Source organism: Urtica dioica, chromosome 8 (assembly GCF_054948205.1).
Source record: "Urtica dioica subsp. dioica isolate 48M chromosome 8, U.dioica_male_clone48M_v1_H2, whole genome shotgun sequence".
In the NCBI taxonomy this organism is placed as follows: Eukaryota; Viridiplantae; Streptophyta; class Magnoliopsida; order Rosales; family Urticaceae; genus Urtica; species Urtica dioica.
Window position 1 is genome coordinate 35,659,798 of NC_142763.1, and position 72,089 is coordinate 35,731,886.

General features: G+C 39.3%; 4 protein-coding genes, 1 long non-coding RNA gene and 1 other non-coding gene across 6 annotated transcripts; 4 read left to right on the plus strand and 2 right to left on the minus strand.

Moving 5' to 3' along the window:
- The first annotated feature begins 8,132 nt into the window (after positions 1-8,132).
- LOC149389526 (uncharacterized) lies at positions 8,133-8,750 on the plus strand. Its single transcript, XM_089622650.1, has one exon. The coding sequence runs from the start codon at positions 8,133-8,135 to the stop codon at positions 8,748-8,750; it is 618 nt and encodes a 205-aa protein (XP_089478776.1).
- Positions 8,751-10,196: 1,446 nt separating this feature from the next.
- Positions 10,197-12,088, plus strand: LOC149389527 (uncharacterized). The gene is made up of 3 exons (XR_016300899.1): positions 10,197-10,485; positions 10,863-10,958; positions 12,037-12,088. It is a non-coding gene; the product is annotated as an uncharacterized LOC149389527 (long non-coding RNA).
- A 22,217-nt stretch (positions 12,089-34,305) lies between these two features.
- LOC149389528 (uncharacterized) lies at positions 34,306-35,312 on the minus strand. The gene is made up of 2 exons (XM_089622651.1): positions 35,011-35,312; positions 34,306-34,405 (listed from the first exon to the last, which is right to left on the minus strand). Exons 1-2 carry the CDS (start codon positions 35,310-35,312, stop codon positions 34,306-34,308), a joined length of 402 nt encoding a protein of 133 aa, XP_089478777.1.
- Positions 35,313-45,849: 10,537 nt separating this feature from the next.
- Positions 45,850-45,955, plus strand: LOC149389529 (small nucleolar RNA R71). Its single transcript, XR_016301108.1, has one exon. It is a non-coding gene; the product is annotated as a small nucleolar RNA R71 (small nucleolar RNA).
- A 9,501-nt stretch (positions 45,956-55,456) lies between these two features.
- Positions 55,457-56,317, minus strand: LOC149389530 (uncharacterized). The gene has a single exon (XM_089622652.1). It carries the CDS (start codon positions 56,315-56,317, stop codon positions 55,457-55,459), a length of 861 nt encoding a protein of 286 aa, XP_089478778.1.
- Positions 56,318-63,606: 7,289 nt separating this feature from the next.
- On the plus strand, positions 63,607-67,091 carry LOC149389531 (disease resistance protein RPM1-like). The gene is made up of 3 exons (XM_089624665.1): positions 63,607-66,475; positions 66,558-66,594; positions 66,885-67,091. The coding sequence occupies exon 1, from the start codon at positions 63,688-63,690 to the stop codon at positions 66,472-66,474; it is 2,787 nt and encodes a 928-aa protein (XP_089480791.1). The 5' UTR covers positions 63,607-63,687; the 3' UTR covers position 66,475; positions 66,558-66,594; positions 66,885-67,091.
- Positions 67,092-72,089: the final 4,998 nt, after the last annotated feature.

A 72,089-nucleotide genomic window follows, 5' to 3' on the forward strand; every position in this document is an offset into this window, starting at 1 on the left:
TTTATCCACAAAATTAGTATGTAATGAGATTAATAACTCATGATCGGTAATTCTCAATCACTTTCACACATATGATAAATATACTATTGATTTAGTAAATCCTTAGTTGGATTGCGTTTCATGTAATATCATAGAAACAACTTTGTGCTCAATTATTAATGCATATTATGATGGGAGGTATAATTATTTATTAAAGTATGTGGGGATATATTCTATCTAAAACAGATAGCATCCAGACTCCATAATTCATTCACATCATCACATATGACACATTATCCGAAAGAATAAAAATAACCTCTCTTTTTCATATTATTTTACAAGAGTACGAGCGCTAAACCATTGTATAGTGTGTGTGTGTGTGGTTTTTTTTTTTTTTTTTTTTTAATTATTGATATGATATCAGACAAAGGATATGCCAATATTGATAATATCCAGAAATTCCAAGTAGAAAAGATAAGAACCTCATGTCATGTATAGATGTCAGTGGTGGATATAAAAAAAGTTAAATGTCGTAATAATTAATTCTTGGCGTTTGTAATCATAATGTTGTGAAACAAAAATAACACAGCTAAAGAGAGCCAATAAAAATGTCGCCCCAGGAACTATGTACATCATCGTTACTAAAACGTCGATGATGCTAATATTCTCATGAAATGTGTACCATTCGATCAAAACCTATTTCGCTTCAGTTTATCCTGTTAAAAAAGAAGGGAAATATCTAGCATTATTGTGATTAACTTTTCAGAAAAGGAAATTCCACGTGCAGAAAATTATATATATATATATATATATATATATATCGAAACTAAAAATTGTCACCTTACCTTACCTTTGTTTCCTGTTAATAACTATAAATAATTGTATCCTGTTAATAACTATAAATAATTGCCGAGCCGAAGTAATTCAAGTTACGAAAATTCTTGTAGGTAATATTTTACTATAGCTATAACAAATTTTTACGATTCGGAAAACTCTTATTAACCAAAATTCAATAACGTTTATGCATGAAATAATTTCCATGCAAACCTAGTATAATTAAGTTTACGTGTTTCTTACGATCAGACATCAGTCATGGAAACACCCGTTCTCTATTCCTCAATAACAAAGGTACCTAATTCAAGTAGGCTGCTTGAGTGTGTGTGTGTATATATGTATGGAGAAACTTGGTTAATTAATTCTCAGTTGAAAGTATAATCGGTGATATCTTCGATTTAAAAGTAGACACAGCTGCAATAATACGCACTTCATCGTTTTTTGTTTGTTATACTTGTAGTTTTGTGATACATTGACCAGAAAACATTTATTTTACAATCAACTTGCCACATTTCTGCAACAGTCCTCTTTTTTTTTTTTTTTTTTTTTTTTTTTTTGCATTTAATCAGACCAGACACCAGGGACTACAGAAAAAAGCAGCGCAAAAACTCTATAGGAAGGACAGAAATGACGAGTGATATAGTGTTTTTATTTTTTTTATTTATTTTTTATTTTTAAATATAAATGAAATGATACTCGATCACTCACTATCACTATCATTACTTTTATGGGCCAGCCAGGGATGATCGCCACTTGCAAAGGCAATAAGATGAATTTACTTTCTTTCTTTACTATTATTTTTTTTTATTATTAACTATCTAACTTTTTATAATTTTAGTTGAAAAATAGTCAAATTTTGCAAAATAGAGGCAAAATAACCCAAAAATTAAAAAAAAAAAACCTCAAAACAACATTTGTAACACCATCACCATCGTTTTTCTCAACCCAAATTACAAACCAACTATCTCTTATCAGATTTTCCTCACCGGAGACAAACTATCTCCGATTGGAGTCTCGTCTCTCTCGCAGAGCACTCGCAACAGAGAATCGAGCGAGCGACAAAAAGGGATGCACCTAAATTTTGGAATCTTCGAGAAAACTCCAATCGCATCTCCAAATCATCCGACGACGGCATACGATCTGATGATCCGAGCCAGAAACAGTTCGGGAGTCTCGAACTTCTCGGCGGACTCGAGGCGGTCCAGCACGGTGAGGATTGCGTCGATGTCAGAGGTCTCGATCAGGGCATATGCGAAGAATTTGTAGGCCTTAGGGTTTTTGCGATGCGTCGTGAGGTTTTCGAGGGCTAGGGTTTGGTATTGACCGTTCGAAGGTCTGCGATTTTCGGCCATCGACGGTTTGATTGATAAGCTTTTGATCTTTCCGGTTAGATGAAGCTCCTGACATGCTTCTGGTCGTCGTCGTCAATTTCCATCATCATCTTCTTTTTTTTTTCTTCTTCTGGCTTATCAAATAGTGGATTAATTTTTTTTTAAAGCAGGATTAATTATTTTGACATTTTCTTCTTATTCTTCCTTTTTTTTTCTTCTGGTTTATCGAAGAGTGGATTAAATGTTTTGAAAGCATGATTTTTTTTTTGACATCTTCTTCTTCTTCTTCCTCTTTCTTTTTCTTCTTTTCTACTTTTGGTTTATCGAAGAGCTGATTAAATATTTTGAAGGAATGATTTTTTTTGTTTGTATCTTCTTTTACTTTTTTTTTTCTTCTAGTTTATCGAATAGTGGATTAATACAGAAAGTGTGTTGGATTAAAATTTTGGAAACTTAAATTAATTGTTTTGAAAATACTTAAAAGTATATTAGTATTTTTACATTATAAGTGGCTAAAATACACGAACTTATGAAACTAATTTGGTGATTTTGCTAAACACTAAGTTTGAAATGACTAGTTCATATTAGAAAAAAATCATTATTAATATTATTATTATTATTATTATTATTATTATTATTATTATTATTATTATTATTATTAGTTGAAATGGTCTCATCTTTATAAAGGATGTTAGATAAAATCTTGGAACAAATATAAAACTCGTCTAGAATCAAGATTCACTACAAGAACGTACTCTTTGCGCGACAAATGCTTTAAAGCTAATACAATTTTATGATATTAGCTTAAGTATAACGGAGACAGTTGACGGTCAAGAGACGCCACATGTCGCGGAATCGAATAACAAATGACTTAACACATTCGAAAATCTAGTAAGTGATGAGAAATTTTTGTTATAAAGAGAATTTTCGTTATAATACGCAAGCATATGTGTCGTCAAATAGTAAATATATATGCACAACACACACACACACACACACACACACACACACACACACACACACACACACACACATATATATATATATATATATCAATCCCACGAGAAACTTGCAAACTTGTTAAAGTAAACTAACTAAACATTTTATAAATTGTAAAAAATGATAAAATATAGATCTACTACTACAAATTGTGAATTTTACAGCACTTAAAAACTATTGTGAAATGATTTTACAACACTTCTGTACCGTTGTGTAATCCAGTGTTGTAGAAAGCTAGTTTCTACCAGCCGCTGTGTAATCTCGGAGATTTTACAACACTTAAATAACCGTTGTGTAGTGTTGGGAGAATTCATTTTAAAAAACTCGCCGCAGCGAGATATTCCACAACCGAGCATAAAAAATCTCACCGCAGCGAGATATTCCAAAACCGAGCATAAAAAATCTCATCACGGCCAGACAAAAGTCTTGTTGCGGCGAGATATTCCAGAACCGAGCAAGATTTTTGCTGCAAAATGTGTTTTCCCAATTCATAATAACTGAAAAATAAACTACAAATCCAAAAGCAATTGCTTCCAAAACATATCCAAAAACAAATATCTACATCCAAATCATTAACAAAGCATTCCAAGCATCTCAAAAATCTAACTAACCATCGCATTCAATAAATGTTTGTATTTAAGTTACTCATTCTTCTCTTATTTTCTATATAACCTCTAGTGTATATGATTTATTAGATATCAATTTTCCTACACCATTTTCAACAATAATATCACGCATATAAGCTAAAACAAAGTACCCGCATTCCGTGTTTTCGTATTGTTTAGGAGCATTGCAAGCTTTGATATAGGTTGATTGACCGTTACTTTGGGTGTCTTGGTGCTCATGCTTGGATCCACAAGAATCCTATAACACGCAAAACGTAAGAAAATAAACATTACAATGATAAAAAAAAATAGTTCAAAAAATAAAACTATACCTCTTTACCAATTGAGTTAAATCGGATGACATTTTTTTTTCTCAACGGGTCTAAAATTAGTGCTATCTTTCCAAAGGTTGAGGACAACGAGCGTCTGCGGATACCCTCGCCGCCTTAGCATCCACTTCGGATCCCAACCTCCCACTTCGGATCCCAACCTCAAAAGAATCATACCAGTGGAGATATAAAACAACCTTCCATAGCCATCACTGTTAACGCAATAATGACTATATGTCCCGTCCCAACTAGTCAATGACGTTGTAAACATGGTACGGCAATCTAAAATTGGTAAACTAGTTTTGATGTCGTAAAATATAAACGAGCAAAGAAATACAGCAGACGATCTCCGAGCTTTGCAACTTTTTCAAGTTGATAAGTTCGAGAACCTTGAGAGTAGAAGATCTTGAAAATGCGCAAGAGTCCATCATCGAGATCTTGTGTAAGCTTGAGATGATATTTCCACCAGCTTTTTTTTACCATCATGGTTCATGTGGCGATTCATCTACCAGAGGAAGCGTTGTATGGCGGCCTGGTGCATATGCTGTGGATGTACCCATTTGAGAGATACCTTGGGACGTTAAAACATTTTGTCAAAAATAGAGCTAGACCAGAAGGCTCTATTGCGAAAGCTTATATTGTAGAAGAAGCTCTAACATTCGTTGCAAGGTATCTTGAAGATAAAAAAAAGTGTCAATGAAGTTCAAGTGCGAGAGCTCTCTATTTTTCGATCCGAGATGTGTGTGCCTTATGGGATGATGAAGCCGATAGTATTAGACGATGAACAAAAAGAGAATGCGGAGTGGTACATCTATACCAACTGTCCTGAAGTGGATCCATATTTGACGTAAGTTATCGTTGAGAATGTGTTTCAATTCATTCTTGTATATATTGCTATTTGAGTAATGTTTTTAACAACAGTGAGCATTTGGATCTCTTGAGCGAATCTGGAGTTCGCGATATTGAAGCGGAGCATACAAAAAGGTTCAAAATTTGGTTTGAGAAGAAGGTAATAACACAATATCAATGCAATTTTTTGATAAACGCACAAGTGCTAATCAATGTTTTCTTTCGTAACCAGATTTTGATATGAAAGCTAGTGGCTCTGACGTGTCTGACGAGCTCTATTCGCTTTCTATCGGTTCCCTTCAAGTCGTCTATCAATATCCGAGCTGCTTTGTAAATGGCGTGAAGTTCACTCATCGTCGCGATAATCAACGAGTCACTCAAAATAGCGGTGTATGTGTTGTTCACATCTTACATGATGTCAGATGCAGGTGGAGCAGGTGGAGATGAGTCTCCGCTAGAGACACCGGGTTCCCAAGGTCCTAAGAAAACAAGGGGACCAACGATCGGCTCTACTTCGGCAAAAGCAGCGCATGGGGTCCCTGATGCGAAAGTTTTTAGGTGGGACCCAATCAACCAAACCTTCTACCAGGATGTAAGGAAAACAATAAAAAAAAAAGGTAGGAGTATTCAACAACCGTGTCGGCGCTTTGGTGAAAGTCCATATCCCGGTCACAGTTCGTGATTGGAACGAAGTGACGCCCCAGATGTTGGGCAATATTCTGAGCGCACTTCATTCCGAGTACACTTTCGTGTACAAGGATGATGAGACCGAGGAGCTGCTTCCGGCGGATCGCTTTCGTCATCAGATTGACCAGACTATCATTTACGATGCAAAGCGGATGAGGTGCAACCAAAAGTCTAGATTATTAGGGACTTTCTTAGGCAAATTTTGCGGGCAAATAAATGTCGCCAAGAAAGAAATCCCAAAAGGATATCAAAAAGACGATTGGGAGAAGGTGATAGAGGAGTTCGCAACTGACGATTGGAAGCTAATGTATAATTAAAAAAAATTATGTTATCTTGTACCAAATCGACTTATAACGCAATTTAATATTTGCAGAAAAAGTCTGATCGCAACATGGACAATTCAAAGAACAAGAAAACGATGTCCAGACAAGGGTCGATTTCTTTCTTGGGTCATCTACATTTGAACGTAAGTTTATTCTAATTTTGTAATATTTATTTTGCAATAAATACATTACTCATATTTTTATAAAAACTGCAGAGTAGGGAAGATGGGACTTTGGCCTCGGCGTTAGACACGTGGGAGAAAAAACATCAAGATGATCAAGGCAATTGGACGACAGATTGGGCGAAACAAGCATTTGTAAGTTACTTGTGTTAATTACTTAATAATCAATATTCGATAATCTTAATAATTTTTTTAACATATGTTTGAAGGCGCGAATTAGGACTCAAGTCGAGGACATTCAGCGACAAGCAGCGGAGTCAGGCCAAATGTATGACATAGACCAGGCAGAGCAGTACGCGATGGATATTGTTCTCGGGCAACGTCAAGATTGGTATGTCGGGATAGGTCCCTCGATCCCGAGATCCTCGTATCTCTTGGCTCAGGCTCAGGACGAGAGCTCGTCATCAGGTTCGTCATCGAGGCGCGTTCCAGATCCAGTGGTTAGCGAGCTACAAACAGCGTTGGCCGCACAACAGGTCGCAATGGAAGAGATGAGGCATGAGCAACGAGCTCAGACAGTTATTTGCCTACACACAGCAGCATCCGTCTCACATGTAAACATCCCCCGCGATGCTGCACCCTGGGACGACGCTGCCATCATCTTCAATGCCGAATGTTCAGACGCGACGCTGCCATCCGCTTCAATGCCGAATGCTCAGACGCCGCCACCAGCTTCAATGCCGAATGCTCAGACGCCAGATTCGGTAGAGTTTCAGCGGCATCGTGCGAGCGGCAACGCACTAGGACGCCAAGGTGCACGAGGAAGATCTGGCGGAAGAGGAGGTCGTGCATTGAAGAATTGGAACCCTTCGAGTGAAAAAAGGAAACAAAAGGAATATGTTGTAATTTTTTTAATTTATTGAACGTAAATTATCAAATTTTATGTTGTTAATATTAGAATTTCTATTAAATGATTTATATAATTATTATATGAATCAACATATATATAATTATTATTCTAATTAATATTATATAATTATTAGGGAAATTGATATAACTACCACCAAATCAATAATAATTTCCAATAATCCACCAAACAATAATTTTGGCCAAATATACCACTTGCCTCTATGTGTAAAACCCTAAATACCCTTAAATTTTTTTTTCTTTACATTTATCATCTAATTCCTTTTCTCTCTCTCTCTCTCCCTAACGTCTGATACTTCTCCAAACTCATCACTCAAGCTCACCCAAAATCAAAACCCTTTCTTCTTCTTTGAACCACGATCGAAATCCTTGCCCAAACATTTCAGTGAACGAAACCCTTTTTCTTCTCCACAATCTCTTCTCATTCTCCACGAATCTCTTCTCCTTGCCCGGATTCTACTTGGTTAGTTTCAGCGAATCTCTTTGCCAAAGTCTCTACTTGGTTAGTTTTAATGTTTTTTCTTATCATTTATTTCGTTTTGTGTATGCTTATTCTGGGTATGTTTAAATTTGGGGCAAAAATACGGTTTTCGTGATTCTGGGTAATTTTTGAAGTTGTTCTGCGAAGTTCGTAAGTTTCATCAGATGTCAACAGTTGACGTCAACAATTGACGTCAACAGTTGACATCAATTGTTGACATCTTATGTCAACAGTTAATGTCATCTGTTGACATATATTGTTGATGTATAATGTCAACAGTTGACGTCAACTGTTGACATTAATTGTTGACGTCAACTGTTGACATCTTATGTCAACAATTACTAATTTTGGATTTCTTCTTGATTTGTACGCAGTGATGGCGGAAATTTATTGAGGACGTCACTGTAATGGAGAGTTGGCTGAAGTTTGGATTTGTGAGACCCGACTTTTGTACACGTGAGCATCTGTAAAAATTTCCTCTCATTAATAAATAAAGGAAATTTTCTTCTCTCTTTATGTGAATGAATTATAAGAATTCACAATAAGAAAATGATGAGTTTCGATAATCCGAATATAAGGAAAAGGATTTTTGAAAGCACTTGAATGTTGGAATAAATTTAAGTGCTTGAGAACGAAGGAAATAATAGTTATCAAGCGACTATTGGAATGGCGCCATATGAAGCACTCTACGGAAGAAAGTGTCGATCCCCTGTCCACTGGGACGAAGTCGGAGAGAACAAGCTCGTAGGGCCAGAGATGCTAGAACAAACTACGGAAGCAATCAAGAAGATCCGAACGAGGATGAAGGCTTCTCAGAATCGTCAGAAGAGCTATGCAGATAAACGGAGACGACCTCTTGAGTTTCAGGTCGGAGACAAAGTGTTTCTGAAAGTTTCACCAATGCGCAGGGTAATGAGATTCGGCAAGAAGGGTAAGCTGAGCCCCAGGTATACAGGACCTTTTGAGATCCTGGAGCGCGTTGGAGTGGTAGCTTATCGTTTAGCTCTGCCACCATCAATGTCTCATCTGCATAATGTCTTCCATGTTTCCATGCTAAGGAAATATGTAGAGGACACTTCTCACATTCTTCCGGTCCATGAAGTCGAGGTTTCAGAAAATGTACAATATGAGGAGCCAGTAGTTGCAATTCTCGACAGGAAAGAGAAGGTTTTGAGGAACAAAGTAATCCCCTTGGTGAAAGTGCAATGGAAAAGGCACAATGTCGAAGAAGCGACATGGGAACTCGAAGAAGAAATGAAGAAAAAGTACCCATCGCTTTTCTAAGTTTCGAGGACGAAACTTCTTTAAGGGGTTAGGGGTTGTGAGACCCGACTTTTGTACACGTGAGCATCTGTAAAAATTTCCTCTCATTAATAAATAAAGGAAATTTTCTTCTCTCTTTATGTGAATGAATTATAAGAATTCACAATAAGGAAATGATGAGTTTCGATAATCCGAATATAAGGAAAAGGATTTTTGAAAGCACTTGAATGTTGGAATAAATTTAAGTGCTTGAGAATGAAGGAAATAATATTTGAGGGTGACGAAATTTTGGAATAGGGATATTCGAGTAAACCGGATATTATCTTCCGAATAGAAAATTACTCGGAATGTACCCGGAGATTTAAAAATCTCAAGAGTGAAAATAAATTCCGAAATCCCTTAAATATATTCAAGGTAACGAGAATTAATGAGGATTTTCTCGGTTATTTTTCGAAATTATTTTCAATTAATCAAGGACGAGATTGTGAAATTTTATTTTGAAAGGGCTTATGTGCAACAAAATGAAGGACGAGATTGAAAGAAAAGAGAAAAGAGGGGTTATTTTAAGAGAGACGTGTCACAAATCGGGTGGGCCACCTGTGCACGTGTGGCTTAGTGAGGAGTCGCCACGTGGTTTGTTTATTCCACTAATCCTCTTTCTTACACAGCCACCTCACGTTCTCTCTCTCTTCCCTTCTTTCTTTCTTTTCTTCTTCTTCCTCTGCTTCTCTTCTCCCGTGCGCTCACACACCTGCAAACGAAAAAAAAACAACAAAAACAATCAACGTGAAAAGCTTCAGCAAGTCATCATCACCCCCACACCATCTCTTTCTCTCTCTCACCTTCTCCTTCTTTTCCTGCGCGAGCGCCGAGCACCGGGCCGATTGCACGCGCGCCTCCGCCGATCGCGCGACCAGCCGCCGCCGCCATCTCTCTCTCTCTTCTCGAGCTTCGCCGGACCTGTGCGCATCTGAGCGAGTCTCGGCGAGCTCCGAGTCATCGCGCGACGCCGGACAGCCAAACCCACCTGTGCACGCTCCGACCGAGAAAAGAAGGCGCCGCAGTGAGTCGCTGTGACGCCGGACCGAGAGGAAAGACGTCGGGGAAGTGGGAGAGCTCACCAAGAACGCCTAATTTCACGATTTGAGGTAGAAATTTCCTCTCATTGGATTTGATTTCGTGATTAGGGTTCATGGTTTGGTAGATTTGGGGTTTTGGTTTTCGTGATGGATTTTTGAGAAAATCGATTGGATTTAAGTGTTCAATGAGCTCAATTGATGGTGTTTATGACTTTAATTGGAGGTTTGAGTTTGAAATGTGATTTTGGCCGTGTGTTGAAATTGGCCGTGAGCTTGGTTTGGTTGATTTTTGACTGTGTGGTTACAACCGTGTGACTTGTTTTGGCTGTGTGTTTGTTGTGGCCGTGGGCTTGGTTTTGGCTGTGTGTGTCGGTCTGACTATGTTGTCATGATTTCTGAGCCTCGGGTTGGTAATTGTGTGTGAACGTTTTCGTGGGTTAGCGTTTAGTTACTCGGATTCGGGTCACGTTTACTTGAATTGATTCGGGTTTGAGATGTCGGGTTTTGGATTTTGGTATTGATAAGAATTGGAATTAAGAATGTTGACTCGTTATCGGATTTCCCGACTTGATTACAGATTCAGACGGACGAGCGGGAACCGACAGAGTCGAAGGCAACGAAGCCGGAATTTGGAATTTTCAAGAAAAGAGTTATCGTAGTTAAAGCTCGATAAACTCGTGAGTTTTTTTTAAATCGCTTAGTGCGTTTAAATACTCTTGGATTTGATTATGTGATGTATTTCCTGTATTTAAATAAATAATTTATGATTATTTATTTAACAACGTTTAAGAATTTGATTTGATTCGCTTTGGAATTCTCGGTTACTTTTTATTCGGATCAATTTATTTGAGACTCATAAGCATGTTATTGGATTTTATTTCGTATTATTCTCGATACGAAAATACTCGAGTCTTGAATAAGTTTGACTTCCGAAAAACCGGAGAATAATGAATTAAATTCTCGAATTCCGAACCGACTCGAATTTAATCCCGACAACGACCATTATCTTTTCAAGTAGTTCGCTAACTAACGAAGTTTCAACTTCGGATTCTAGTTCTCTCGACGCTCCAGGACGTGCTAAAGGTCTCGGGAAGCGTGTAAAGCAAAGTGTCCTCCGGAATTCATCGAGTTCTCCGACGAACTATTCCGGGTAAGTGGGATTTAAGTTTGAGGCGCCAAAAGGGGAATGGTGCCTAGTAGAATAATTGTTTATGTTTATTCGTTTAATCCTAAAACAAAGAGAAACCCTCAGTTAGACAAGATGACCGAATAAGGCTTCGGCCACTAACTAATAAGATAATAAAATGATAGGGTTAAACGGTTAGCGGGTTAAGAACCTTGAAGCCTTTAAAGTTATGTTGAGCTTCTGTTATAGGTTTTACCCCTTCGTCCTGATGAGAGGACAACAGGAGGAGGAAAGACGGTGTCCTTCGGATTCAATCCCGAGAAGAACTATTCTAGGAGAAGGTCCAGCCTCACAGCTGTCGACAACTCCTTCTAAAATACTTAAAGAGCCATACAGTGAAATTAATAATGTTAATGACGGGCTTTATCCCGATAAGATCTCCTCCTGTAATAAGATAGACAGGTAGGCTGTAGACAGCTCCTGTAAAACATAACGAACTCTTGTCGGCAATGTAGCGAGTGGCATTCCCGAAGGCCCTTTAATGGGAAGTCGATGGGTGGCTTCAGGTAAGTCGATGGGTGGCTTACCTGTCCTGAAGGAAATATGAACCATGGATCGACCAGGGATTGGTGAGGGTTTGATTCCCTCTACCAAACGCGCGCTAAGGCCCTCCCACATGTGCTAGTGGATCCCAGACGTTAAAACTTCGGCCTTCTGAGGGCTAGGCTCAAGTTCTCAGAATGGTTTACTCATCTCTCATGAACGGCTGCGGACTGAAGTGTTGATTGGCCAGTCCACTGATGTAAGGCGTCGGTATGAGCGAGATGGATGAGTTTCTAGGAAGACGGTTGTTAGCCGGATTCCTATATGATTATGTGTTTGATTGTTTTAGAACAGGGTTCTAATACTGAATATGTCTATGTTGATTGAATGATATTTTTGTTATCCTGATTGTATGATGGAACTTCTTTATTCTTCTGAATCTATCACCTGCTGTCATCTGCATTTTATCATCTGCAACCATGCATCTCATGTAGTGCTAGGTTAGATATCCTGCTTACTGAGTCGGTGTGACTCACCCCTTAAATCCCTCTCCTTGTAGATAAAGGAAAAGCTCAGGCGAAGCAGGAGTGCTAGTCAAGGTAGATCTCATGACGACCCGTGGCATAGGAAATGTCTTTTTGGGAAATGGGTATCAGGTTTTTGAAAACCGAGCTTATATGCTCGTGAAAGTTTTATATAGCTTATGGATAGCAAGCTAGGGTAGTCCGCATTTTTGTAACCCTTTTAAAAGCGAAAAATTTTACCAGTTTTTAGCGGACTAGCTCTAGAAACCTTTGTTATTCCTTATATGTAAATTAAATTTATTTCCGCTGTTGTTCAATAAACGTTTTGTAAATGACGTTTGAAAATGTTTTATATTCATTTCGTTTGAAAATATAAATGGTTATGAAAATGTTACGAGAAAGGTCGCGATCCGAGGGCGACGGGTGTCCTGCGGGTCGTGACAGGATTGTTGAAGAAGAAAGATTAGGAAACAATGTAAACAATAGATAGCAATGTGTTTCACGTACTACTCTTATCTTAATCTTTTGATATGCTTTTGATAGCAATGTTGTTCACGTACTACTCGTATCTTAATCTTTTGGTATGCTTTTGATAGCATGTTTAATGAATATCAACAATATATCAATTATCAATCTGTAGTTTTTTTTTAATGGTTTTGACGTCAATTGTTGACGTCAATGTCAATAGTTGACATCAATGTCAATAGTTGACGTCAATTGTTGACATCTGTGATTTATGAGCTCTCTGTTTATTGACATTGATGTCAACAATTGATGTCAACTATTGACATTGATATCAACCGTTGACGTCAATTGTTGATATCAATGTCAATAGTTGACATCAATTGTTGACATCACTGTCAATAGTTGACATCAATTGTTGACATTGATGTTGTTGACATTGATGTCAATTGTTGACATTAATATCAACAGTTGACGTCAATTGTTGACATTGATGTCAACAGTTGACGTCAATTGTTGACATCAACGTCAACAGTTGAGGTCAACAAGTAGTCTGTACAAAAGAGATTCTATTTAACAAAAGTAGTTTAAACAAAAAACATAATGAATTAAACAAATAGATTCTTAAACAAAAGTAGTATGAACAAAGCATCAATGTCAACAACATCAATGTCAATAATTGACGTCAACTGTTGATATCAATGTCAATTGTTGACATCAATGTCAATAAACAGAGAGCTCATAAATCACAGATGTCAACAATTGACGTCAACTGTTGACATTGATGTCAACAATTGACGTCAACTGTTGACATTGACGTCAACAATTGACGTCAACAATTGACGTCAACTGTTGACATTGACGTCAACAATTGACGTCAAAACCATTAAAAAAAACTACATATTGATAATTGATATATTGTTGATATTCATTAAACATGCTATCAAAAGCATACCAAAAGATTAAGATACGGGTAGTACGTGAACAACATTGCTATCAAAAGCATACCAAAAGATTAAGATAAGAGTAGTACGTGAAACACATTGCTATCTATTGTTTACATTGTTTCCTAATCTTTCTTCTTCAACAATCCAAACTTCAGCCAACTCTCCATTACAGTGACGTCCTCAATAAATTTCCGCCATCACTGCGTACAAATCAAGAAGAAATCCAAAGTTAGTAATTGTTGACATAAGATGTCAACAGTTGACGTCAACAATTAATGTCAACAGTTGACGTCAACTGTTGACAATATACATCAACAATATATGTCAACAGATGACATCAACTGTTGACTTAAGATGTCAACAATTGATGTCAACTGTGGACGTCAATTGTTGACGTCAACTGTTGACATCTGATGAAACTTACGAACTTCGCAGAACAACTTCAAAAATTACCCAGAATCACGAAAACCGTATTTTTGCCCCAAATTTAAACATACCCAGAATAAACATACACAAAACGACATAAATGATAAGAAAAAACATTAAAACTAACAAAGTAGAGACTTTGGCAAAGAGATTCGCTGAAACTAACCAAGTAGAATCCGGGCAAGGAGAAGAGATTCGTGGAGAATGAGAAGAGATTCGTGGAGAAGAAAAAGGGTTTCGTTCGCTGAAATGTTTGGGCAAGGATTTCGATCGTGGTTCAAAGAAGAAGAAAGGGTTTTGATTTTGGGTGAGCTTGAGTGATGAGTTTGGAGAAGTGTCAGACGTTAGGGAGAGAGAGAGAAGGAATTAGATGCTAAATGTAAAGAATAATTTTTTTAAGGGTATTTAGGGTTTTACACATAGAGGTAAGTGGTATATTTGGCCAAAATTATTGTTTGGTGGATTATTGGAAATTATTATTGATTTGGTGGTAGTTATAGCAATTTCCCTAATTATTATGAATAAAATTATTTAATTAATTTAACAAAAAAATATTGATTCTAATAGAATATTTTTATATGTTGATTCTTAGAATCAGCATTTTTTTTAAAAAAAAGCTAAAGGCGGGATATATAGTATCAGATGCGACTAGTCGCATCTGAAACCTTCGCGCGAAAAGTATCAGATGCGAGTAGTCGCATCTGATTCATTCGCGCCAAAGGTTTCAGATGCGACTAGTCGCATCTGATTGTATTGTATCCCGCCAAAATATTAGGCGGGAATGAGTATCAGATGCGACTACTCGCATCTGATACTTTTCGCGCGAAGGTTTCAGATGCGACTAGTCGCATCTGATACTATATATCCCGCCTTAATATATTATTTTGGAGTAAATTTAGGTACGACTTTTGGTGCGAGAAGTCGCACCTAAAAGCATCAGGTGCGGACTTTCAGATGCGACAAAGTCGCATCTAAAGTCGCACCGGAAAGTGTCATCAGGTGCGACTTTTGCACTTTCGGGTGCGAAAAAAGTCGCACTTGATGTTATATTTTTTACTAGTGATTGGGAGGGAGGGATTTTGGTGGGATCCACGGAAAGTTAATCCCTCCCAATCCCTTCTACTATTTTCCACCCTCCCTACCAAACAAGCCAAAGAGATTTGTTTCCACTTTCCAAGCCCTCCTATTTAATCCATCCCTCCTCTTTTCCCTCCTACCAGGCAAGGCCATAGAGCTTCAGAGACTGCAGAGCATATATAGCTTCAATTATGAGCATTATGGAGAGCAACCTAGCAATGTCGAGATCTGTTCACTGACCGACAAACCTGAAGGGATTTGAATCCTTTAAAACTCAGAAATCACGAACCAAACACACAAACAATAGACCCGATTTGTTGACGAGGTTCAGCTCGAAATCCTAGTCCCCGCGAACTCCTCAATGAAGGTAGTTCGAATGTATAACCAAGATCAATGTTGTTCTTCCTTACTTCTCTCAGCCGCCCTTACAACAAACTTCAGTCCGGCGAAAATTACACAACGAATAAGAAAAAATCACTCCTGTTTCCCTGAGAAAGTTTTCCCTTCCTCACAGATGATTCTCTCTAGCACACAGTGTTTCCCAATCCTCACACTCTACTATCTGAAATCTAAACCGTATTGACAAGACTTCCTAACTAACTCAGACCCTCTCTAATTTATACACGGAAATATCAGAGTGAATCCAAGCCGTCAATTTCTATAAAACCCATAGAATATTGACACGTCAGCGAGCTAAGCAAATAACCAATAAGAAACGAAAAGAATAAAAGAAAAAACAAAAACTTTGACTTGAAGCTGACGCCTCAAAAATCCTAAAAATGCCACTCAAGTTATAGAATCTATATCCTGTTTCCTCTTGGTCCCGAGGGGTCGGAAAGAAAGTTTGAACAAACTTCTCTTAACGGCGTTTTCAAACGACGAACGGGGTGACCAAAAACATTGCAGGTTGGAACAGGAAAATGGCTGCAGCAGCAGAACAATGATCAACACTCATAAGCCTCCACATTACTTGTGCAGTAAGTTATGTTTTACATGGAGGACAAGTTACTCAGCTTTTTTCACCAATTCCTTATTTTTTCAACAAATTTCCTCTTCCTTCGATGAGGCAGGTCAAGTGCAGTGTTGGCCGACCAGAACTCCTCTTGTTCTCCTATTTTTACTTGTAGAAAAACATTTACGAAGCTGCAATTGAAGTGGAAATTAATAAGCATTACAAATTTCAATCAGTATGTAATTTAATTTAACAGTGCAACATGAGGAAAAAAAAAATTCATTTTTTGCAGTGGTTCGTCTTCTTAGTTGGGGCGGCCTGATTTGGCTGTAACGTCAACAGGAAGACAAATAAGGAGATTACTCTTTAAGCCTTAAACTACTTTCTTTATTCAACTGTAATTGTAATTCTTTATTCATGGATCTCATTCAGAAAGTTGTTTCCAATGTCACCCCGAAAGAGTCGTATAAAAATAAAAGACACGCTTAGCTCTCATGACTACCTTTCTTTGTCACCATAGTTAACATCAGAAACACTTGTCAGAAAACTAACATTGAAAGACACGAGTTCAAACCAATGACAAACTTTTCGAGCAAAACTGAATCTATAAATAATAAGCCAAGGAATGGGAAGCAAGAATCTTGATACATGATATTTATACTAATTAGTTATAAGCATATTAAGATTATCAGTGAAAATTGCAATACAAAGAACTTCAAAACAACAATATGATTGGCAACAAGACAAACAGACACGAATCACAAGTAAGAGTCCGAAGTATGTCTGAAAGAACCAACGAGCAAGAGATCTACAGCACTCCGAGACTCGGCCGATTGGCTCTCATCCTGAAGCCGCATATCTATCCACAATCTTCGAGAAAAAAACTATTTTCTGAGTGAATCTACCACGGAATTGAGGGTTTTGTTTTGCAGCCAGTAACATAACTAGAGGGGAAAAAAATTATACCACGAAAAAAGAGAATATATACATGGAAACTAAATACAACCTTTCTAACTAAATAAGTTTAACAATATATAATAATATAAAGCGTAATATATACCTTCAGTCTTCAAACCCCACTGAAGCATTCATTTCTTTTCCAATCTTTTAATTTCCCTTCCCTTCTCCTTCTTTTGTGGTTTCATCATTCCTACTTGTTTTTTCTGTCCTCTCTTTAGTTAAACTCTCTTCCTTCATTCTCTCTTCTTCTCTAGTATCCGTTTCATCTAATCATCTTACTACTTTTAGTTACTTCATCTTCTAATCTACGATTTCAGAAGCATATAAAGAATCAATACTGATTTAGGACATTTGATCGAACACATGGTGAGACCTAACGATTCATGCAAAGTCTCAAGCTTAATTAGCAAATTTTGGGTGACAGTGGCGGCCTGTAAAGTGAAACCAAGCTGGCCTTCATTTTCGTATGCTGACGTGGATGTGGTGTCTTGTTTAATCAAGGCTGGGAAGTGTTGGTTTTGTTGATATTCGAAAGTCAAAACTCTTATTCAGCTCTTTCATTTGCTCAAAATTTGGGCATTCGCGCTGTGATCGGTTCTGTCAAATTTGTTCCAAAATTCGGTCAGTAGAAATGGAATTCCCCAACCTAACCCTCAGAGGACCTGCCAACGGATACTCCACGCTCGGCCACGTGGAAGATATTTCGCTGGATATTTACCAAAACGGTCGATAAGAACGGACTCATCGGCGAAGCACGCCAAATGTTCGAAGAAATGCCTAATAAAAAAGACGTCTGAGCTCTATGGTTCTTAATATTAGTGCCTTGATCGCTGCTTGGCCATTTGAAGTGAAGAGTTATAATTTCCTGCTCTGACGCGGGGTTGTTTGAAGAACTTGTGTGGTTTATAAGTGGTTCAAGAGAATGGCATCCATACAATCTCAAATGAATGGAAAAACATTAGTTTCCATCAAATTGACATTCAAAGAATGGAAACGTATCAAGTGGTTGCTCTGTTTTACGTAGCCAATGAAAATGGAGTCACGTTTGGCCTCTGCAAGAGCAGTTTTGAGGAGAAACTCTGAGAAAAGGGACTCACTCACACCAGAAGATAGAAATGAAAATGGCAGAGCATATATTGTAGAGCATTCTCAACTCTTTTTCGGTATATAAGAGGATACGGGTCTAAACTTTTTAACTGCATGTCCATAGCAAGTGGAAGTGATTTATTTTTATTATCTTGATGCAGAAGGAATAAAGAAGTAACTACTAGGTGTTTATATGAAACAAAAATTTACAATGTAGTGAGAATAGAATATCCTTCAGGTCCATAACAGTTGGTCTTGACTACAGGGGAAGTTATCGGCCACAATTCATGTTATTTGGTGGGTGATGGGACAGAGATTCCACTCTTGGATTCTAATTGGGCGATACTCCGATTGTGTCAAGATCACAGATGAGGATCAAATTTCGTGGATTCGGAGAAGATTCAGGAAGTCGCAGGGGATCGTGCAGAAATGGCAGAAACCAGAAGCTGGGATTGTAAAAGTTAACGCAGACGCAGCTTTCAATGCTGACCGGGCTGCTATTGGAGTCGATGCGGCTAAGGCCATGGCTGTGTTTTTAGCCAAGTTTAGGAATGTCAAGCTGGTTATTTTTGAAGGGGACAGCAAACTAATCATATGGATAATCTTGGAAAAATGTCGGGTTGTCCGTTTTGGTGTTTGCTTCACGAGCAGATTCTGTTAGCTTCGACTTCCTTTGAATATTGTAGTTTTGTTTGGGTTTCTAGGGTCGCTAATGTAGTTGCCCACAAACTGTGCAAGGATTTACCTCAGATTCTTGTTCCTGGGGTCTGTAGAATTTCTGATATCTCTCAAGATGTACTTTTGACCAATTTAATGGTGGTGTTTGTTGAATGAAAGTGTTGCAGTTAATATATATATATATATATATATATATATATATATATATATATATATCTATGTATGTATGTACTGCCACTGTTATTTATTTTTATTTATAAAAATGCACTGGTAGTTTTTATAAATATAGATATATAATATATGTATATATATATATATATATATGTGTGTGTGTGTGTGTGTTGTGTCCCCTTGCTAGATGTGTACTAAACTTGATAGAATTTAATCGGAAGGGATTTTTTTTAATATATAAATATATGCAGAGAAGTGGGGGGTCCATGTTGGGTATGCTGAGGAAAAGAGTTTTGCCCAACCAGTGGCCATTAATCCTTGCTTTTATGCCCAACCTGGGATGGAAACAGGTTCATCCGAATCCTCTATTCTCTCTGGAGTTTCAATGTCTGTTTTAGAGTGCTATTGTTGCCCTATATTCGCTTACAAACTGTGATGATATTATTAAGGAAAATAACACATATTAAATCACGTGTGTTTTAGTGGAATCTCGAATTTAATTTTTAATTTTCAAATATATTGAGTTCATATCCTCTGTTTAACTAAAATAGCAAAATTATACTCTAAAATGGATAACAGTGTCACAAATTTCTCTTTAATTGATATTAACTCTTATATAAGAAAAACCGAAACAAATCCAAACAAGTACCTTAACTTCCAAATTTTCAATTTTGAAATAAAAATAGCCTTATATTAAAATTAAATAATAAAATTCATATCTCCCAATAGATGACTTCATTCCGTGTTCGAATTGCAACTTTGAATCTTAGATTTTATGTTCGAATCTGTGATTTTGATGACTATCAACTGTCGATTTTTACTCATTTACCTCTTTATATCTTCACGATTAAGAGACTGTTGTTTATGTTTTAGTTTTTAAATAAATTACATATATGACGTCACCACTACAAATTTGGTTTTCTGATGCGCATGACTATCAGATGCGACTAGTCGCACCTAAAAGTCGCATCTAAATGACTTTCGGGTGCGACTAGTCGCATCAAATTGTCAACCAGAAGTCCAAAAAATTTCGCTAAAATTATTTTTTCTTTTGAGTATAAGGTGCGACTTTTCGCACCAAATAATTAAAAAAACTTTCAGGTGCGATAAAGTCACACCTTATTGTTTAAAATTTTAACCGGGCCAATTCTCCCCCTCATTTTTTCATTCAGTTTTAAAAACAACAACTCCTCTCTCTCGTATAAAAAAAGGAAGAAGAAGAGAGAACCGAGAGGGAGGGAAAGAGAGATCGAGTGAGAGAGAGAGAGATGATAAGAGAGCGAGAGAGCGAGACTGAGAAGGGGAGAGACCGAGGGAGAGGACGCACGACCACCAGCACCAGCCCGAGACCCCAGCCCTGTGCGCGCGCCATCTAGCCAGCCACCGAGCCCGAGCGCCACCCGCGCGCGGCCGAGAAGGAACCAGCGCCGCCGCGAGCACGTCGAGGACGCCGGAATCAGAGGAGAGGAGAGCCAATCGGAGATATTCAAGTGAGAAATTCTTTTCCCCAATTTTGAGATTCGATTCTAGGGTTTGGATTGGGGTTTTTCTCTCTGATTGTCTTAGGGTGATTTTCGGCGTGGATTAGTATTTGTTCCGGATTTAATAGTTTAGGAATCGATTCAATGATGTTTGTTCTTGATTTAAACTGAGTTTGCCTTTGATTTGGATCTTGGCCGTGTGATAGTGGTGTTGGCCGAGTGTTTAAGTTGATATGGATTTGAGCTTGGTTTTGTGACGTGATTCTGAATTTGTTCACTGGTTATTTGAGTTCGAGTCGGCCGTGTGAATTTTTGGCCGTGTGTATTGTTTGGCTTGATGAGATTGTGTGGTTCATTTTGGTATGTTTTGGCTGGATAATGTAAGGCTGTTTTGATGTCTTGGCCGTGAGGATTAAACCAAAAATCTGAGAATCGAGTATTAATTTTTATGGTTTTGTAGTGGTTTTGGCTGATTTCTTGGTGTGGATTTGGCTGAAATCTGTGTGGTGTGTCGTTAAAAGTAATGGTTTGGTTTTATGATGATTTTTGGCTGATTGCTTTGGTTTGGTCTTGGCTGAAATGAGTTTGTGATTTTGCTGATGTTTGGCCGTGAGGTTGTTTATGTCCGTGTGACCTGTTTTGGTCGGGTGTTTCCTTGGCTGTGACACTTGTTTTGGCTATGTGATTCATTTTGACTGTTTGTGATGTTGAAATTATAGGAGTGGCCTTGTTCGATTTGAATCGGTTTTGGGACGTGAATATGAGAATCGCTTGTCTAATTTCTGGAAATTTATTTGGATGAAGTGGGTTATGAAAAATTAACGTGTGTGTGTGAGTGTCTCTTGGTGTGCATGTGGTTTTGTTGTTAACCGAGGTGCCGAGGCTACGATGGGATGGCGGAATGGCTGTCCACGCCGCAAGGGTTGGTAAGCTTTGGTTCGTCGAGAAGGAGGCGCTAGTATGCGCTGTACGGGGGCTACGAGGACGCTGCTGTTTCGGCAGCGGGACGGCACGAACCTTGAAGGTTCTGGCCTCGATTCGGGGACTTGAGGAGTCTTCGATTAAGTTAGAGCGAGTCGGGTTTTGTTTCGGGTTTCGACTCGAACTTGGCGCCAACCTTGAAGGTTCTGGCCTCGATTCATCAAGTTGTATATATGAGTCGTTTAAAATTATTATTATTATTATTATGTACGAGTGTTTCAAATTAACACATTATTATTATTACATATGTTATCATTATTAAACTCGTTGATTATTCACGTAATTATTTAGTATTCTTATCCTAGTTATGTATTAAAAATCGAGTTCGACTATAAAGTTATCTTTGTAACCGAAAAAGTTGTGAAATAATTATTATATAATTAAATTTAGAATAAAAGTTAATAAAATCAGCATATTAATTTTTTTAAAAGATAAAGAGCATCAGATAATCAAGACTTTCAGGTGCGACTAGTCGCACCTGATAATCAAGACTTTCAGGTGCGACTAGAGAATCAAGACTTTCAGGTGCGAAAAGGACTTTCAGGTGCGACTAGATAATCAAGACTTTCAGGTGCGACTTTTCGCACCTGATAATCAAGAGAATTATCAGGTGCGGACTTTCGGGTGCGACTTTGTCGCATCTAAAGTCGCACCTGAAAGTGCACTTTCAGGTGCGAAAAAAGTCGCACGTGAAAGTGCACTTTCAGGTGCGAAAAAAGTCGCACCTGATGCTATATTTTGTACTTGTTGGAGAATACAGGGGTGATATCAGACACAAATAATCACTCTAATACCACTTGTTGGAATTACGGAGGTGGTATCAGACACGAACAGTCGCTCCGATCCCACTTGTAGGAAACGAAGGGAGTATCGGACACAAACAATCGCTCCGATACAACTCGTCGGGATTATGTGCTCACCTTCATAACCATGTAAGTTGCGGAATAAATTAATTACACTAACAAGAGCTAATTAAAAGAATGGTTATCTAACAAGATCTAGATTTACTTTATTAATTAAATAATGAAAGCATTTAAACATGTCAACCAACCAATAAGATAAGAGAACAAGGTACATAGAGAACTTACAGATTGGGCTCACGAACATAATCTTCTAGCATTCACAATCCGTCCTCGATCACTTTGATCTCTTTCTTCAAGCTTTCAGATCCTCGTCTTTGAACGCCATGATCTCCTTCTTCAAGCTTTCAAATCCTCGTCTTTGAATGCCTTGATCTGCTTCTTCAAGCTTCTAGATCCTCGTACTCTTCTTGATGGCACCGTAGTCTTCCGAAACGTAATCTCCAGACGAATAAAGAAATACGGCATGGGACCACACTCTTTAATCTCACACGATCAAGAAACAAATGTTGTTTCAAGATCTCACTCTTATTTTCTAAGAACGGAATAGAGCAATTCCAATGAGAGAAAGAGAAGTCGGACAACACTAGAGGAGTTTGGACGAATTTTCTTAATGCAAAAAGTATATTTTTCTCTTCTCATGAACACTCTATTTATAGTAGCAGAAATGATATATTCTTGGTAGTTTCCAAAATATATTTTTTCATTTTTATTGTGTTCACACTAGTGAGTCAAAGCTTGGTCATTGAATCTCATATCATGAATCATAGTTTCTCCCTTAGCCATCAGATCAATATCTATGATATTTTATTTCCTGTTTAAATAAAGAATATTTATTGATGATAGAATAAAGAAAATATATTATTTCCTTTTAAATATTATTTTCTCATGAAAGAGAATAAACGACAATTTCTTATTTCCCTTTAAATATTATTCTCAATAATATATATGAGAGAGAATAAAGGGCAATATCTTACTTCATTTTTAAATATTATTCTCTCATAATATTCATTAGAGAGAATAAATGATAATATCTTATTTCATTTTAAATATTATTCTCTCATTATATTCATGAAGGAGAATAAATGACAATATCTTATTTCCTTTTAAATATGTTTCTCTCTCCTTTATTTAAACAACTAAAGAGAAAATATTGATAAGTACCAATATATGAGGAACATAATATAAGGCACACGGCCATGTGGGTTTTGCGCAAATCCTTATGCACGAAACCCTAAAATTCGTCCACCTCATTTAGTGCAAGGTCCGATTGCTTAAAACACAATTAATTATTTATTTACTTGATCCAACAATAAACAAATAAGTAATTGATTAATTATTTACTTGATCAAATAATAAATAATTAATACTACCATAAATAATTATTTAATTATGCAAATACTCATATTTAAGAATTGATGCTGCTGTCAATCACAATTACAGCTAGTGAGATTGTAATAATGAAACACATTATTATTAGAGGTTCTTCATTCGTCTTATCGAAGCCGAATTGGGGACTATGGACCTAGTAATAGAAGCTTAACAAATCCGATGAAAAGACGAAAAAAGTCATTTCTCTTTTCCACATCGATTTGTCTAATCTTGGTCAGACTCCACCTAGGTAAGCCAAGACTAAACTCTCATTTATATTAGAATTATATTTATTCATCATGACGAGTGTCCACTAATCTAGTAAGAACGTGATCAAGATCTTCCATGTTCAACCCGTATCGAGAAAGGTCAATTAATCCGTTATACCTTTCTTGATACATATATACCCTAAGCATTGTTGCTTCCCCAGTGAAAGATTCTTCCGAGCGTACATACTTCGGAAGTGCCGGCAATCTATCAGTTCTGGAATCAACCCTTAGGTGAGTGAACATTGACCTTCTTTCAGGAAGACTGGATTCCGTATCTGTCAACGACTTCTAACTCGAACCATGCTCCGAAACTCCCAATACATAAGCTGTGATTAGCATGATAGTAGACTTTTAGGGAATGAGTCAAAGAGTTTGATAACATGATCCAGTGTCCATGATCACTTCAGGATTTAGATCAAGTCTCACTGTGACCATGATAGCGACCCCGATTAGTGTGACGTAACAGTATTTAAACGACACATCTACAACCAAAGTCTGTCTGGGTCGTACACTTACCACAAGTGTAGAATGCTCGCACGTCGTGATCAACCTTCACTAGTGTTCCGCATATATGACTTTAGATACAACTGTCCATGCATATATTAGTCATCGACCATGTTTTAGCAACACCGACTGAACTCAAGTGCCCATCATGTGACTCAGTTTAATACGGAGACTGTGGATGATAGTTGCTATTGATTCCGATATTAGACCTCAACCCACTAATCATATGTTGCTAATAAAGTAAACCATTATTCTATTTCGTAATCATTTATTTATTATCTCTCGTGGGCAAGAATTCCTAACAATCTCCCACTTTGACCAGAGAGAATAATGCATTTCCTTTTAGTAATTTTATTCTTAGCCATGTCATACAGACATCTAGAATTCTGACCAGGATTGAGATTCCCATCATATGGAGTCTCACCTTAATCTATTTTGTTTTATCAACGCAGTTCTTGTTTTAACATTCTTTAGTTCATGCTACTTTGCAAGTGATCATTGACTTACCTTTGTAAGGTCAATTCAAGTCGTTCATTAGTATATCAATCTACTATAGAATACATTAACACATTGCATACAACTAGAGCATACACCAGAATTTATATCTTCTTGATAATAAGTCCCCTATCACAAGTGTACATCCTTTTGGCACCAAGACTAGTTGTACCATAGCATGTTTCAATCTCATCACCACTAACTATAGTGTGATATCATTGAACATATTTTTTTAATAATTGTTATTGACCTATTTCCATTACTTGGTTATTACATAGCAGATCCTTATTGGTCGTGTTCATATTCAATAAACACAGGACTCAAGGTTCTACTATATTTATAATAACTTAGTATCTCACTATTTCCATAAATCATCGTGTTTTTTGCACAATTGTTAGATTTCTCGGAAATTGAGCATTGTCAAGGGACTAATGGTTAGACCTTTTAATGACAATGTCTTTAGCCTCGTCAGTCGAGCTTTATATACCTTATGTCAATAAGTATATTTGAGATAATATGGAAAGAGCTAATTGTTTCTAAAACTTAGGTTATATAAACGGTCAGCTCAGTCAATTTCCTTGAGTCAGTTATTGACACGTGTTTAAGGAGTTACACATACCGATCATTCTCGAAATATCGATTTTATTCAATAAACTCTTAAGTACAATCGTACTTAGTTTATTTCAGTCTTGGATCAACCTTTGTGAAGGTTTTAGTACTTTCACTACTTTGATCCATGTCATAAGTTTTTCAGAGCTATATCCATAAGTACAGTTCAACTTCCAATTGGAAGACCCAATGAATCGGTTGGTGGTATCAGAAGAGCATCATTGTTGCCAATGTCTCTAATCAAGGGCTCAAACCCCTTTTGTACCATTAAGATTTATATAAGCTTGAATGCATTCATTAATCATTTATAGATCCCTTCTAATCCATTAAGTTAAAGACTTAACTGGCAGATCTACTAAATTGGGTTTATGACATCTTTAAGTTATAGTGATCTTCGTGATCAAATCTTTCACAGAGTGGAAGATATTGTTGATGGTATTGAGGTGACGAAGATCCTTGCAAGGATGCTCCCACTATTTCATTAACACTGTTCATGAGGAAAATATCATTTTTCCTTAAGTTCTATTTATCGATTTATCGAACCATGTGGTAAGATAATTTAACCTTTCACTTAAATTATTTAATGATAGCAATACGTCATCATTAATGATGTATCATTAATGATGAGCTTGATCTTGTGAAGGATGTTGCTATGGACTAAACAACAAGTAGTTAGGTTTGGAACCTCTTACTTAAATTATTTAATGATAGAAATACGTCATCATTAATGATGAGCTTGATCTTGTGAAGGATGTTGCTATACATTGAATAATAAGTTACTGGATTCAAAATCTCCAACTTAATTGTTGAACATCAGTGACTAGGATCCAATTAAAGATGCTCCCACTTAATAATTTGAAAAACATAGTGGCTAGGGTCCTTTAAAGGATGCTCTCACTTGAACTAGAGTAGCTAGGTTCTTATTAAGAAAGCTCCCACTCTTTTTGTGAATTAGAGTAGCTAGGTTCCAATTAAGGACGCTCCCACTCAATTAGAGAACTAGAGTAGTTAGGTTCCAATTAAGGAAGCTCCCACTTAATTAATGAAGTAGAGTAGCTAGGTTCCAATTAAGGAAGCTCCCACTCAATTAATGAAATACTAGTGGCTATGATCAAAAAATGCTCCCACTAAGTCATCAACATCAACAATAACTTTTGTTGTGTTTCCTTATTACCTTTTATTCGCACGAATCATTGTTGAAACAAGGTGACATTCCTTTAGATGCTCTTAGAGCTCCAAAGAGTTCTTAAACATATAAACATATTCAATTATAAGAAATAAAAAAATTAAATGCTTATTAAATTTCTAACAGAGATTTAACTAATAGAACATTATAATGCTCACTTATAGTGTATGAACTGATCATTAAGTCCTACATACTATATAACATCCACATTTTTAAGCATAAGGCATTCATGCATAAACATTATCATAAAAACTTCAATTGCATTCCAAGAATCAAAGAGGGAATAATATTCATATGACACAACCATGTATTCATAATCAAACATAAAACATAATGTAATGTATAATAGAAAAGAAAAGATTCATCCTATTTGAAATAGCCGAGAAGACTACAGTTCATAAATCCTCGGATGATAAAGACACATCACTACTACAAATTTGGTTTTCTGATGCGCATGACTATCGGGTGCGACAAGTCGCATCCAAAAGTCGCATCTAAATGACTTTCAGATGCGACTAGTCGCACCTAATTGTCGGCGGAGAAACAAAAAAAATTCGCTGAAATTGAGTTTGATTTTGACTATCCGGTGCGACTTGTCGCACTGGATAGTTCAGATTTTTTCCGAAATTTAAATCTCCCCCTCATTTTTTCGTCCAGTTATATGACATGGCATTCTGATTTAATTTATTTTCAAATATCATCAGGTGCGACTAGTCGCACCCAATGCGTTATTGGGTGCGACCTGTCGCATCTAAAAGAGTCATCAGGTGCGACGATGTCGCACCAGTTTTCTAGGTTTTTATATAAAACCAAATCGCCTGCACTTCGTCTTCTTCATAACCAGCGCCGATTTTCTCCAAAAAAAAAACTTCTCCCGCTCATTTTTACTCTGCACCGACCTCTCCACCATCACAAACCACCACAACCACCTCCACGAACCTCCACAACCACCAAGTCCTCCACAGCCACCACAGCCACCTCAAAATCTCTGCCTCACACTCTCTCCGGCCGGCCGCTCACTCTCTCCGACCTCTCACTCTCTCCGGCCGGCCGCTCACTCTCTCTGACCTATCACTCTCCGGCTCACTCTCACTCTCCGGCTCTCTCTCTGCCTCACTCTCACTCTCTCCGTCAGGTCATCGTTAGCTCTTCCGGCCTAGCTTCCGACCGCCGCGGCGGAGTTATCTCACTCTCCTCATCACTGATCTCTGCCTCACTCTCTATCTCTCTCTCACTCACTCACACTGTCTCATTCTCTCAAACGTGCTCAGCCTCGACAGCCTTGGCGTCTCTGCCCCGACATCCCCGCTGCCTCGACGCGTGCTCAGCCTCGGCGTCGCTGCAATCCCGATAAGCTATCTCTCACTGCCTCTCTCTCTCTCTCTCTCTCTCTCTCTCTCTCTCTCTCTCTCTTATTTTCCCTTTGACTGAACTGCTGCGCTGTCCCGTGCTCAACCGTGTCAAGCTGCTGTCCCGAGCTGCCTCGTCCCTACTGTTTCGACGAGTCTCTGTCCTCGACGAGTCTCTCTCCCTGCTGCACCGAACCGTCGCTGCCTCGATCCCTCCTCCGCCGTTTCACCGAGCCGCTCTTCCGCTGCACCGAGTCTCTATTCCAAGTAAGTCTAGCTTTTTAAAAAAAAAAAATTATTGTTTGTTATATAAGTTGGCTGTTAGTTTAGTTAATTAGGCTAGTTGATATAAAATGTTAGTTAGTTAATTAGTATGTAAATGTTAGTTAATTAAATAGATATGTTAGTAATTAATTGTTTAGAATGTTAAGTGTTAGTATGTAAATGTAAATGTTAGTTAATATAATAGTAGTTAATAATTGTAAATGTTAATTAGATAGTTAGTAATATGTTTAGGTTCTTTAATTTAATTTTATTTAGTTTAATTATGTTAATTGTAATTGTTAGGAAATTGTAATTAATTACAATACCATGTTAATGTTTAGTAATGTGTTTAGGTTAGTGTTTAGTTTAAATTTGTTTTGTTTTAATTAGTTTTGATTTATTGTAATTTATCAATTAGGAATTGTAATTAGTCTAATAATTACATGAATATGTTGTTTAGTTTAAAATTATTTAATGAAATTAAAATTGTCATTGTAACATGCTACTTTGAAATTGATTAGTAATTGTAATTGATAATGTCACATGTTTAATAATTTGATTAGTTTAGGTTAAAACTAAGTTTTATTTGTGTTTTGTGACATTTTTTGATGTTTTGTGACATGTTTAGTATAAAATGAAGTTTAGGTTAAAATTAAGTTAATGAATTTGTGATTAGTTTCATTTGATTTAACATGAAATGAAATTGTAAGTTTAAATAAGAAAAATAGTTTGTGAAATGTTTTGATAGTTTGTGATATTTTGTTTATTAGGCTTTTTCATTTATAAAATGTTGTGACCGAACCACGGAGGTTCGGTTTAGGGCTGAGCTAATTTGTAGGATAGTTCTGGATGGTTTGTATATGTTTTTAAATAATTTTGCAGGTTTTTGGTTTGTCAGTATAATAGGGGAAACTCTGCCGAAATTTCGGTAGAGTTTCGAATCAATTAGTCTAAAAACTCCGAACTTATTCAATCCGAGCTCAAAATAACATACAATTCATAATCTCTCTTTCATTTTGTTCTCCGTCGTCCTTTATCAATAACTCTTCAAAACTTTCATTTCTCGCTCTCATTCAGCGAAATGTCCAATCCAAGTAGAGATTGGATCACGGAGAATAATCGGGTGACATTGCAGTACAAAACCGGTGTTAACGAGTTTATTCGCGCTGCAAGAAGATTCCCTAACGAAAATGACAAATATCGGTGTCCTTGCAAACCTTGCAACAACGTGAGATGGCACAACATCGGGGTTGTCAGGAATCATTTGCTGAACAAGGGGTTTACCCCAGGCTACACAAAATGGTATCATCACGGCGAGCTCGAGCGTGTCGTCCTTCCTCATGAAGAAGATTCCATCAGAGGAACAGATCAGAGAGGAATAGTAGGATTGCACGGTGCTGTGGAGGATATCAGGGATCACGAGGATTTCGACGATGCTACGGAGCCGACCCAGAGCGAGGTGCGTGCAGAGGAGCAAGTTGAAGACCTCTTCGCCGAGTTGGAAGCAGAATTGTACCCTGGATGCAAATAGTTTTCTTCTTTGTCGTTCTTGGTTTCGTTGATGCACCTCAAAGTCACGAACCATTGGACGAACAAGTCGTTCACAGAACTCTTGTAGCTCTTGAAGAAGTCTTATCCAGCTGGTAATCGAATTCCGAAGAAGCATTACGAGGCAAAGGCGAAGCTGAAGCGTTTTGGCATGGGATACGAGATGATCGATACGTGTATTAACGGCTGTGTCCTATTTCGAAAAGATCTCGCGGAAGTCGACGTGTGCCCAGTATGCAACGAGAGCAGATGAAAGCCAACTGGGAAAATGATACCGTAAAATATTTTGCGATATTTTCCCCTGAAAGATCGATTGAAGCGGTTGGACAGGTCTCGACACACGTCGCTTCTGATGCAGTGGCACGAAAGAGATCACGTCAGGGAAGTTGGTGTTCTACGACATCCTGCGGATGGTACGACATGGAAAAACCTAGACGAGAGATACCCAGGCTTTGCTGCAGAGCCTCGAAACGTGCGGCTTGGACTAGCTGCGGATGGATTCAATCCGTTCGGAGAAATGAGTCTATCGTACAGCATGTGGCCTGTGGTACTAACTACGTACAATTTTCCGCCTTGGTTGTGCATGAAGAAATAGTACTTGATGCTGACGCTTTTGATCCCGGGGCCTCGCTCACCAGGAAAGGACATGGACGTGTTCTTGCAACCAGTTGTCGAAGAGCTGAAAGAACTGTGGGAGACCGGATTCCGCGTTCGAGATGGCGCCAACGATGAAGTGTTTCGATTGCGTGCCGCGCTACTCTGGACGATTAACGATTTTCCGGCTCGATCATATTTATCGGGATGGAGTGGCCAAGGGTATCTCGCTTGCCCGACGTGCAACCTTGACATGCCGTCTTTGAAAGTCAGAAATAGGATCGTCTACTACGACCATCGTCGATTCTTGCGTACGCGTCACCGATTGAGAAAAAGAACCGATCACTACAAGGATGGATGTACCCATTTGAGAGATACCTTGGGACGTTAAAACATTTTGTAAAAAATAGAGCTAGACCAGAAGGCTCGATTGCGGAAGCTTATGTTGTAGAAGAAACTCTAACGTTCGTTGCAAGATATCTTGAAGATAAAAAAAAGTGTCGATGAAGTTCAAGTGCGAGAGCTCTCTATTTTTCGATCCGAGATGTGTGCGCCTTATGGGATGATGAAGCCGATAGTATTAGACGATGAACAGAAAGAGAACGCGGAGTAGTACATCTATACCAACTGTCCTGAAGTGGATCCATATTTGACGTAAGTTATCGTTGAGAATGTGTTTCAATTCATTATTGTATATATTGCTATTGGAGTAATGTTTTTAACAACAGTGAGCATTTGGATCTCTTGAGCGAATCTGGAGTTCGCGATATTGAAGCGGAGCATAGAAAGAGGTTCAAAATTTGGTTTGAGAATAAGGTAATAACACAATATCAATGCAATTTTTTGATAAACGCACAAGTGCTAATCAATGCTTTCTTTCGTAATCAGATTTTTGATATGAAGGCTAGTGGTTCTGACGTGTCTGACGAGCTCTATTCGCTTTCGATCGGTTCCCTTCAAGTCGATATCCGAGCTGCTTTGTAAATGGCGTGAAGTTCATCACTCGTCGTCTTGATAATCAACGAGTCACTCAAAATAGCGGTGTATGTGTGCTTGTGGATGATTTCACTTACTATGGTCGAATGGAAGATGTCATCGTCGTGAACTATAGGCATAGCTGTAGTGTTGTATTGTTCAAATGCATTTGGTACGGTGACAAGTATCATGCAAACCGACTAGTGCACACCGATAAGACTACTAGAGAAACGAGTGCTTATACTGCGAAACAGTGGTTTAAAGAGGAGCCGTACGTACTCGCGACTCAAGTCAAACAAGTTTTTTACATCGAAGATCTTGTTAAAGGCGGCGACTGGGAAATCGTCCAGGAATGCAATCATCGAGGGATTTGGGACATTCCTGAAGTTGACCCCTCCAACTCAGCCTCGATCCCATTGACTATAGAGTTGTCAAACATCGAGCGTTTGAATCATCGACACGAAACCGATGAAGCTGAGTTAGTGACTGTCGTTGACGATGATGAAGAAGATGATGAGGAAAATGAGACGGGTCGTTTTTTAGGGAAAAGATGTTGATGTCGATATAGAAGATGATATTAACATTATAGGCATAGATGACGATGAATAAGTAATATCTTTTTTGTATATTTATTTACTATAGTATGTAACCACGGTTTTCCTCCGCCATATGTGAGGTTTGTTAATAATAAAATCCGTGGTGCCATCCACGTTTTTTTAAACAGAAAACTAATATTTATTTACTAATATTGTTCACATCTTACAGGATGTCAGATGCAGGTGGAGATGAGTCTTCGCTACACCGTTCAGGAGCAGGTGGAGATGAGTCTCCGCTAGAGACACCGGGTTCCCAAGGTCCTAAGAAAACAAGGGAACAAAAAACTGGCTCTACTTCGGCAAAAGCAGCGCTTGGGGTACCTGATGCGAAAGTTGTTAGGTATGATCCAATCAACCAAACCTTCTACCAGGATGTAAGCAAAACAATAAAAAAGGTAGGAGTATTCAACAACCGTGTCGGCGCTTTGGTGAAAGTCCATATCTCGGTCACAGTTCGTGATTGGAACGAAGTGACGCCCCAGATGTTGGGCAATATTCTGAGCGCACTTCATTCCGAGTACACTTTCGTGTACAAGGATGATGAGACCGAGGAGCTGCTTCCGGCGCATTGCTTTCGTCATCAGATTGACCAGACTATCATTCGCGATGCAAAGCGAATGAGGAGCAACCAAAAGTCTAGATTATCAGCGACTTTCTTAGGCAAATGTTGCGGGCAAATAAATGTCGCCAAGAAAAAAATCCCAAAAGGATATCAAAAAGACGATTGGGAGAAGGTGATAGAGGAGTTCGCAACTGACGATTGGAAGGTAATGTATAATTCAAAAAAATTATGTTATCTTGTATCAAATCGACTTATAACGCAATTTAATATTTGCAGAAAAAGTCTGATCGCAACAGGGACAATTCAAAGAACAAGAAAACGATGTCCAGACAAGGGTCGATTTCTTTCTTGGGTCATCTACATTTGAACGTAAGTTTATTCTAATTTTGTAATATTTATTTTGCAATAAATACATTACTCATATTTTCATAAGAACTGCAGAGTAGGGAAGATGGGACTTTGGCTTCGGCGTTAAACACGTGGGAGAAAAAACATCAAGATGATCAATGCAATTGGACGACAGATTGGGCGCAACAAGCATTTGTAAGTTACTTTTGTTAATTACTTGATAATCAATATTCGATAATCTTAATAATTTTTTTAACATATGTTTGAAGGCGCGAATTATGCCTCAAGTCGAGGATATTCAGCGACAAGCAGCGGAGTCAGGCCAAACGTTTGACATAGACCAGGCGGAGCAGTACGCGATGGATACTGTTCTCGGGCAACGTCGAGATTGGTATGTCGGGATAGGTCCCTTGATCCCGAGATCCTCATATCTCTTGGCTCAGGCTCAGGACGACAGCTCGTCATCAGGTTCTTCATCGAGGCGCGTTCCAGATCCAGTGGTTAGCGAGCTAAAAGCAGCGTTGGCCGCACAACAGGTCGCAATGGAAGAGATGAGGCGTGAGCAACGAGCTCAGATGAAGGCGTTTCAGCGACAGTTCTTTGCCTACACACAGCAGCATCTGTCTACCATGCAGACATCCCCCGCGATGCTGCACCCTGGGACGACGCCGCCATCAGCTTCAATGCCGAATGTTCAGACGCTGGCATCCGCTTCAATGCCGAATGCTCAGACGCCGCTACCAGCTTCAATGCCGAATGCTCAGACGCCATATTCGGTAGAATTTCAGCGACATCGTTCGAGCGGCAGCGCACCAGGACGCCAAGGCGCACGAGGAAGATTTGGCGGAATAGGAGGCCGTGCATTCAAGAATCGGAAGACTTCGAGTGAAAAAAGGAAACAAAAGGAATAGATTGTAATTTTTTTAATTTATTGAACGTAAATTATCAAATTTTATGAATTTAATATTAGAATTTCTATTAAATTATTTATATAATTATTCTAATTAATATTATATAATTATTATTATTAAAATTATTTAATTAATTTAACAAAAAATATTGATTCTAATAGAATTTTTTATATGCTGATTCTATTAGAATCAGCATTTAAAAAAAAAAACTACAGAGAATCAAATGCGACTAGTCGCATCTGATACTTTCGCGGGAAAAGTATCAGATGCGACTAGTTGCATCTGATTGTACTGTAACCCGCCAAAATATTAGGCAGGGAATGAGTATCAGATGCGAGTAGTCGCATCTGATAGTATATATCCCGCTTTAATATATTTTTTTGGAGTATATGTAGGTGCGACTTTTGGTGCGAGAAGTCGCACCTAAAATATCGCACCTGATAGTGACGACTTTCAGGTGCGACAAGTCGCACCTAAAATCATCAGGTGCGGACTTTCAAATGCGACAGTGTCGCATCTAAAGTCGCACCTGAAAACACTTTCAGGTGCGACAAAAGTCGCACCTGATGCTATATTTTGTACTAGTGCATCAATATGTTTGAAATATCAATCCAAAAGATGAAAATATAAATTAGCAAGAAATTAGATCTTGAGACGGAGCATCAGCTTCTCTACAACTCGGGCTTGAATCCGACATTGTTCAGCAAGCTCATCAACACTTGCGTGCTCCATCAGATCTACTCTGCAACAAGAGAAGAAGTATGCTTATGAGTAATTATCCTCAAAAAAAATTTAGGATATCTTTATTCATGAATTTTAAGGTACCATACCAACATTCTTCTTATTTTTCTCAAGCTCGGCCAAGCACAAAGGACAATGCATTCGCCAATGGCCTTCGGTGTTGCAGTGATGACATTTACCAACGCTTTCTTGTTTCTTTTCTTTTTCTTTTCCACCCTCTTGAAGGTTTTCTGTTCCCTTTTAGCGGGAGCTTTCCCCTTTGAGTACTAGCTCGTGCCTTAGATGACTCAGCACCAGAAGTCCACTTCTTCTTGGTTTTCTGAGATGAACTCTTGTCAGCATAATTTTCCGACCCTTTGTTCTTACCATGTCAAGTGATAGACTCGAAAGTCTGTAATTCATTCAGTCTGTAATTCATTCCAAAATGAATTCAGGATTATTCCCACCTGAGTGACCTCATCCATTTGTGCCCCATGGAGTTCAGCCTCGGTGAAGTAGTTGGTCATTTTCATGACATGATCCATCACCGGGGTTCCCACTGCCATCCTAGTGCTAGTGTACTTACGGGTGAGCTCTATGCGGGCTTGCTCGCTTTGCATCCCAAACATTTCCTGCAGCGAGTCAAGGATTTCCACGGTAGTCTCATTCCCATCCATTTTTGTCCCCAATGCATCTAATATGCTCGCGAGCATGTAGACCATAGCTTTGTTGTTGGCCATGACCCAGTTGTCATAATCCTCCCTTAAGTTCTTGGAGGCATTAGGAGCAGGAAGCGGAGGTCTCTCTTCAGTGAGGATAAAGCGTATGCTTTCACTCAACAACACGATGTTAAGGTTCGACTTCCATTTCGGGAAGTTATCACCAGTGAGAACATCTTTCGACAACAAGGCCATAATAGGGTTCGACATGATTACTACAATTTATAACAACAATTATTAGCAATATGAAAAGAAACAACTATAAAAAAATATTTAGGATATAAAAACATAATGCACAATCACGGGGAAAAAAAAACTAATCTCTAAAAAGACCCATTTGTCATGACCCGCAGGACACCCATCGTCCTCGGAACGCGACCTTTCCCATAACATTTTCATAAGCCATTTACATTTTCGAACGAAATGAAAATAAAACATTTTCAAACGTTATTTACAAAACGTTTATTAAACAAACAGCGGAAATAAAATTAATTTACATATAAGGAATAGCAAGGGTTCCTAGAGCTAGTCCACTAAAAATCGGTAAATTTTTTCGCTTTTAAAAGAGTTACAAAAGAGCGAACTACCCTAGTTGACTATTAGTAAGCACGGGCCCATATTCGTGCTTACCGAGTTTCAAAACATAAAAAGAGTTTCGGGCCAATTATTTAAACGTTATTATATTATAAAATTTCTTTCAAAAGCTATATAAAAACTTTCACGAGCGTACAAGCTTGGTTTCTAAAACCTGATACCCATTTCCCAAAAGACACTTCTTATGCCACATGTCGTCATGAGAGATCTACCTTGACTAGCACTCCTGCTTCACCAGAGCTTTTCCTTTATATACAAGGAGAATGATTTATGGGGTGAGTCACACCGACTCAGTAAGCAGGATATCTAACCTAGCACTACATGAAATGCATGGTTGCAGATAATGAATGCATATGATAGCAGATGACAGATTCAGAAGAATAAAGAAGTTCAATCACTCAATCAGACTAACAAAAGTTCATTCAATCAACAGAGACATATTCAGTTTTAGAACCCACTTCTAAAACAACCAATCACATAATCATATAGGAATTCGGCTAACAACCGTCTTCCTAGAAACTCATCCATCTCACTCATCCCGGCACCTTACATCAGTGGATTGACCAATCAACACTTCAGTCTGCAACCGTCCATGAAAGATGAGTAAATCATTCCGAGAACTTGAGCTTAGCCATCGGAAGGCCGAAGTTTTAACGTCTGGGATCCACTAGCACATGTAGGATGGCCTTAATGCGCATTTGGTGGAGGGAATCAAACCCTCACCAATCCCTGTTTGATCCAGAGTTCATATTCCCCCCAAGACAGGTAAGCCACCCGTCGACTTACCTGAAGCCACCCGTCGACTTCCCATTACAGGGCATTTGGGAATGTCACTCTCTACATTGCCGACAAGGGTTCATTACGTTTTATAGGAGTTTACTACGGCCTACCTGCCTATCCTGTTACAGGAGGAGATCTATCGGAATAAGCCCGTCATTAGTATTATTAGTTTCACTGTATGGCTCTTTACGTATTTTAGAAGGAGTTGTCGACAGTTGTGAGGCTGGACCTTCTCCCAGAGCAGTTCCTCTCGTGATTGAATCCGGAGGACACCGTCTTTCCTCCTCTTGCTGTCCTCCTCATCAGGACAAAGGGTTAAAACCTATTATAGAAGCTTAACATAGCTTAAAGGCTTCAAGGTTCTTAACTTGCTAATCATTTAACCCTATCATTTATTATCTTATTAGTTAGTGGCTGAAGCCTTATTCGGTCGTCTTGTCTAACTGAGGGATTCTCTTGATTTTAGGATTAAACGAATAAACATAAACAATTATTCTACTATGCACCATTCCCCTTTGGCGCCTCTATCTTAAATCTCACTTACCCGTAATAGTTCGTCGGAGAACTTGATGAATTCCGAAGGACACTTTGCTTTACACGCTTCCCGAGACCTTTAGCGCGTCCTGAATCATTGAGAGAACTAGAATCCAAAGTTGGAACTTCGTTAGTTATTGGATTCGAAATTACTTGAAGAAGATAAGGCTCGTTGTCGGGATTAGATTCGAGTTGGTTCGGAATTCGAGAATTTAATTCATTATTCTCTGGTTTTTTGGAAGTCAAACTTATTTAGGACTCGCGTACTCTCGTATCAAGAATAATACAAAATAAAATCTAATAATATGATTATGAGTCTTAAATAAATTAATCCGAATAAAAAGTAACCGAGAATTCCAAAGCGAATAATTAAATTAAATTCTTAAACATTTTTAAATAAATAATCATAAATTATTTATTTGAATAAAGGAATAAACTACAAAATGAAATTCACGATTTAATTTCAAGAGTATTTAAACGCTACAAGCGATTAATACACTCACGAGTTAATCGAGCTTTAACTTCGATAACTCTTTTCTCAAAAGTTTCAAATCCCGGCTTCACTACCTTCGATTATGCCGGTTCTCGCTCGTCTGTCCAAATCTGTAATCAAATCGCGGAAATCCGATAACGAGTCAATTTCATGAATCCACACTCACATACTTTCCGAAATCAAAACCCGACATCTCGACATTTTAATTCAAACCCGAACCCAAACCAAATCGAATCCACACTAACCATAAAAATCTCAACAACCCGTGATTCTTAACGAAACTCAACGAGCCTAGATACATACTCGATTCAAAATCATCACCCAGCAATTACCAATCCAGAATCAACATTAACAATACCAAACAACAGATTCCAAACAGCAAGCCAACATTCTTACACGGCCAAAACAAGCCCTCGGCCAAGACAAAACACTTGGCCAAAACAACCATTTCATCCCAAAATATCCAGAATTCATAAATATCATCACAACCCCATAATAATAGCAAATCCAGAATTCAAACCACAATATTCAACAAAACAACACGGCCAAGACTCCATAATTCAAGAAATTCGTCCAAAAATCATCACAATTCCAACGATAATTCTCAAAAAATTCTGGACACCAAACTTGCTCAAAAACGTCTCACAATCACAAAACCACACACGAAAACGAAAAGCCCAAAAAATTGAACTTCCAAACCCTAGCTTATCACAATCCGGCCAAATCCGCACCAAATTAAAGAAATCCGAAATCAACACAAAATTCACATCATAACTAACATCAATCGAGCTCAACGAACAATCAAAACCAACCAATTCCATAGAAAACCTCACAGATTCAAAAACCCCCAAATTCTGAGCTATAAACCCTAACTTCAAATTTCTTACCTTGATGAAAGAGACGAAGAACAATGAAACCCAGTTTTTTTTTTCTTTTCCCGGCGTTCTTGTCTTGGTCTGGTGCTCGATGGCTCGCGGCGTCTACTGTTCTCGGTCGGAGCGTGCGCACAGGTGGGTTCGGCGTCTGAAGTCGCAAGATGACTCGAAGCTCGCCGGGACTCGCGTCAGAGGCGCGCGCACAGTCTGGCAAAGCCCGGGAAGAGAGAGATTGCAGACGAGAGAGAGGGAGATGGCGGTGGCGGCTGGTCGCGCGATCGGCGGAAACGAAGGAGAAGGTGAGAAAGAGAAAGAGATGGCGTGGGTGATGGTGATTTGCTGAAGCTTTTCTCATTGGTTGTTTTTCTTTTTTTCTTGTTTGCAGGGTCAAGCGGCTATATAGCCAAATAGAATTTAAGCTTTTGCAAAATAGCCATAGTTTGCCAACTATAAGTAAACTAGCCAAAGTAAGATTAATCTAGGCTGGATTAAATTTAATCTCAACAAACTATAAAGACATAATGTAAGTTTCATAAAGGCTGGATTAAAATTAATCAAGGCAGGATTAAAAGTCGCAGTACTCACAATTGGCTATTTTGCTATACATAATGAAACTATGGCTATTTTGCAAAAGTCATAGTTTGAATTGGCTACTTCATACCATTTTTCCAAGAAGAAAAGAAAAGAAAAAGAAAGAAAGAAAGAGAGAGAGAACGTGAGGTGTTGGCCGAAAATGAGATGGAGGGAGAGAAACCAAAGCCACGTGGCAGCCATTCCTTAAGCACTTGTGAACAGATGGCCCACCCAATTTTCGACACGTCACTCTCCAAACAGCCCTTCTTCAACTTTTTCTTTCAATTTCTTCCTTCAAATTGTTGCATATTAGTCCTTTCAAAATAAAACCTCACAATCTTGTCCTTAATTAATTGAAAATAATCTTGAAAAATAACCGAGAAAATTCTCATTAATTCTTGTTACCTTGAATATATTTAAGGGATTTCAGAATTTATTTTTACTCTCGAGATTTTTAAATCTCCGAGTATGTTCCGAATAATTTTATTCGAAAAATAATATCGAGTTTACTCGAATATCCTTATTCCGAAATTTCGTCAACCTTAAATATTATTTCTTTTTTTTTCAAATTTATTATGAATTTCTTCCGAAATTCTAAATTTTCACTTAAAACGTGGAACGAGAAAATATAGGGAAAATATTTCTGGTTATCCTTAAACGAGAGAGATTGTGATTTTTTTTAATTCATTCAACAGAGAGAGAAGAAAAATTCCTTTATTCATTAGTAAGAGGAAATTTTTACAGAGGCTGGCTGACGTGTACAAAAGTCGGGTCTCACAATATTCCATGGTAATTCACCAATAGCCACAGTCCGTTTCACTAAGGTGACGTAACGGAGTGCACCTAACGAAAATGAGGACCATCTCAGATTAGTAAAGCAATCATGGTTCATGCACATTCATAACTATGCTTTACTAACTACCAATTTTATCGGAATTGTTGGCCATATGAGACAACCACCGGTCATCTCATACTTGAGTCGATCCAAAACACAAGATCGTATTGGAATGCGCTTACACCTTCCGAATGGAATGGACCACCATGTCTAAAAGACCGCCGGTCACGAGGCTAACAAGACCACCCTCACGGTGTTGTGTTAATGTTGGAGACCTTACAGACTCAATATACTTTTAGTATTTGAATTTTCCTAGCATTAACATTAATCTAGGTGATCCATTGAGTTAACTAAATCGTATTAAAAACTCGAGTGTTTCTAAGCTACTCTTAAAAACAGAAGTTTCGATATAGCTTAGTTATTAGGAATTTCGTGACATCTAGTCTTGATTATCCTAATAGTATTCCATCACGGAAAAGCTTCCAGTTGGGAGGGAAGACATCATCTTTTATTAACCCACCAGCTTAGCCTCTTTATCAGCTTGGTGACAAAGCTTTCCGATCCGTTCAACTCATTCATTAATTAACTATTCCAATCATATTAGATGATTTCAAATTAAAAATGAAAGCCCATGATGACCCACGGCATAAGATCTAATTATATCAAGCATGACAAAGCAATTAAATAAACAAGCATAATAAGCAAGCATGGATTGATTCCGTTTGATCTATCCAATTTAACTCTTTATAAATAAAAAGAGATGAACCCAATATCAAATTGGTTCAAGGATAAGTTATGGGCCCATATCTATGTCCCAAAAATAAATCAATATCAAACCATTTAAATTAATCACACGAACGAATCGATTACAAAAGTAAATCATCTAGCTCTGATACCACTTGTTGTATAAACAGATGTGGTATCAAACACGAACAGTCGCTCTGATACCACTTGTTGTAAAAACAGAGGTGGTGTCAGACACAAACAATCTCTCTAATACCACTTGTTGGGAACACACGAGTGGTATCGGACACGAACAATCGCTCCAATACCACTTGTTGGTGACACACGTAGGATATCAGACACGAACAATCGCTCTAATATAACTTGTTGGAGAATACATGGGTGGTATTACACACGAACAATCGCTCTAATACCACTTGTTGTAATTATGGATTTGGTATCAGACACGAATAGTCGCTCTGATCCCACTTGTAAGGAAACGAGGGGAGTATCGAACACGAACAATCACTCCGATACAACTCGTCGGGATTATGTGCTCACCTTGATAACCATGTAAGTTGCGAAATAAATTAATTACACTAACAAGAGCTAATTAAAAGGATGGTTATCTAACAAGATTTAGATTTACTTTATTAATTAAATAATGAAAGCATTTAAACATGTCAAGCAACCAATAAGATCAGAGAACAAGGTACATAGAGAACTTATGAATTGGGCTCACGAACATAATCTTCTAGCTTTCACAATCCGTCTTCAATCACGTTGATCTCATTCTTCAAGCTTTCAGATCTTCGTCTTTGAACGCCTTAATCTCCTTCTTCAAGCTTTCAATTCCTCATCTTTGAACGCCTTGATCTGCTTCTTGTTGCGATTTTTCCGTACGCAAGTGCAGGTAGTCGCTCAAGTAGTAAAGTTCGTAAGTACGAGTTGATCCCACGAGGAAAATGTTTAATTAAATTGACAAGATTACTAGCACGAATTGAACCCGATGATTGATGATTGTCAAAACGAACGAAAATTAAAAAAAATTAAAAACGATAGATTACGATAATGAGAAAGCAAGAACTATGGCCTCACAAGTTATTCATATAGTTTGGATTCAGGAATTAAGCACAAAACACACACTTTTATGTTTGCTAATCACACTCACGATAATGGTAATCTAAGATTTCCCTCGAACATCTAAGAATCAAAACCTATGCTGGGATATCTTCTCTCGATCTCAACCCCTAAAAACAACGGTTAGCATTAAAAACAAGAACGTTCACACGACTCCGAAACAGCCTAGCTATTTCTAGCCTAGGAATGTATCCCGGTAAATCAATCCTTGTGCACGACTAACCTAATCTCTTCCGAGCATCAAGGAATCCTAATATCGTGAACACGGTAGCTAATCGAATTCAAGCATTACACACATAATTAAAATAAACAAACATGATAGAGCATATGAACATTAATTTGACATGATTGAATCCATAACCATATTCCTAACTCGCTACACCATAGCCCTTAATGAATTTAGTGCATGATTGAACGGAAAATAAACGAAGATGAATATAAAGCAATCATGACTAAAAACTGAATTTTATTAATAAAAACGGGAGTTCCAAAGATTAAGAGAATAGAGATAAAAACTGTGAATGGTGAAAAACGAGATTGTGGCGACGATGATCCTCTCTGAACGCTTCTTCTCTATCGGGATTTTTGCGGCCGAATGAGAAAACTAACTAAAAACAAAGCAAAAGATATGTTTCTAAATAAACTAAAGTGTTTTTGTAGGTTTCCTAGGTTTTTCGGAGCTCATATGGGCCGTCGGATCGCATCTAACGGCTTGGATTACAATTAAAACGCGTGACAAAGAAGTGGGAATCGGGGCCTGTGTGCCGCACACATCTTCCTGTGCACGCACAGGTCTTCTGGGCAGCCTGGGCACCCACACCCAATACACAGGGTGAGCGCACAGGGCTGTGCACCGCACAAGGGCCGCACAGGGCAAACGCACAGGACTCTGGAAGTTTGTGCATTGCTTGGTTCACCTTGAACCACCTATCTTGAGCTCCGGGTGTCGGAATTGAGATCAGAAAGATGTTATGAACTCCTTGCGATTGCCCCGTCGTCATCAGATGTTCTATTTGTCATTTTGAACTTCCAAACTCTGAAAATTAAGAAAAAAACTCCAAAACACATGAAAATGCTCTCAAACTAACTTCTTTTCACTTCCGAAAGTACAAACAAACACGTTTATAACGCGCTTATCAAATACCCCCAAACTTGAATTATCGCTAGTCCTCGAGCGATAAAATAAAACAAAGTCACACAAAAGCAATAAACCAAAAAATTGGTAGAACTTGGTGTTTCACGCCTTGACCGATAATCGCTCGCCTCAACCATAATGCGTAGACTTACATGCAAGTGAGAATTCATGATTTTAAACTTCAAGTCAACTACTAAATGTGAAAGAAAGATTACAAGCTCGAGTTACCTAGACTGTTTTTCAATGCTTTCATATCTCGCTCACTCTCGACTCCCAAGGCTTTGCAACTCTTCCAACCCCTCTCAATAAACACTCTAATGCCTAATTTCGTGAAATTCGGCTCAACACACCCATATGCCCCCTCTTCTCCTTTAGTCTCCACTAATCTACACACATCATTTCTAGTCAATCGGTAAGTCTTTAAGGCTTGTAATGTTAGGCTTAGGTCACAGGTAGATATTGATATTTTCACGGCTCATGGCTAAGCTAACTAGGGTCACTACTCACCTCCTTAGACTCACTCAAACTCTCTTCCAAGTCAAAACTACTCGTTTAAACACCTTCAACAAACTCAAAACAAATAAACATAATATACACAACGCTAAAGATGAGCGTTCTTCATTGCATTTTTTTTTCCCTTTTTTTTTCTTTTTTTTACGTAGTGCGTAAATAAAAACAACGACAATATTTAACGAGCTTTTGACAATTTTTTTTTCTTTTAACTCGGAAGATCGTTCTACGAATAAGTCGTATAGAAGTGAAAAAGCGATGAAGTCCTAGTTAGCTTAACGGGTTCTTTGTGGGAATGTCTTCTTTGGTTAAGCTCATTTAGTGACTTAGAACGAGATGGGTCGTGTTTGGCTTTTTCTAATATAAGGGTTCTAATGGATATCCATGATCGGGTCGGATTTTTAGGTCCACGTGGCTCATCCTAATGCTTACTTCATTTCGACTTAGATTAGTGTGTAATTTATTTCGCCTCGATTAGGAATTAGAGAAGGTTCTAGTGTGTTGTGGGTGTTTTCAATCAAGTGATCGGTCAAGTTACTATCCAAGGTTACCTAAAGGGTCGATACATGCATCATTCGGGTCAAATATGGAAACTCTAGAACTCGACAAATTCTTTCTCACGTAGTAGTTCATGAACAAATCTCACCTCTAAAGCTAAGGCATTACAATATCATTGGCAAGCAATATAACAATCAATCGAGACAATTCACACCAATTTCTACCTAAAAACCTCAAAAACAAATAAATTATCCTAATATATACAAATCCACAAAACAAGAATCCTCCCAAACTTAAAATCTACATTGTCCCCAATGTAGTTCAAAGAGCACAAATAGGAAGAAAACTTATCTTGCGGGGGTGGTCGAACTCCCCTACTTGTTGCCGTCGCGCTAGGGCGGCGGTGGATCTTCTTTTATGCGCTCTTTTTTTTCTCCAAACCTCTTTGAACGGTTTCGGCCAGTGTCCTCTCCATGTCTTGAATGTAGACTTCGGCTTTGCACCCTTGTTCGTACCTTTTGTTGATTTGTCCGGAGGAGCACGTGGTGGTGGTGGAGGTGGCAGAGGCGCCGGAGGCATCAGAGGCTGGACTTCAATAGTCTTGAGGACATAGACTTCTTCTATCTCATTTCCGCGCTTTTGGGCTTTGTCGATCCTAAATTTCTCTTCCTCGTTCTTCATGTGCGTCGTCAACTCGCCTTTTTGCACGTCGATGCGAGCACCACATGTGGCTAAGAAAGCTCTTCCTAAGAGTATGGGAATCTTGCGGTTTTCATCCATGTCGATGATGTAAAAATCGGCCGGAAAAGTAACTTCTCTGACTTTGACGAGGAGGTCTTCCACAAAGCCGCTCGGGTGCCTTATGGTCCGATTTGCCAGTTGGAGAGTGGTGCGCCTGGACTTTAGTTCACCCATCCCGAGTTTGTTGAAGACGGTCATGGGCATGAGGTTGATGCCCGAACCTAGATCGCACAAGGCATTGTCGATGAAGACATCTCCTATGGTGCACGACAGCCTGAATTGGCCTGGGTCTTTCAACTTTGGCGGGAGCTCTTGTTGTAGAAGCAGGCTACTTTTGGATGAAAGCGCCACCATGAGCCTTTGCGGGAATGGAATTGGCGGCTCATAAGTATGGATCGACGAGGGTAGCTTAGGAGTTTTGGTGACAGAGGCAGCCTCTTCTTCTTCTTCTTCTTCTTCTTCTTTCTTTGGGCCCTTGACGATCGCAGCGCGTTAATGTGAGATGGCGTTGCAATGGTCCCTTGGATTTACTTCGGAGGTGCTTGGAAGTGTACCTTGAGGCCTTGTGTTGAATGAAGCAGCCATTTGTCCCATCTGTGTCTCGAGGTTTCGCATCACCGCATCTTGATTTTGCATGTACGTCTGCGTTCGGGACATGAATGCTGTGAACATCTCCTTCGTTTCATCCTTAGGGGCGGTCTGATTTTGTTGTTGTGGCTGGAACCCCCGTTGATGTTGTTGCGGCCCTTGTTGTTGATTTTGGAACCCCCGAGGTGGTCCTTGATTCAAGAACCCCTGTTGATGTTGCTGTTGTTGTTGAGACTACGGTTTCCATGCCAAGTTTGGGTGGTTGTTTCGTGCGCCGGTGTAGTAGTTGTTAGAGTTCTGGAACGTTGGACGATTGTAGTTCCCCATGAAATTTGCATTCTCGGGTTGACACTCGGTTGCGTTCGGGCAGTCGTCGGTGAAGTGAGGCCCGTTACAACAGAAGCATGGCTTTGGTGCTGAGTGCATCGCATGGGTAGTGGCTTGCATCTCCTTCAACTGCTTCTTTAGTTCCACCAATTCAGCCGTCACTGCTTTAATAGCTTCTACATCGTGTGTGGATGTTGTGTCATTCGCGGATGCTGGGGGTGGCTTCATGATTCGTTTCTCCACCGGGCATTGGTCATTGCCCCGTGCCAGCTCGTTTAGGAGTTCCTGGAACTCTGTGGGTGTCTTAGTTAAAATTGTGCCTCCTGCCGCAGTGTTCACCAAAGTTTTCGTGGATGAGAGCAGCCCGTAGTAGAATATCTGAAGCTGGATCGGAAGGGTGACTCCGTGATGTGGGCACTTTTTCAGCATCTCTTTGAAGCGAGCCCATGCTTCGTGTAGAGATTCGCCTTCCCATTGTCCGAAACTATGGATCTCGTTTCGTAGTCGGGCTGTCTTCTCGAACGAGAAGAACTTGGCGAAGAAGACATTGCAGAGGTCTTCCCATGATTCAGTGGAGTCGACTGGTAGCGACATGAGCCAAGACTTTGCTCGGTCGCGTAGAGAGAAAGGGAATAATCGAAGACGAATTGCATCAGCATTGATATCGTGGATCTGGAAAGTATCGCATAATTCATTGAAGTTTGCGATGTGCTCATTCAGATCTTCATTGGGGGCTCATGAGAATTGATATCGTTGAACCATGTTAATCATCACCAATTTAATCTCGAAGCTTCGATTCCCTTCAACCGATGGATTCTTGATAACCGAGCGATACCCTTGGACCGTGGGTTGCACATATTCCATGAGTGGTCGTTCGGGTCCAGGTTCTGCCATCGTTGATTGCGTCTTCTTTTCTCGTCGATTCTTTTTGCAGGTTTTCTCGATTTCAGGGTCGATCGGAAGAAGACTCGATTCACCGTCCTTTCGCATGCATCTTCACAAAAGCAAAGGAGAACACGAAGATAGATGAATACAAAAGAAATAAAAGAAGTTCAAATAGAAACTAGTTGATCTAATCTTAATTAAAACAAAATTTTCCCCGGCAACGTCGCCAAAAACTTGTCGCGATTTTTCCGTACGCAAGTGCACGTAGTCGGTCAAGTAGTAAAGTTCGTAAGTACGAGTTGATCCCATGAGGAAAATGTTTAATTAAATTGACAAGATTACTAGCACGAATTGAACCCGATGATTGATGATTGTCAAAACGAATGAAAATTAAAAACAATTAAAAACGATAGATTACGATAATGAGAAAGAAAGAACTATGGCCTCACAAGTTATTCCTATAGTTTGGATTCAGGAATTAAGCACAAAACACACACTCTTATGTTTGCTAATCACACTCACGATAATGGTAATCTAAGATTTCTCTCGAACATCTAAGAATCAAAACCTATGCTGGGATATCTTCTCTCGATCTCAACCCCTAAAAACAACAGTTAGCATTAAAAACAAGAACGTTCACGCGACTCCGAAACAGCCTAGCTAGTTCTAGCCTAGGAATGTATCCTGGTAAATCAATCATTGTGCACGACTAACCTAATCTCTTCCGAGCATCAAGCAATCCTAATATCATGAACACGGTAGCTAATCGAATTCAAGCATTACACACAGAATTAAAATAAAGAAACATGATAGAGCATATGAACATTAATTTGACATGATTGAATCCATAACCATATTCCTAACTCGCTACACCATAGACCTTAATGAATTTAGTGCATGATTGAACGAAAAATAAACGGAGATGAATATAAAGCAATCATGACTAAAAACTGAATTTTATTAATAAAAACGGGAGTTCCAAAGATTAAGAGAATAGAGATAAAAACTGTGAATGGTGAAAAACGAGATTGTGGCGACGATGATCCTCTCTAAACGCTTATTCTCTCTCGGGATTTTTGCGGCCGAATGAGAAAACAAACTAAAAACAAAGCAAAAGATATGTTTCTAAATAAACTAAAGTGTTGTTGTAGGTTTCCTAGGTTTTTCGGAGCTCATATGGGCCGTCGGATCGCATCCAACAGCTTGGATTACAATTAAAACGCGTGACAAAAAAAGTGGGAATCGGGGCCTGTGCGCCGCACACATCTTCCTGTGCACCGCACATGTCTTCTGGGCAGCCTGTGCACGGCACACCCAATGCACAGGGTGAGCGCACAGGGATGTGCACCGCACAGGGGCCGCACAGGGCAAACACACATGACTTTGGAAGTTTGTGCATTGCTTGGTTCACCTTGAACCACCTATCTTGAGCTCCAGGTGTCGGAATTGAGATCCAAAAGATGTTCTAAACTCCTTGTGATTGCCCCGTCGTCCTCGGATGCTCTATTTGTCATTTTGAACATCCAAACTCTGAAAATTAAGAAAAACACTCCAAAAAACATGAAAATGCTCTCAAACTAACTTCTTTTTCACTTCCGAAAGTACAAACAAACACGTTTATAACGCGCTTATCACTTCTTCAAGGTTCTAGATCCTCGTACTCCTCTTGATGACACCGTAGTCTTAGCTTGGCCATGGGATCTCATCTCATAAATCATACGTTCTCTCTTAGCCATCAGATCAATATCTATAAGATTTTATTTCCTGTTTAAATAGAGAATATTTATTAATGAGAGAATGAATGAAATATCTTATTTTCTTTTAAATATTATTTTCTCATGAGAGAGAAGAAAGGGAAATATTTTATTTCCTTTTAAATATTATTTTCATTAATATTCATGAGAGAGAATAAATGACCATATCTTATTTCATTTTAAATATTATCCTCTCCTAATATTCATGAGAGAGAATAAAGAAAGGACAATATCTAATTTCCTTTTCAATAATATTCTCTCCTCATATTCATAAAAGAGAATAAAGGACAATATCTTATTTCCTTTTAAATATTTTTTTCTCTCCTTTATTTAAACAACTAAAAGAGAAAATATTGCTAACTACCAATACATAGTGGATGAATTTCACGAGGCAAATGGCCATAGTGATTTGCGCGACTTCTCTTGTTGCCAAATCCAAAATTCGATTCCCACTTTGGTGCAAGGCCCAATTGCTTAAAACTCAATTAATCATAATTAATTATTTATTTACTTGGTTCAACAATAAACAAATAAATAATTGATTACTTATTTACTTGATCAAACAATAAATAATTAATACTACCATAAATAATTATTTAATTATGCAAATACCCATATTTCAGAATTGATGCTGTCAATCACAATTACAGCATAAGAGATTATGATAATGAAACATATTCTTATTAGAGGTTCTTCATTCGTCTTATCGAAGCCGAATCGGGAACTATGGACCTAGTAATAGAAGCTTAACAAATCCGATGAAAAGATGAAAAAGTCCTTTCTCTTTTCCACATCGATTTGTCTAAACTTGGTCAGACTCCACCTAGGTAAGCCAAGATTGAACTCTCATTTATACTAGAATTATATTTTCTCATCATGACGAGTGTCCACTGATCTAGTCAGTACGTGATCAAGATCCGCCAGGTTCAACCCGTATCAAGAAAGGTCAATTAATCTGTTATATATATACATATATATATATATATATACCCTAAGCACTTCACCAGCAAAAAATTCTTCCAAACGTACAAACTTCGGAAGTGCCGACAATCTATCGGTTCTGGAATCAACCCTTAGGTGAGTGAACATTGACCTTCTTTCAGGAAGGCTGGATTCTGTATCTGTCAACCACTTTCCACTCAAATTATGCTCTGAAACTGTTGGAATTGATCTATGGTTAAGAAAATATTTAACGCTTCGAGCAAGCGGCGGAATTTAAAAAATTTCTTTAAAACAAGTAAAACGGTTTTACTAACCTAGACAAATAGCAAGTACATATAAATAAAAACTATAAATGAGCATTATATGTTTACTAACCTTTGAGAAGCTTGAACGTTGAAAATCCTTTGGAAGGTTAAAACGTTCCTCTCCCCTCGCAGCACGTCTCTCTTCTTTCCTCGGGAACTCGAGCAACCACGAAAGTCCTGAAAAGTTTCTTATTCAAGTTTTCGATTGGGTTACTCTTGAAAAGTCCCTAGGTTTCGAGATATGCAATATTCGGGTCTAATCACGGTTTCAGACACTCAAAAAGCCTTTCACATCTAGTAATTTGTGAATTAAAGTCCTAGTCTACAGCTTAGGACTTACAGTTTCACTGGAAAGTATACACGCATCAAGTTCAGCAAGCAAACACACCGATTTATTCCTAAAACTCGCAAATGCAAACAATCCTAATATATACAAGTACCCCTGCAAAGTAATTTACCCCCCAAACTTAATCTTTACATTGCCCTCAATGTAGAATCACATCATGCACAAGAGAGAGAAAACATACCTTGCGGGGGTGGTCGAATCCCCTACTCGTGAAATTGTGGGTCCTGATAGCCCGACAGTGGAGTTAGGCTATAGTGATAGCTTGGCGGTGTCTGAAAGTACGACGGAGGGGCGGGTTGGTATAGTGGTGTCTGGTAGTATCTCGGTGGTGGCGGCTGGTGTTAAGGAGGGGCATGGTACGGATCATGGTGATAGCTTGGCGGGAAGGGATCCGAGAACACCGAAGGGAAGGCGGGGTAGAATGGGACGTCCGACTGCGCTGGTGGTTCTTGTCGTGTGGTCCATGCATCATAAACGGAACGTTGGAAGTTAGCCTCTACAATGTGCCTTTGGTCGTAAGCCTCTTGGAAGGCCGTGATCGAGCTTTGGCCTCGACCCAGCTCATTGATGTTGTGGCGGATTTCATCTTGGAAGTTCTCGTCCGCCATGCGCCTCGAGCAGACGTCGGTACAAAATGCTTTGCCCGCCACTCACTCGGCTTGGATCTCCTGATGGAGTGACTGGAACTCTCCTCGTATTTCCGTCTGGGTGGTGCCTAAGTTGGTCATCAAAGTGACCAATTCATCGTAGTCGGCGTGCTCCAGCGGCTCCTGGTTATCGTTGACATCGTCACCCTAGTCGTGTTCGTCTTCTGCCTCCATGTCCTCATCCTGGCCAATGTTGATGTAACCTTGCCCATTTGGCTCCGCATCACCTCTTTTCCATTGCTTTAGCCGTAAGAAGGCTGCTGGGTTAATGGGGTCGTGCAGATCGACCTGTTCTTCGCCCACGATTAGCCGAAGTCCCGCCTTTAGGCATAGTGTTGTAATCAGGCTGCCGTGGCCGATGAGTCCCTTTTTTTCCCGATTTGCGGTGTGGACGATGTGTTCGTGCAGAATCCTCCCGAGGTTGATGCTTCGGCTGGTGACGATGCAGTAGAGGAGGGTAAGCCGGTCAAACGTGACCTCGTGCAGGTGGTGGCTTGGTAGAATGGAGGCGTTGATGAAATGTAGCCACGCTTTAGCGAACATGTTCACCTTTGTGATTGCGAGGAACTTCGGCTTATCGCGTCTCGTGTATTTGTCCCTCTTGCAATTGTATGTTTCACCTGGCGTGCAAAGAGTTTCCAATAAGGCGGTGAGCGGGGGGTTGCTTGAGACTAGAAAGTACGTATCGTCGGGTGGCACGTACGCTCCGAGAAAGGAATTGATTCTCCTCGGGGAGATATCAACAATAATGTTGCGAACCTGCACCGTTTTGAGGATGGCATCGGTGACCGAGAGATTGGCGTAAAATTCCTTCACCAATCTAGGCGCCACAGGTGTGTTGATGGCCGCTAATGTTTCCCATTTGAATCTCTTGATCTGAAGGACTGTGTTCCCGCACACTATTACATCTCCGGACGGCACGAATTGGAGCTCATGGATGAGATTTATGTCGGCGATGTCGTCCCACTTTTTCTCGCCGCCTTCGAGGATCGTGCTTGGTCTCCCGCCCGTTTATGATGAAGCTCCCGTGGTGGTCTTCGATCGTTTTGGCGCCATTCCTACACACACTTGAAAAATATACATTACACTCAAATATCACGCGCACACTTTAATAACTTCTAACAATTCACTCTCATCATTAAAAACACTCTCAAAGAAAAGGAAGAACTCTCTTGGGTTTTTCGTGGAACACGTGGTGGGCATGCAAATTTGTCAAGGAAAACACCAAAATTTCGTTGTCTAACCACCGTAAACCATGAAGTACAAACCTACATCAACTAAACAACCTATCAATCTCATCAATTCAAAGCAAAACGAGCAAAAATAGCAATGGAAAGAGTTACCTTGAGAAAGTTGATTTTGGAGCACAAACACCTCAAAAACAAGATTTTTTTTTATGAACCAAAGGGTTTAATCTCGAATATAGAGGATGAAATTTACGTTTTGCTTCAAAGATTTGGTTGAAAAATTAGGTTATAGCAATTTGGGGGTTAGGAATCGAGAGAAAAAAGAGAGAGGATGAGAGGAGAGACGATTTTCGGAGAGAAACGCGTGAAAAACTGCTTAAAAACCCCTGCCGATCGAGTCATCGCGGCGCGTTGACATGGATCGCGTTGCATTCGTAATCCAGCGCGCCGCGTTGAACAACGTTGTTTGGCGCGTTCTGTTCCTGGAAAAAGTCGCGGCGCGCTGAAAGTTAACGTGCCGCATTATTATTATTTTTTTTTTAATTTTTTTATTATTATTTTTTTAATGAAACAGAAAAGAAACAACAAATGAAAACAAACCTATCAAATAAAACAAACTAAATAAAAAATTCAACTAAAGAAGGTTGGGGTTGCCTCTCACGCAGCGCTGTAGTTAACGTCAAGAGCTTGACGGGGTACCGTTTGTTCATGGAATGGTGATGAAAGTGACCGCTTTTTCTCTCTCGAACACGTCTCCAAAGTATGGTTTCACCCTTTGACCGATGACTTTGAAGTGTTCTCCTTTCTGATTCGTCAGTTCCACCTAGCCGTGTGGATACACGTTGACGATCTCGAATGGGCCTGACCATCTCGACTTTAGCTTTCCAGGTAAGAGTTTCAGTCTCGAATTGTAGAGGAGGACTCGCTGGCCTGGATGTAGCTCTTTTCGGACGATGTGTTTGTCGTGCCTTGCCTTCGTCTTTTCCTTGTAGATCTTTGCGTTCTCGTATGCTTCACGTTAGAGCTCGTCAAGGGCGTTGAGTTGTAGAAGTCTTTGATGCCCTGAAGCTTTATAGTCAAAATTGAGTTTCTTCACTGCCCACAATGCTTTGTGCTCGAGCTCGACCGGCGAATGACAAGCTTTCCCGTAGATGAGATGGTAGGGAAGCATACCGATCGAAGTTTTGAAGGCTGTGCGATAGGCCCAGAGAGCGTCATCGAGCTTGTTCGACCAGTCTTCCAGTGATGCACCCACCGTCTTCTCCAAGTTCTCTTTGATTTCTCGATTGGAGACTTTTGCTTGACCATTGGCTTGAGGATGGTCGGCCAAGGTTTTCCTATGAGTGACACTATATTTGGCGAAGAGTGCGTCGAATTGTCAGTTGCAGAAGTGGGCGCCTCTGTCACTGATGATGGCTCGAGGCGTGCCGAATCTGGTGAAGATGCTCTTTAAGAATATGAGGACAACCTTGCCGTCACTTGTCAGTGTAGCTTTTGCCTCGACCCATTTCGATACATAATCCACCGCGAGGAGAATGTATTTGTTGTTGTACAAGGACGGGAACATGCCCATGAAGTCGATCCCCCACACATCGAATGGCTCAATCTCAAGTATATTGGTGAGTGGTATCTCATTGCGGTTGGTGATGTTTCCCGTTCTTTGGCATCGGTCGCATGCGAGAATAAAGTCGCGGCAGTCTTTGAAGATTGTTGGTCAGTAGAAGCCGAATTGGAGGACTTTAGCTACCGTGCGATTGGGACCAAAATGACCTTCGCACTCTAAACCGTGACAATGTCGAATGACCGAGTCCATCTCATCGTTGGGCACGCATCGTTGCACGATCAAGTCCGCACATTGCCGATATAGAATCGGCTCTTCCCAATAATATCGTCGGACTTCCGAAAGAAATTTCCTCTTCTGGTACGTCTTGAAGTCCTGGGGAATCACATTTCCAACACGATAATTGACAAAATCAGCGTACCATGTCAATGTGGTCTCCTGGACCACTAAAAGCTTCTCATCGGGGAAGTCATCGACGATGGGCCTGACTCGGTCTAGAACGTGGGGGAATGTCTCGAGTCTTGACAGGTGGTCGGCCACTAGATTTTCCGTGCCCTTTTTGTCTTTTACTTCAATGTCGAACTCTTGGAGGAGAAGGACCCATCGGATGAGGCATGGCTTGACGTCCTTCTTGTCCATGAGATATCGGATCGCGGCATGGTCGGTGTAGACAATCACCTTATTGCCGATGACGTATGGCCGGACTTTGTCGAAAGCGAAGACCACGGCCAATAATTCTTTCTCCGTTGTAGTGTAGTTCACTTGGGCCTCGTTAAGAGTCCGGCTCGCATAATAAATAGCTTGGAAAGCCTTATCTTTACTCTGCCCAAGGACTGCTCCCATTGCATGGTCGCTCGCGTCGCTCATGATCTCGAATGGAAGACTCCAATATGGCGCAGTGATGATCGGGGAGGTGCTAAGCTTGTGCTTGAGGGTGGTGAGGGCCTCTAAGCACTCGGCAGAGAATGTGAATTTGACATCCTTTTCGAGCAATCGGCACAATTGCTTCGTGATTTTTGAGAAGTCTTTGATGAAGCGTCTGTAGAAGCCTGCATGGCCTAGGAAGCTCCGAACGCCTTTTACCGAGGTTGGGGGTGGCAGCTTCTCGATGGTGGAGATTTTTGCACGATCCACCTCCAATCTCTCTTCTGAAACTCGATGGCCCAACACGATTCCCTATTTCGCCATGAAGTGGCACTTCTCCCAATTTAGCACGAGGTCAGTCTTTTCACATCTAGCAAGCACCCTGGACAAATTCTCCAAACACAGATCAAATGAAGGGCCAAATACAGAGAAATCATCCATGAAAACCTAAATTGTTCTTTCCACCATGTCGGAGAAGATGACCATCATGCATCGTTGGAAACTGGACGGTGCGTTGCATAACCAAATGGTATTCGCTTGAACGCAAAGGTACCATAAGGACATGTGAATGTTGTCTTCTCTTGGTCCTCCGGTGCGATGATGATTTGATTGTAGCCGGAGTATCCATCTAGGAAGCAGTAGTATTTATGCCCGGCGAGACGATCAAGCATTTGATCGATGAAGGGGAGCGGACAGTGGTCTTTGCGCGTGACATTGTTGAGCTTCCGGTAATCCATGTAGATTCGGTAACCGGTCACCGTACGGGTGGGGATGAGCTCATTGTTGTCGTATCTGACCACCGTCATTCGTCCCTTCTTCGGAACGCATTGCACCAGACTTACCCATGCCCTATCGGAGATGGGGTAAATTACTCCAGCGTCTAGCCACTTTAGGATCTCTTTTCTCGCGACCTCTTTCATGGCTGGGTGTAGACATCGTTGATGCTCGACTGATGGATGGTGATCATCTTCCATGAGAATGCGGTGGACGCAGTATGATGGGCTGATTCCGTTGATGTCAGATAGAGTCCACCCGATTGCCTCTTTGTGCTTGCGTAGTACTTCGAAAAGCTTTTCCTCTTCAGCTTTGTTGAGTTGATTTAAGATAATCACCAGGAGAGTGGAATTGGCGCCAAGGTAGGCGTAGCGGAGGTGTGCCGGTAACTCCTTCAGCTCAAGAGTAGGGGGCTTTTAGACGGATGGTAAAATCCGGGCTTGGCTTTCCCCCAAACATTCGACGAAAGTACGTCGTTGTGACTCAAATGTGTTCATGTATTTTGCGTGATCTACAGCTTCACATTCAACAAACTCATTAACGAAATTAAATGAGTTGAGAAGGCATACCTCAAGTGGGTCTTCGGGTTGGTTCGAGAAATAAGAGATGACGGAATTGCAAAAGTTGATTTTGAACACGTCATCGCTGGCCTTTGGGTACCTCATCGTGTTGAAGACGTTGAAAATGACCTCCTCGTCGTGCACCCGTAGCTTTAATTCTCCCTTCTGAACATCTATAAGCATTCATCTGGTGGCGAGGAATGGGCGTCCCAGGATGATCGGAATGTCTCGGTCTTCCTCCATGTCCAGCACAACAAAGTCGGCAGGGAAGATGAATTTGTCGACTTTGACGATGAGATCCTCGATTACTCCTCGTGGGTACTTGATAGACCTGTCTGCCATTTGCAAAGTAATTCTTGTCGGCTTCACCTCTCCGATGCCAAGCTTCTGAAAGATTGAGTACGACATCAGGTTTATGCTTGCTCCGAGATCGCACAACGCCCTCTCAAAATAAGTCTCTCCAATCGCACACGGGACGGTGAAGCTCCCTGGATCCTTCATCTTCTGGGGCAACTTTCGTTGAATAATGGCATTACACTCCTCAGTGAGGATGATGGTACTGTACTCTTCAATCTTGCGCTTGTTGGAAATGATGTCTTTTAGGAACTTGGCGTAGGTTGGCATTTGCTCAAGGGCATCAGCGAACGAAATGTTGATATGGAGCTGCTTGAACACCTCGAGGAATTTTCCAAACTGCTTGTCGAGCTTTCCGTCCTTGAGTCGCTGAGGAAACGGCAGCTTCGGCGGGGCGACATGTGGTGGAGGGGTTGTGACCGTTGATGTAGTAGGTTCGTCTTTATCCGCCTTCTCTTTCTTCTTGTCAGTGTTTTCGATCATATTCCCGCTCCTGAGGGTGATGGCGTTAACCTGCGACCTAGGGTTGACTTCTGTATTGCTTGGAAGGGCGCCTTGAGGTCGCGTGTTCAAGGCAATGGAGAGTTGTCCCATTTGTGTCTCGAGATTACGAATTTGAGCTGACTGGCTCTGCAGCGCGGTTCGTGTCTCTGTCATGAACGCATTTGTGTTGGTGGCCATTTGAGCCATTAAGTCCTCCAGGTTGGGCCTTTGCTCCTGAACTTTGTGAGGTGGTTGATATGGAGGTGGGCGTGGCTGTGCATGAGGTTCTAGCTGCATCAGCATGTTGTTCGGAGGCGTGCGTCATGCAAGGTTCAAATGGTTGTTCCTCGCTCCTGTGTGGTAGTTGTTGGTGTTCTGATACGTGGGCCGATTGTTGTTGACGAAATTCACCGGTTGCCCGTTGTCTCCATACGCACAGTTGTCGCTGGAATGAGGTCCAGTGCACCAGAAGCATGGTTCGAGAAGTTGAGCTTGGGCGACCTGAACTGTTGCTTTCTGCTCCTGGAGTGACTTAGTGAGGTCGGCGACCTGTGTAGCGAGAGCTTTTATCAACTCCATCTCCGATGTGGCTGGCTCGCGCTTCTGAATCCTCCGTTCAGATGGGCGTTGGTCATTGTTGTAAGCGAGCTCCTCGAGGATTGCATGGGTTTCATCCTTGATCTTTTGAAAGAATGACCCTTCTGCGGCGGTGTTGACGAGTGTGCGCGATGAGGGAGAAAGGCCGCCGTAGAAGATCTGCACCATCATCCACCCTTGGATGCCGTGGTTGGGCACTTCCGCTCCAGCTCTTTGAAGCGTGTCCATGCTTCAAATAAAGACTCTCCATCAAATTGCGCGAATAAGTGGATCTCGTTACGCCTCTTGTGCATCTTCTCGAATGGGAAAAATTTGGAGATGAATTTGATGCGCAGATCCGCCCAGGATGTGATGGAGCCTGCTGGAAGTGAGTTAAGCCAAGTTTTGGCTTGGTCCCATAGAGAAAACGGGAAGAGGCGGAGGCAGATGGCTTCGTCGGAGACATTGTGAAGTTTGAAGGTGTTGCTCATCTCGACGAAGTTGGTGAGATGGTCTTGCGGGTCTTCGGCGGGCGATCCCTGGAATTGGGATTGTTGGATCATGTGTATTACGCCGGTTTTGATCTCGAAATTTTGATTACCCGCAATGACCGGAAGTACGATGGCCGACTGCGCAGCATCAGCTGGTGGCAACCCATATTGGAATAGGGTCTTGGGCTCTTCTCTAATGATGACCCGTCTTTTCGCATGCACCTTTAAGAGAGAAAGAGTGCAACAAAAGGTTAGAAAAACTGATTGTAAAAGAAATATCAAATAGCAAGAACAAGTTATTTTAATGGCTATCGTAAACAAGTCCCCGGCAACAGCGCCAAAAACGTGTTGCGAAATAATTACACACAAGCGTACGTATCGCAAAAGTAATATAATATGAAGAATAGATGTCAAAACCTCAGAAACTAGCAATTCAAGCGATTTTTATCTAACTTGTGAAGCATGAGTTTATGATTAAGAGACTACTAAACTGAATGAACTAAAAACTAAAAATAAAACACTAGTTTTCAAATACGAGAAATTAGGGGTCACGATTTCGTCAGAAAACACTGGATCGGGGGTTTCGGGTACGAACAACAAGAACTACTCCTATGCAAGCTAATCTCACCCTATCAACGTTATTCACCACTAGTACAAAATATAGTATCAGGTGCGACTTTTTTCGCACCTGAAAGTGCAAAAGTCGCACCTGAAAGTACTTTCAGGTGCGACTTTAGATGCGACAAAGTCGCACCCGAAAGTCCGCACATGATAATCCTCTTGATTATCAGGTGCGACAAGTCGCACCTGAAAGTCTTGATTATCAGGTGCGACTAGTCGCACCTGAAAGTCTTGATTATTAGGTGCGAAAAGTCGCATCTGATGCTCTTTATCTTTTTAAAAAAATATTAATATGCTGATTATATATTAATTTTAACCTAAACTAATTTTAACCTAAACTTAATTTTAACCTAAACTAATTTTAACCTAAACTTAATTTTAACCTAAACTACTTTTAACCTAAACTTAATTTTAACCTAAACTAATAATTATATAAATAATTTAATAGAAACACTAACCTAAACATATCACTAAACATTAACATGTTATCAAATGAATTACAATTACAATTACAATTAACATAAACTAATCAAAATTAAATTACTAACTATCTAATTAACATTTACAATTATTAACATATATTAACTTACATATTTCACATTAATTAACTAACCTAACATATTAACTAACATATTATATATACACTAACCTAACTAACTAATATATACACTAATATATATATTTATACACTAATATATATTTATCAACCTAACTAACCTAGCTAACTAACTATTATATGATTATAAAAAAAAAACTAATATATACACTAACCTAGGACGGCCGGCCGGGGACTCGGGGACAGCGGCTCGGAGGCTGGGACTCGGGGACAGCGGCTCGGAGGCTGGGACTCGGGGACAACGGCTCGGTGGCTGGGACTCGGAGGCAGCGGGGCCGGGGCTGAGCGCACGGGGAGGTCCGGAGGCACGGGACGACGAGGCTGTGAGTTTAAACACTGAGAGAGAGAGAGAGAGCGAGGCAGAGAGGGAACGAGGCAGAGAGGCAGAGAAGGAGTGAGAGAAATACCGGTTGAGAGGCGGAGAAGACGGCGGAGCGCGGCGGAGCTACCGCGGCGGAGGCTGCTGGCCGATCCTCTCTGTTTTTTTTCCTCTTTTCCTGGTGGCAGAGAGAGAGAGAGAGAGAGAGAGAGAGAGAGAGAGAGAGAGAGAGAGAGAGAGAGAGAGAGAGAGAGAGAGAGAGAGAGAGAGAGACGGAGCACGGAGGAGGCTGTGGAGCGCGGCGGAGGTGGTGGATAGGGCCGAGCGCAGTTGCAGAACTGGAGAGAGGGTTTTTTTTTTTGAAATCGGCGGAGTGAAATGAGAAGATGAAGTGCAAACGATTTTATTTTATAGAAAACCTAAATTTCAGGTGCGACATTGTCGCACCCGAAAGCTCTATTCGATGCGACTAGTCGCACCCAATAACTTATCAGGTGCGACTAGTCGCATCAGATAATATCTAAAAAAAAATAAACCCAGAATGCCACGTCAATGCTGAATGAAAAAATGAGGGGGAGAATTGGCCCGCTTAAAATTTTAAACTATCAGGTACGACTTTGTCGCACCGGATAGTAATTTTAAACCACCGGATAGTTTTTTTTACTATCAGATGCGACTAGTCGCACCTGATACTCAAAAGCAAAAACAATTTTTAGCGAAATTTTTTATACTTCGGGTTGACAATCTGGTGCGACTAGTCGCACCCGAAAGTCATTTAGATGCGACTTTTAGGTGCGACTAGTCGCACCTGATAGTCATGCGCATTAGAAAACCAAATTTGTAGTAGTGCACTAGTCTCTCTCGAGTGATCTAGCAAACCTATGCAATTGTCGGATTGGTATCCTCTCGGCCTCTAATCTTATTAACACAATTATACGCAATAAACACCAGAGTTCTAACGATTACATGAACTGCTTAGGTTCTCTACTAACCTAAGATCAACTACGAAGACTAAAATAAAGCACGAGTCTTTACTCTCTCTCGAGTAGCTACATACTCCTAGCAGACAAGTTTAATGGTGATCAAGCAAAAGAAAGCATTAAGAATAATTTCAGTCAAGCAAGCATATTATTGAAGTAATTAAAGTATAATCTAACCCTAATGAAACCCCCTAACCATCATTAATTCCGACTACATCGCAACCCCACTAAAGAACTAACCTCTAATGGAATTCATGATCATAGACAAGCATAAAATAATTAAAGAAAGTAGGAGAATGAATATGGAGAGCAAAAGAGAATTCATACTAAAGAAAACTTAGAGATTTACAATAACAAGAAGTTGCAAAATAAAAATAAAGGGAAGGAAAGAGGAAAAATTATTAATGGAGTTCAAGTGCACCGCTCCGGAGTTGTCGATACCAACGAAGAACGCTATCTCTCAAAAGCTCTCAAAAGATGCAAAGTAGAAAAAAATAAAAACCAGAATGAATGAAAGATGTGTTTTTAGGTTACAAGAGGTGTTTAAAAAGGTTGATAGTGTATTTTTCGGAGTCAATATGGGCCTTTAGATGAAATCTAATGGTCCAGATTCGCTCAAGATTCGGAGAAAATCTTTTGAAAACCGTCGTCGGTGCGCCGCATCTGATTTCATCGCGCCGCCCTCCTTCTCCAACAAGCCGCGTTCACAACCGGTTTTTAGCGCGATTTGTTTAAGGAAAATATCGTGGCGCGTCCATTCTTCACCGCGGCGTGTAGAATGTTGAATCCAGTCTTCCAGCGTTGACTTCCTTCAAAATGCTTCCATTTGTCTGCGTTCGGACTCCCTGGAGCTCCAAAATAGGTCCAAAGTCGTGATTATACACCTAAGACCTGAAAGTCACTTGGATACTCATAATAACCGTCAAATTCACCTAAGAATATGCTAAATTCAAGCTAAATGAGGTTGGGTTCGTACGTAAGAAACGCACTCATCACAAACAAGCATAATCTAACCTAACAAATCCCCCCTTACATTATGAACCCTAGCTACATCGTAACCCCATAAAGATCTCGCCGCTAATGGAACCCATAATAATCAAAACGCAAAGCAAAATAATTAAAAGCAACTAGATGAGCATGGAAAGCAAAAATAAATTCATATTGAAATTTAAACGATGTTCAATAATATTTAAGAGATTACAATAAAATAAAAGTAAAGGAAGAAGGAGAAACAATGGTTGTGACTTCAAGTGATTCTCCGGAGTTGTCGATTCCCACGAAGAACGCTCTCTCTCTTAGCAAAGCTCTCAAAAGCAATAAGGAAATTAAAAATAAAAGAAAAGGTTTGTTTCTAGATTACATGAGTCGTTTATATAGTAACCATGGTGATTTTCGGAGCTCAAATGGGCTTTTGGTTGAGTTGATTCGGCGCAAAATCTCTAAAAAATGGAAAGTTATTACGTCAAAATCGAAGACACGCGCACCGCGCAGAGGGTATGTCGCGCCGCGAGGTTTCTTCTGGAGGAGGTCGCGGCGCGAGAAATGAAGGTCGCGGCACGAGGAAGTTTGCTGGAGAAGTTCCGCCAAAAGCCGAAAGAAGGTCGCGGCGCGAGGATTTTTTTGTCGCGGTGCGAGGAGCTCTAGAATTCGTCTTCCAAGTCTTCTTTGCTTCATTTTGACTCGTTTTTCGTCATAAAAGCTTCCGTTTGTCACCATTTTTCTGAAATAGTTGCAAAAAATCGCGCTAAACGTTAAAAACACTTAAGAACTAGCTCGATTCAAGTCAAATGAGGGCGGATTCACACGTAAAATACGCACTCATCAGTAGGTAAGTCCAAATTCCATCTGGAGTTTCAATGATTTTTTTTTCGGCTTCTCTTGTTGTGCTATATTCCGTTTATATATTTTCTTACGAAATGTGATAAAAAAAATTGTATTTATTAATACATTGTAGTTTAGCCGTGTTAATAAAATAGGTTTGGGATTTTTCTACGTAACTTCGGTACATCAAAGTTTGCAGAGTCCAGTAATGTATTAATGGTTTAGGGAAGGCCTACGTATAAGTTCCGTCAAAAACAGCCTTTGAATTAATATACTTTCTTGTGGGAGTTATCTCAAAGTCCATAATAGCGTGTGGGTTGAGAAACAACTTGAAATAGAAGGAGGACAAAAAAATTGGAATAATGCTGATGAAATAAAATTGGAATAACAGCCTTTATTATGTTAGTTATGATGATCAAAGAAGCTGATGAAGTGAGTTAATAATGTTGTTGAATAACGAATAGATAATATTTTGTTACAAGTATACATACTAATGATGTTTAGAAAAGTCGGGTTGGAAATGGTCGTTGAAATACGGCTAAAGAAAAAACCGAACCACTTGAGCGAATTTTGACCCCACATTATATATATTATATCAAAAAATTGGCTGCTTAAGCCACGAAATGTGTAGCAATTTAAAATTGGCAAACATTTCGTTAATATGCTGTAAATAGCTATATTGCTTACGTGACAGCTTATTAATTAAATTAGGTTTACACTTTTGCCCTTATTTAATTCGCAGAAACCGAATAGGGAAGTTTTCAAATTTGAAATTTGAAATTTCCTGCAGATTTTGAAAATTAATAGCCCATTTATTGTTATGTTTTTGGTAGTTTTTAGCGTTAACTTTAGGTAATTAGTATCTATTTTCGTGGTTAAACTCTGTAAATATATTCTTCATTTATTGATATTATTTTGTCTTCCATATATTCATAATTTCCAGAATTTTCGTGCTCAAAATATTTCCAGAATTTTTTTTCAGTTCAAATATACTGTAAATATGTTTTGTATTTACAGTGAATATACTGTAAATATGCTTTGTTTTTACAATGATTATACTGTAAATAAGCTTCGTATTTACAATGAATATACTGTAAATATGCTTCTTATTTACACGAATATACTGTAAATATGTTTTCTATGAAAAAAAAAAAAACAAAAAAACTGTTCTTCGCGGTGTCGCAGATCGGGACCTTGGACGCAGATCGCGGAGAGGAGGACGAAGTGACGCTTTAACGGCGGTGGTGACATGGTGGCGGTCGTGATTATTAGTGGTGGTCGTGATTATTAGTGGTGGCGGCGGCCTGAAGGAGGTGCTGCCTCTCGCGGAGTTGGAGGCTGGGACAACCATTTATGGCTGTGAAATCAACTTTTCGGTGCTCTCTGCGTCGTTTCCCGATGTCTCCTCTCGGTCCGGCATCCATGGCGGCTCGTGGCTGTCCTCGTTTTCTCGGCTGGAACACGCGCGGGTGGTGCTCGGTCTCGGCCATTGATGGCGTGCAAGGAATAAAAAAGAAGATAGGAGAAGAAGATGAAGGAGACGATGACGATGAGAGAGAGGAGGGGGGTGCTCGGGCTCGGCCATTGATGGCGGCCAAATCCTCTTTTTTTTTTCTTTTTTTTTTTTTTTTTTTTTCCTGAAGAGCAGTAAATAGCGTCCAAATTTGTGGTGCGTGATGTTTAAATTCGTTTGTTAATGTATTTATGGAGTTTTAAATGCTCCCTTGATTTATGCAAGGTAGTTATGATCGAATTTTTTCTTTCCATTTTAATTTCGACGCTGAAAATAATGGGCGGGAATAACAAAGGACAATCTCGTCCAAATTTGACTGTTAATAAATGACACTGACTATTTACAGCTTATTAACGAAAGATATGCTAAAAAAAAATTGCTTATTTTTTAGAGGTCATTTAACTTAATTACGCATATTATATACACACACCGAACACTGCAATAATGAATAAGAGGTGTATACAAACAAATAAAACAAAAACCGTAACACGGTTTCTTATGTACCACTCGCTTGCTATCTGCTGATAATATCAATGCGTAGCATCGATCATATACCCACTTTCTCTCTAGAAGACCATAACAAAAAAAAAAAAAAAAAAAACACAAAAAAAAACTCTCTAAACTTCGAAAGGTTTTAAGAATGGCAGAGACGTTTCTAAGTCCTGTAATTAAGAAACTGCTTGACCTGATGATCGATGAAGCCAAGTCTTTGAAAGACGTTCACAAGCAAGCCAACAGTCTTCAAAGGGAGTTGAAGATCCTCCAGCCTCTTCTCCGTGACGCCGAAGCCAAGTCTGCCAAAGGAGAGCTCAGCGACGCCACGAATGAGTGGCTTAGACAGCTCAGAGACGAAGCCGAGCGCATCGAAGACGTCGTCGACGAATACACTTATTACGCCGAGCAGCGCCGTCAAAGTGAAGTCGGTTTCATCGGCTCTCTGTGCAAGCCAGCTCACATCGTTAAGACCCTGAAAACACGGCATCACTTAGCTTCTGAGATTCAAGAAATTGAAGATGCATTGAAAAAAATCAAAGACAATGGTATGAAGTACGGGCTGAGACCCTTCGAGCAAGGCGGATCAAGCGGCGGGGAAGGGAATTCACGCGTCGACCCTCGCATCGGTTCACTCTTTCTTGAAGACAATGAGCTTGTTGGCATTGGATCGGTGTCAGCAGAGCTGGTGACTACTTTGGTGGAAGGTTCGTCTGAGCGTACGATGGTTTTATTTCTGGGAGAAGGTGGCATCGGAAAAACTACTCTCGCTAGGAAAGTATACAACGATGTTAAAGAAAAAGGATGCTTTGACATTCATGTGTGGGTCACTGTGTCCCAATCCTATGACATCAACAAGATTCTCAAGATGCTAATGGCTGAGATCTGCTCATCTGGGGGAGAAATGGTCAGCGTTGAACAAGCGCTCGATCTCTTGAGAAGCTCTCTAGCGGCAAAGAGGTACGTGATCGTATTTGACGATGTTTGGCAAACTGATTTCTGGAATGTCATAAAGCATGCTTTTCCTTGTAATGGCAATGGTAGTAGGATACTCGTCACGACTCGTAATTCTAAAGTCGTAGATTCCTTTAAGTCACAATCATGGGAAATGTTTGTCAAAGCGATGAAGACTTGGTCCACAGAGCAAGCGTGGGAGCTATTTTGTAGAAAAGCATTTCCACTCTCAGGTTGTCCACCCGAGTTGGAAAATTTGTCTCTTATAATATTAAGCAAATGCCAAGGATTGCCACTTGCTGTTGTTGCCGTCGCTGGTTTGTTGTCGAGAAAGAAGCTTTGCAAAGTAGAATGGAAAAGAGTACTTGACAATCTCAATTGTGAATTTGAAGAACAACGTGAGCTCTCAAGTGTTTCAAAAGTTCTATCGCTCAGCTATCATGATTTGCCATACCATCTTAAATTGTGCTTCTTGTACTTCGGTGTTTTCCCAGAAGACTTTTTCATCGAGGAAGAAAGATTATGCAGAATTTGGGTTGCCGAAGGCTTCATTGAGTTGAGAAAAGACAAATCATTGGAACAAATCGCTGGCGAGTACATGACAGAGCTTATCAGTAGAAACTTGGTTTCATTTGAGTTACGATATAAATCTGATAGATATTGCAAGGTGCATGATTTGATACTAGAAGTAATACAAAAGAGAGCTAGTGATTTGGGTTTTTATCACTTATTTGACAAAAATAAGCCGAGTCTTGAAAAGAAGGGTCGGCGCTTGATAATTCACAACACTACAGAGAATGTTTTGGAAAGTGTTTATGATACGAAGATTTGCTCGGCTGTTCTTGTTAACACTAGTGACGTATCAGATTCTTTTATAGTTGGTCTTTTTAAAAAATGTAAATTGTTGAAGGTTGTTGATTTTGAAGCTACTCCAGTTGATAATGTGTCAGATATAGGGTATTTGTTACACCTTAAATACCTAAATTTGAATGAGTCAAAAGTCAAAACTCTCCCCAAGTCCATCGGAAAGCTACATAATCTTCAAACACTGGATGTCAGATTTACTTTAGTGCGGGAGCTGCCACGTGAGATCAACAAGCTGCATAAATTGCGTCATCTTTTTTGTGGCTTATTGGACAGCGAAATGAAATATAGTGTCAAATCATATATTGGTGTGAGGATGCATGAAGGGATTGGAAATTTGGAAGAGTTACAAACACTATCTAAAGTGGAAGCTGATGTTGGTTTCGTGAAAGAGCTACGAAGGCTGAGTAAACTGAAACTTTTGGGCATTTCAAAAGTGGATGCAGAGATGTGTAAAGTCCTTTGGGAGTCTGTTGAAAAAATAAAAGATCTTGAAGAGTTATTTCTAACCTCAATCAACAATAAAGAGGTGTTAAATTTGAATTGCATTTCGTCTCCTCCTCTTTATTTGCGATATCTCCAACTGAGTTGTCGACTACAGCAACTGCCGACTTGGATTTATGAGCTTCAGAATTTGCAAGGTCTTGATTTACGTTTCTCGAGGTTAGTCGACGAGCCACTGAAATTTCTCAAAGGTTTGCCCAATTTGGAGTATCTTGAAATGCATAAAGCATACGATGGAGAGGAATTGCTGTTTGAGGAAGGCGGTTTTAAAAAGCTGAAGACACTTCGTTTAAGGAGTTTAAAACGGATAAAGGTGATTAAGTTTGAAAGAGGAGCACTCCCTCTTCTCCAGAAGTTAGACATCGGACCTCACCCACTTATGAAGGAAATTCCAGGCAGTCTTCAACACCTAACAAAACTTACATCCCTTAGAGTTGTTGACATGCCAAAGGAATTTGTTAAGGCTCTACAACCCGACAGAGGCTCTGAGTACTGCAAGATTCAGCACATATCTTCCGTCACTTTTTGGTACTACCAAGGCAAAGGGTACAAGTATCATTCTTACAAACTTGGTAGCACAGAGCTTTTGCAACTTTTAGAGGAACAACAATGATGTAAGTAGCGTTTCAACATATTGAAATTTCTATTTGCTTGAAATGAACTTGATGTTATATTCAATTTATTTAATCTTTTCAGGGAAATTGGACGTCATCGCATATCACAGCGTTATGAGGTATCCAAATTATTTTTCCTCGACTTCATGTATGTCTTAATTATTTACATTTCACGATTAGAGCACTTGCATAATAGCAGAGCGAATAAAAAACAGCTTCAACACCCCAACGAAAAGAATTAAAATTTAACACTGCTTTCATTTGTATTTGTTTCTTTTCTTGTAAATATTTATTCAGCTGCGTGATTAAGTTAATTTCATACTCAATTTTTCGTTGTAATAGATTCTTTCACTTGACACGACTTCTTTTTGGAGCTTGTTTTTAATTTTCCTCAAACTTTTTTCACCAGGGAGCATGGAATGCTGAACGTTAGGGCGTTTCTTATCAATGCGTGTTTGATTATTTATTCTCAGCTTGAAAAATGTGTGTTTTATTTATTTTATCAGTGTTGTAGCTTGAGAAGGTATTTATCTATGTTTCTGTAATGCCAAGATGAACTTGAAGATTAAGTAATTTTTCAGTAATGATATTTCAAGGTGCTCAAAGCTCTATTGAGATTTTTTCCATTGGGATCTTAGAGGTTTTAATCAGACCTTGAATAAAAAAAAGTACTCATTCTACTTGGGTTTTATGACTTGAAAAATATACAAATATACTGATATAAATCAACATGAAAAAATGGAGATCACCTGCAAATTGGTTTCTCTCATATTGATATATGCCTAGATTAAAACTTCAGTCGTATACCATTTCGCTTGAAAGTAACGCATTAGATATTTTATGTTCCCCTGAAGCTCACAGAATTGTTCATCTTTTTTTTTTCTTTTTTTTTTTAAACTATATCAATTGTGCACCAGGATATATATATACTTGGTAAAAAATATGTTATATGAAATTCATAATAATTTGTACTTCTTTGTGTGCTTGAGTATATATATTCTTAGGGATGAGATGAGATGTTAAAAAAATAGATTTGATGTTTGTGAAGAAATGAGAGATGAGATGAGAATAGTTTGTTAGGAAATTGTATTTCCTATTAGTGAGGTATTATATTTTATGTAATTATGATATAGCTATTTATGAATGATTTTATTTTGTCAATTAATATTGATAATTATTATGTAATTGATATGGAAATAATTTGTGGTAGCTAGCTTGGTCTAGCGGTAATCCCACACACACCTCGACGGAGAGGTGGGTTCAAGCCCCCATGGGATGCAGAAATGCATGCCCCCTAGTATTTATTCTAATAAATATGTAATCTTGGCCAGTAGTGTCACCTACTATGTAATCTTGGCCGATAGTGCCACCTGCGTTTTGCACTGCTAATATATCATGTAATCCTGGCCGATAGTGCCTCTACTAAAAAAAAAATGGGTGGATACTAAATATAATTGATTAGGGGAATTATGGGATTCCTGATCAGATTATATATAAAGATAAACAATGGTTATGGTCTCCAATGCAAATCAAATAGTCTATTATCTGCCCATAGAGAGTTAGGCCTACAGTTTTCTCGTTGGAGAAATAAAGTGATTTTGCAAAGGAAGACCACGTATCACCCGGCTCGTGTTCGTCCGACCACCGATCATCAAAGTTTTTCCGCATCAAGTGGTGATCGATCAAGATGGATCCAGGTATTTTTTTAATCCTTAATAATCTAATAACATGTTGATTCTGAGAATACTATTAGTATATAAATTTTCCTTCAAGTGGTATCAGAGCAAACATCGTTTGTTAGATTATTAGGATTGCTTTTTCAATATGTTTGTGTTCTAGAATTGCTTCTATTAGGTCTCAGATTCGAATGACTAAAATTCTTTTGTAATTTTGTTTTTGTTAATCATTCTGGAATTATGGATAAAGATTGCAATTCTTGCACATGCGTTTTGTTTTATCCTTATTTTTATGGTATATATATGCTTTTGTTTATTAAGTTTTTTATTGACGATTGTTGATCAAAAATACCTGGTTGATAAACAATATCTTGCACCTCGTTGAATTTGTTCATATGCTCTGGAGAAGTTTTTTTTCTTTTCTTGCTTGTTATTCCTTTGCTACCATTAAAAGCATTTAATTGACCTTTATTGTTTTTGCTATCTATGGAATAATATAAATGCATGAATATGTCAGAACCTTTTTTTTCTTTGGCCTTTTTTTTTTGGGCTGCTACGGTGATGTCACAAAATAAAGAGCATTTACTTTGTTTTAAAGAATCTTTATTTTACTTTATTTGCTCTTGCCGTATACATACAAGTATTGGATACTGGGTCTTTTGGTTGATACGGTAATCTCACCACCAAATAAAGAGTCCTAATTACCATGCTGTAAAGAATCCTTATTTGCTTTAATTGCCTTTTTTTTTTAATAGAAATAAAAATAAATGTTCAAAAATTAAGGAACATTTTTTTTTCTATGTCCAAAATCTGAAACAGATATATAACGCATACGACTTTTCAGTTTGTATATCGGGAAAGCTTTTTTATTAATTAGTCTGTTTTTTTATCTAACTAAATGCTAGGTAGACATCTTTAGTTATATAAAATTAATTTAAAAAAAATCAAATTGAACCATCAATTAAGGTTATCTGGTATATTTTAATTGAGTTGATTCAAACAATATGTTGCCAAAGTAGCCTCTATTGTGAAAAATTAATTTAATTAAAATTATACGTATAGATTCTTTGTGCGAAATTATTCATGCGAATTATGCTCGGCCCAAAGGAAGATATATTTTGGCCGAATAACAACGTGCTTGCAATGATAAATGCGTGATAATTATAAAGTATCATTCATGTGAACTATGATTAGTCCAAAGACATTTTATAGTTTGACAGAACTTATTATCAGTATTTGATCAATGCATTGAGTGTACCAATTACAATTAATTTCTCTGTCCAAAGACTAGGAATTAACGTTGTGCTAGGTAGCTTGAGATGGTTTATTGATTTAATTAAGTACTAATGTGAGCACATATTTTTTTTTGTTCGTTGATCTAGTTTCATCTATCACCTCCACAAACATCCCTACTCAAATCAACGACATCCAAATGCTAAGTAGGACAAAGCAAAAGATCACCCTCGACTCCATGAATATGGACGTCACCATTAGGGACAAAAATTCCACTGCCAATCTAGAAAATTCTCACAAGACTTTAACTTTAGTTTGTTTTGAAATTAATTTGGCTTTCGTACCTAAGGATACTTGGTGGGTAGATTCTGGTGCTACTACTCACGTAAGCGTATCCATGTAGGGTTGCTTGTGGAGCCGACCGCCAAGTGATGATGAAAGATTCATCTTTGTGGGCGATGGCAATAAAGTTGCCGTGGAGGCTATTGGAACATTTAGATTGCTTTTAAAGACTGGTTTTAATTTGGATTTATTTGAGACTTTTGTTGTGCCGTCTTTTAGACGGAATTTGGTTTCTGTTTCTATGTTGGACAAATATGGTTTTTCTTGTTCATTTGGAAATAATAAAATTAGTCGATCTCCATCAAAATTCAAATTTCTTAGGTTCCGGTTCTTTAATTGATAATTTATACCTGCTTGATACTGTTAGTTCTAACAATGAAATATTAAGTACAAGGCTCGCATGGTACGAAACGGAAATTAAATGAGAATTCTGCCACTTTATGGCACAAGCGTTTATGTCATATCTCTAAACAGAGAATTCAGAGGCTTGTGTCAGATGGAATTCTTGAACCCCTAGATTTGACAGACTTTCAAGTCTGCATTGAGTGCATCAAGGGGAAACAAGCTAATTCTAGAAAATTAGGTGCCAATAGAGCTACAGATGTTCTTGAACTAATACATACTGATATATGTGGTCCATTCCCTACAGCTGCTTGGAATGGACAAAGGTACTTTATTACGTTCATAGACGATTATTCTCGATATGGTTACCTATATTTGATACACGAAAAGTCACAATCATTGGAAACCTAGCATGAATGGTGTTGCCGAGCGACGAAACCGAACTCTTAAGGATATGGTAAGGAGTATGATTAGTCATTCTTCCTTACCAGAGACTCTTTGGGGAGAAGCGTTGAAGACAACGATTTATGTCCTGAATCGGGTACCAAGTAAAGCAGTTACCAAAACCCCTTATGAGCTTTGGACTAACAAAAGACCAAGCATCAGGCACTTACACATTTGGGGTTGTCCAACTGAAGCTAGGCCTTATAGGCCACATGAAGCAAAGTTGGACTCAAGAACGGTTAGCTGTTATTTTGTTGGTTATGCCGAACGTTCACGTGGTTTCAAGTTTTACAATCCCACATCCAGATTCTTTTTCGAAACGGGAAATTCCAGATTCCTTGAGGATATTGAGTTTGGGGGAGAAGAAAATACTAGGAGTGTTGTCTTTGAAGAAGAACCTTCAACTATCGGTATTCAAGATATTATACCTCTTACCGTTCAAGGCATAGTTGAAGATATCATTCCTAACGTTGTCCCTAACCAGGACAACATTGAGATTCTTCCTCAAGACCCGCCCATAGAACAAACTCAACAACCTCAAGAAGTGCAATTAAGGAGATCCACCAGAGAGAGAAGAAGTGCGATTTCTGATGATTATATCGTTTTTCTTCAAGATTATGAGGATGGCATTGGTCTAACAGAAGATGATCCAATCAACTTCCATCAAGCCATGCGTTCTTCTAAATCTCAACGGTGGATCGATGCCATGAAAGATGAGATGAAATCAATGGAAGACAATGACGTTTGGGATCTTATTGACTTACCTGAAGGTGCGAAGCCAATTGGTTGTAAATGGATATTTAAAACCAAGTTGGATTCAAAGGGTAATGTTGAAAGGTATAAGGCTCGTCTAGTCGCCAAAGGCTTTACTCAAAAGGAAGGCATAGACTATAAAGACACTTTCTCTCCGGTTTCATCGAAAGACTCTTTTAGGACTATTATGGCACTAGTAGCTCATTTTGATTTAGAGCTACATCAGATGGATGTAAAGACTGCATTTCTCAATGGAGACATTGAAGAGACAATTTCTATGACTCAGCCAGAAAACTTTGTGTCAGGAAATCCAAAGTCTATGGTTTGCAAGTTAAAAAATCCATCTACGGACTCAAACAGGCATCCCGGCAATGGTATCTCAAGTTTCAGCAGGTTATTACTTCATACGGTTTCGAGGCAAATATTGTTGATGATTGTGTATACCAAAAGTTCAGTGGGAGTAAATACATCTTCCTAGTTTTATATGTCGATGACATTCTGCTCGCTAGTAGTGACATTGGTTTGCTACATGAGACCAAGAAATTTTTGACGAAGAATTTCGAAATGAAAGATCTTGGTGAAGCTTCTTTTGTATTAGGAATCAAGATACTAAGAGATCGTTCTCAAGGTCTTCTTGGATTATCACAAAAGAGCTATATTGATAACGTTCTAAGCAGATTCGGCATGAAAGATTGTAAGCTAGGAGATACGCCCATATCTAAAGGAGACAAGTTCAGTCTCAAACAGTGTCCCAGTAATGATCTTGAAATAAATGAGATGCAAAAGATTCCCTATGCCTCAATTGTTGGGAGTCTTATGTACGC

Coding starts and splice junctions, on each gene's coding strand:
- LOC149389526 (XM_089622650.1), top strand. CDS start 8,133: ATGGCGCCATATGAAGCACTCTACGGAAGAAAGTGTCGATCCCCTGTC.
- LOC149389528 (XM_089622651.1), bottom strand. CDS start 35,312: ATGTCGAACCCTATTATGGCCTTGTTGTCGAAAGATGTTCTCACTGGT. Junction 34,406..35,010: donor CTTGACTCGCTGCAGGAAAT/GTTTGGGATGCA, acceptor CTCTTGTTGCAG/AGTAGATCTGATGGAGCACG.
- LOC149389530 (XM_089622652.1), bottom strand. CDS start 56,317: ATGGCTCAAATGGCCACCAACACAAATGCGTTCATGACAGAGACACGA.
- LOC149389531 (XM_089624665.1), top strand. CDS start 63,688: ATGGCAGAGACGTTTCTAAGTCCTGTAATTAAGAAACTGCTTGACCTG.